General features: G+C 34.8%; 1 protein-coding gene across 1 annotated transcript; it reads left to right on the forward strand.

Annotated features, from left to right (window-relative positions):
* Positions 1-21,795: 21,795 nt before the first annotated feature.
* LOC145684821 (endocuticle structural glycoprotein SgAbd-2-like) lies at positions 21,796-50,652 on the forward strand. Its single transcript, XM_081757189.1, has 3 exons — positions 21,796-21,889; positions 27,217-27,353; positions 50,160-50,652. The coding sequence occupies exons 1-3, from the start codon at positions 21,878-21,880 to the stop codon at positions 50,491-50,493; spliced, it is 483 nt and encodes a 160-aa protein (XP_081613315.1). The 5' UTR covers positions 21,796-21,877; the 3' UTR covers positions 50,494-50,652.
* Positions 50,653-72,089: the final 21,437 nt, after the last annotated feature.

Genomic DNA, 72,089 nt, shown 5'->3' on the forward strand with positions numbered 1-72,089 from the left:
ATAATACTTTTCACATGCAATACAATCAACCCTGCTGATTTGAGCATACAAATCTTTTCATCCTACGTTTTTAAAACATTATGATATGCTATGAGAAGCTTCCGCTACCAATGCGTTTTAAAAACATCCGTGAACTGCAGCAATCGTCTTATCAACTCAATTTCCTGAGAAGGTTCCAGACGAAAATTTTCCAGACGTTTCGTAAGAAACTCCTCAAACTCTTCGCAGAAACTCTGGGAACTTCTATTCTTAGCATTACAAGATGGGTCTGGGGTGCTGAGGGGGGAATCTAGCTACCCAATACAAGACGACTAGAAAAAAAGAAGACGAAAAGTGTTTTTAAAAAAATAAAATCTAATCTATATGCGAGGCACTGACATTCAGTGATAGAGTGTTCACCTCAAGTTGGATTACTCCATGAAATTCTTTTTTTTTTTCATGCGAGGATTAATTCAACTCTAAATCGTGAAGTCTCGCGTTCGATTCCGATGAGAGAACTTTCAAAATAAAAGCATATTTAGGGTTCTGGTTCGATTCTTAGTGAAAAGAGCATTAAATATTTCAAGACAATAAATTATTTCGTTCCTTTCTGTCGTGAAACGATGTGCTATATACGTGAAATTCTTTTTTTTTCATGCAAGGATTAATTCAAAACTCAATGGTCGTGAAGTACATGTCTTGCGTTTGATTCCCGTGTCCTGCTGGTTCGATCCTCGATGAGAAAACATTACACATTTTAAGGCATGAAATTAATTCGATCCTTTCTGTCGTGAAAACGAAGTGAAATTCTTTTTTTTTTCATGCAAGGACTAGTTCAACTTTAAAATCATGAAGTACCAAATTCGATCCCAGCTCCCTACCAAAGTAGAATTTTGTGTACAGTCTTTATTTCATAAGTTAGCGAAGCTACAATCAAGGTTAGTTGTCTACTTCACTTTCACTCCCAAAATAATAATAATGTGATGCTGCATTTTTTAAATTTATTTTTATGGTTGTTATTTATGTTTTAATACCACTTTGGTCCGGGTTCGATTCTCGATGATAGAGAGAGAGAGAAAGAGAGAGAAAGGGAGCATTGAACACTTGAAAGCATTATAGTGCTTCGAAATGAAGAGCTTCGAACAATGTACATATCATATGCTACGCTAAAATCAATACATGAAATTCTTTTTTTTCTTTTTTTTTCATGCAAGAATTAATTCAACTCTAAATCGTGAAGTACTGATCTTGCGTTCAATTTCAATGAGAGAGCGTTCAAAATGAAAACATATTTAGTGTTCAGGTTCGATTCTCGATGAGAAAACATTGAATATTTTAAGACATTAAGTATGCTCTTCGATTTCCCAGGAGAAACGAATCGGGAAAGACGAAGACCAATCAATCAATTGGGAAGCTTCGAACTTGATATTCAATCAATTGGGAAGCTTCGAACGTGATAACTGAAAGGACTCTCATCAAGATCCGATAGCCGTCCAAGAGTATGAGCATAGTAACATCGTTCGCTTACGTTCTTCGCAGGAGGGAGTGGAGGGGTTTGGGGGGTTCAAATCCATAACGAAAAGACAAAAATCAATCAATCAATTGGGAAGCTTCGATCATGATAACTAATAGAACTCTCATCCGTCCAAGAGCATTTAGCTATTCAATACATAACGAAAAGCAAAAAAAAAAAAAAAAATCAATCAATTGGGAAGCTTCGATCATGATAACTGATAGGACTGTGATCCGTCCAACAGTATGAGCATCCAAGACTATGAAGGCCAAGAGCATCTAGCTATTCAATACATAACGAAAAGCAAAAATCAATCAATCAATTGGGAAGCTTCGATTATGATAACTGATAGGACTCTGATCCGTCCAAGAGTATGACCATCGAAGACGATGAAGCCATCCAAGACTATCACCATAACAACAGACTGTTCTCATAAACAAACATTTTCCCACGAACTTCTGTACTAGCCGTAAAAGGATGTGAACATAGCAACTAAAGGCTTGTCGAAACTTGCCTCCCAATTCCAGGAAATGATATCGAATTCTAGGAAAACAAGATCAAATTTCGCTGACTCGACCTTCTATACGCGGGGATATCTACTTTGTTCTCTTGAACGATACCTCGTGATACCCAAGGACGTTACAAAATAAAAGATCTGCCCATAGGTATATTCATCCTCTTAGATAAATGAATGATCGCCATACATGTTAGCTCAAAACATTGCGATCTTCACATGTAGTGTGTCTGTTGTTTATTTTTATTTAAGTCGTTGCTCCAGATTTATATTATACAATGTTTATATGTTGCACGTATGGGTGTACAAATAGGAGTGAGAAGAAATTACCCGGAATAACCTTTCACAGGTAACAAAATCACTAATCATAGGATACGTATGGCTGCAAAGTATTGTTTTATGATTTTGTAATGTGGGCAGATCCTCTATTTTATAACATCTTTGGCAATACCTCCACGTAACGTCACCGACCTCAAAGTACTATGAAAAAAATGAAAGCAGAAAGGCTGAATCGAGAGCCTCTATGTAAGCAAGCAATTGATGTACAGTGTTCATAGGTTCGTTATGAAAATTTCCCTCGACTGCCACTAAAAATTCCCTTTCCTTATCAAATTTTCCCGAATATGTTGTGTCTCCAATTCGTATGACAGAAGCTAAATAATAAGATCAATTTAGTTATATTAAAGGAAGTGCCACCCACGTTTGTTTTATTCATTTTCATTATGCTTTTATTTTTACTTTCTCTTTCACTCTTTTTTAACATAATATTACAAATACATTCAACCAACAAAGGATGCAAATTATTCTACTTTGAACAGTCACACACATGCACACACAAACATAAACTATTGCTGTTGTGTTGGTGCTTATCTCTCTGAAGAAGAAAGAAAAATTTAGGCATTCATATTGGTCAATCAGTCAGCTAGAGAATTTCCCTGGATTTTCAAGTTTTATGGAAAAATTCCCTTTTCCCTTCTTCCTAAATTTACCTATAAAATTTTCCTAGATTAGGGAAATTTCCCTCAAACTACGAACACTGCTTATGGATAGTAGCACGCACGTCAGCTTACCTATAAAGTAAAGAAATATATGGTTACAACGTTCTATTTTGAGGTTACGAATAAGCAGTATGCTACTTACCAGTAATTGTGATATATTGAGGGTATAGACCTAATAAATAAATATAAACACAATATCTTAAAAAATAGATGATGATGCAGAATAAGCGACTACGAATTAAAGTGATGAAATGTAGATAGAGTAATGTATATAAAAGCACGTATAGTATTAACTTTGAAGTTAAGTCGACATGCAAAGGCATACTCTATTCTGAAATATACCTCTTCTGATTACGTCCATGATGTATGCCTTGATTTGCTGTTTCCTACATCAATAACAAATCTAATCCTAATCTATAGTTAGAAGGAAGTATACTTACCTGAGGGGCTTAACCTGTCTAAGCCGATATATTTATCTAAGAAATTTAACCTTAATCTCAAATCATTATACTTACCTGTAGGACATAATCTGACCTAAGCTTACCTGATATAGCAACCTGATACTTATCTTAAGGCCGCAGCTGTATGTATACTGATAGTATACTGGGAGTACACGAAACATACCTGGGAAAAGAAGAAGATATAAACACTTTCCAACGAATGTGTGCATCAAAATAATATTTCATGCAATTTTGTATTATTGTGTTGACCGATTTTTTGTAACATGTGTAACATGTGTGTAAAATCTTTTTCTTTGTTAATATTGTTACTGCTATTTTCTGTACAATCTTTTACTTACCTTTAAAAAATGAAGCTCTTTATCTTTGATGTGGTTTCGCAAGGGCGCCTTATGTAAAGAGCACACTGTAGTTATCACAAGTTCTTTACCAATAGCAAATGTAAGAATTTATCAATTTTTTTAAAACAAGAATATGAACTTTTTTTTTTATAAAGTGATGTTTCGAAGGGTGCACCGGAACATGTCCCGGTGGGTCAGCTTATAACGACAATCCTGCGGCGAGGACCACCAAAATTTTAGAAGACTACACTTATATAAAGATCCTCAGTTATGTTTATATCTAAACTAGGCTACTAAAACCAGCGTAACACATTTTATATTTCATTTAATACACTGCCTTCTACATCCACATCCGTCCGCTCCCTCTTAGCTGCCTGCTCAATCAGCCAAAAAATGCGTGTATCTTTCATCACAAATTCGCCACTAGATGGCAGGTCCTACCATGGCATCCTACCGTTTGACAGTCAATCCTGTAGCGTTGCAGTTTGACATTTGTACGTATACAATACATGTTAATAGAAAGAATGTAAAGAAATCTAAATGGTTTGCATAAAGGATATAATATGCGGTAGTCATTGAAGAAGTACAAAAAAAAATATCCAAATAGAAACACATTTGTTGATGTTACGGCTGAGGCACAAAAATGAAAGAATACGCACAATCATATATTGGCCTAAATAGAATATATATAATTTTATGTTCTCGTGTGAAGGAACTCTGATGCTATAAGCAAGGGTGCCGATCCTGGGGGCAGGGGCCCCGGCTCCCCGCATTGTACTTATGAATATGCGATATTTGGTATAATTTGAATGCAATTTGTCTTAAAATCCTCATATATGTCTTCTGCATCTGAATGCCCCCTCCCAAATTTACTGAGAAATCGGCGCCATTAACTATAATTGTAATTATACAGGGTGGCTCAAAAGTAAGTATACGCCTACACCCCTGCATCGATCAGGTATATCATTCTAGCTTATACGTTCATTTGTTTCGTCTGTTCCGAGCTTAAGATATAAGTACAAAGACATTAAGAATAAATACACCTACTTTTGGGCCACTCTATATAGGGAAGTTTAAACCCCAACACGAGTCATTACTAATACAAATGTGAAACACAAAGAATTGTACCTTTTCTAATACACTTTCCAGACTTTGGGCTATCGCAAATCACACCACAACATGTTATATACATTGTTTTTACTCTAAGCCAAATTGTACATTGTTTTAAGATTAAAATTAGTGTTGCCCAGGATACGAAACAGCAACTGTCTATGAGAAACAAGATGACAAAGCTGTCTCACAATATAGCAACAGCTTCTTCAGATGAAGTAGCTAAAATCTTGTCTCGAGAGCAACAATATCCAAAATATACAAGGAGTATCGTTTCAGACAGTGAAACTACAGTAGACTTCGAAGCTATGCAAATTGATTACTATATTGAAGACAGGGACTGAATCGATTACTGAGAAACCTTTCGCAAAATCTCTTACCAGTTTTGCTATATGAAAATCCACATTGAAACTGGACGTAGTACTGAATTTCTTCAACTTCCAGTTTTACTAAGATATAGGGGTGCAGATGGGTTATTTCCCTGAGACCATGAATCAATTTCCGAAAGCAGTTTGTGGCTATCTATCACCGTTTTGAGTTATAAGCTTTACTGTTGAAACCGGAAGTGGTCGATTCCAACCACTTCCGGCTTAAGTAGAAGGTAGTCCAAGGAGATGGAAAATATTCTTGGGACACTGAATCGATCCCCGAAAACTGCATGTCGATAGCTCTTGCCGTTTTTGCTCTGATACCTGTCAACCGAAGGACATAGCCGTTCTACAAGACTGCCAACACTTATACATAGTATAGTTTGGAAGTCTAATACTGGAGATCTTTTTCATTTTATAACTCCTCGTCAATATACCCCATTGTTGAACTCATCAAATGTGGAGTATACAGTTGGTTTATTGACTTAGAGAGTTTAGTATATGCAACTGCCAAAGGCTTGAGGAAAAAACGGAAAATCTAGTATCCCTCATGTATACCCCTATTAATTTTCTTACATAGTTCGTTATCGGATGGTATTTCATGAAATAACACTCCATTGTATTCCAACTTGCCTTTTCTTGCTTTGCAGAATGATACCCAACAATATAAGACCATTTTCTTTTCTAAACTATTGGAAAAGTGTGGTCATTCCTATGGAAACCATAAGGATTTACTCACAGAAAATGGGCAGTACGTGCTGCACTCTAGCGTCGAAATTAGAAAATAAGCGTTCACGCGGGAGGCAATGCTTTTTGAAAAGAATGAACAGGCAGGTAAGTTAATCGAGGAGGCGGTGATTTAATATATTCCCTTTTTATTATGGTACATAATTACTAAAATAAATACACACCTCAAAGATTATGCTTGCAGCCTTTTTTATAAGATGGTTCTGGAATTATATATGTATATTGATACTTTGTTGCTATGACAACGAATCTCTATTTTAACACAAAAGAGCAACGTATATCAACAGGAAAGCAATTGCAATTTATATATATATATATATATCTTCTTCCTTTTCTTAAATAGCTTGTGTATCAATTGAAAGTACATTCTGCCTAAAGATGTTGAAATACAAGTATAAAATACAAGTAAAAATACACCTTGAACAAATGGACCTTTTTATTTTATTTTATTTACTTATTTATTTATTGAAAAAAAAGGGAAATCCTGGGCCGTTAACTATTACATACGAAGTATTGAACTTTCCAAATGACCCTTGTATATAATTATAATTCACATCACTATATCTCACATACAACAATATTATTTTTATATTTTAGTCTAATATCTTAATTAATTTCTCTTTAAATATATATATATATATATATATATATATATATATATATATATATATATATATATATATATATATATCAACGTTGAACATAAGGTACATTCGGAGTACGGAATAACAGTTGTTCAATTTTCAGATCCTTTAGTGGCCATTGATACATAACATAAGATGTAATTTAATATAATTTATCTCAATTTAACAGGCAGAATTATGAAGATCGCGAACAGAAATCGACATTTACATAATTACCGTTATACATAAGGAAGGACGAAATATAGGATATATTCAACAAAATATAAATTAAAATGAAAATATTGACAATATTTAAAACATAATACAATAATTAACATGACAACAAAAATCAACACAAGTAACACAACTAAAGAGACTACCATATCAAGAATGAGCTCACAGATTATGTATTGTCCATGTTAACTTCAGTCACAGTCTCAGAAGGAACAAACGTTTTAACTATTTGCATCCATTTACTCTTAGTATACTTTGAAGAACATGCCAAAAATGCAGTTCACAAAAAAAAAAAAAAAAAGTTACAGTTTGAACGAAAGAAGTTCTTATCATGATCATAAATGTACGAATTGTTCCACTTGTTGATTCATTGAATTATCTTCATAGAATTCAAATAAGGTACGAATAACAAACAAAATCATAACGATATTTATAGTGAAATGAAACAAGAATCAATTGAATATATTCTTTCGGACGCCACAACATTAGCTTAAGTTACATGACCAACGAATTCATTCAAGTTGCATTTAAAGTCGTAAACCGGAACACAGTCTTGCGTGTTATTTACCTATACAGCTCTTAGTTTCTTACTTCGAGAATTTGCGCTATCGATGTAATTTCTACGAAATTCACTTCGATGAAAATTAGATCTAATGATTACGTGCTTTCTAAGTGTAATGCCATTGCTATTGTTATTACCACTAGGATTAGATTCGGTTACTCGATTACTATTACTGTTACTACTAAGATTAGGATCGGTTATCTTACCGGTAAAATTAGGTTCAGTTCTCATTCGTTTTACTGGTGGCGAGATGTCGTGTCTCCTAACAGATCTACAGATCTGTACTTATTCTTTCCACAATATAAAGGTAATTTGTCCTACCACGGTTTTTATTTTATATGTAATTAGGTTCGGTTACATTACCGATACACGTGAATTTAGCATTACTTTTTACATTGGAATCGCGCTTTAATCTCACATGGATTTTTCGAATTTGGTTTCGATTAAAGTTATTTTGGTTCAGGTTAGTACTGTATTGCACCATTGATGGATTTTCAAAATTTTGCAATGTCATACTTAGATGATTGAAATCAACGCACTGTATCACGTTCTGTAAAAGCATAATCGGATTGTTCACTATTATAATCTTGGTCTTTTCATACAGTGAGCTTTTCAACAGATTCAACTCAATCGACCAATCTTGGGGTTCCGGGTTCGATCCCAGCCCTCGCCAAGTGAACTTTGTGGTGGATAAACACCGTGTGCGTGGGTTTTCTCGGTGTTCTCCCGTTTCCTCCCACTTTCTTCATTCCCCCAGTTCATTCATTTCTCATAATCACCGTCTCCTTTAGCCTAACCTGCATAATCGTGGGACGTAAAAACTCAAAGATTTTGGATCGACCAATCGCTATAAACATTGGTTGGAACACACGTTTTCTTTGTGAATTTCACGAATACTAAGATCAACTTCCTTTCTGCTACATGAACCATTGTCGTTTACATATCATTAAACAGTTCCATTACAATTACTTCATCTCCATGATTAATATCATGTTGAATATACCGTGAATACGAGCAGTCAATAACATTCACTAGACGAAGAAGATAAAACTTTTCGCATATTGATGCATACTAAAATCTTCGTTACACGCAGCATCAGTAAGACAATAAAAACATTCGAATGAAGACAAAAGTTAGGATAATCTGACCCAACCAATACAGCAGTATGTTTTTGCGAACACTCGGAAAATTTCACCAATGTAAACTCAGGATCTACATTTTCTGTTGTTTCTATGGAAGGCTCAGGTTCACTTGGAGCTCACATGCTAACATGTGATGACATTTCTTCGGTAGCTGATAACGCAACTTTTGTAGAATTTTGAACTTCGGTGAATCTACTTATAATTCGTTCCATTTTAATGTCACTTTGTTCAAGTCCTATATTCGTTTGTTTGATTTTATTATCAAGTTGTTTCATTTGTTCCATTTGTTGATTCATGCAATCACTAAAATCCTACTTCAATTGTTCCATCTGTTGGTTCATTTGTTCAGCAAAATCTTGCTTTAATTGTGCTATCTGATTATCGATTTTACTCGTTTGTTGATCCATTCGATCACCAAAATCTTACTTTAATTTCCCCTCAAGTTGATTGATTCGTTCCATGTGTTGTTTAATGAGATCGGACCCGTCAGAAAAGCTCATTTCCCTGTTGCCATCTTTTTCAGATGTATTACCAATATCAGGACGACTCATTTTGACATTCCTGAAAATTTTCGTGCAACTCCGAAATAAAGTATACTCCGTCTTGATATTTCTTTTATCGAAATTATTATGTAGCCTTAAAGTCAATCTGCACAGGAGATTGTCTACTAAACTTCGTCCGAATCTCCTAAGGTTCCTGGCGGCAAACTACCAAATTATATGACGACACATACACAAAATGTCCTCAGTTTATATTTATGTCTAAACTAGGCTACTAAAACCACCGTAACACATTTTATATTTCATTTAATATTTTTCCTTTTTATTATGGCACATAATTACTAAAATAAATACACACCTCAAAGATTATGCTTGTAGCTTTTTATAAGATGGTTCTAGAATTATATATTGATACTTTGTGGCTATGACAACGAATCTCTATTTTTAACACAAAATAGCAACGTATATCAACAACAAAGCAATAACAATTTTTATATATATCGTTTTTATATATTTTTTCTTCCTTTTCCTAAATAGCTTGTGTATCAATTGAAAGTACATTCTGCCCAAAGATGTTGAAATAAAAGTATAAAATACAAGTAAAAATACACGTATCGTTGTAAGCTTATGCCTGGTGTAAACAACCAATTGTGTTTGTACTTTTTTTCTTGCAGAATGATTTATGCTGTACTAAAGAATTGATGATTTATTTACTTATGAAACGTGACCATATCAATGAACAGTTTACGAGCGAATTGTCCAGAAACAACTCATCCAAAAGAGTAAACTACTACTTGTGAATTTTATAATAAAAGATGATTTATACTATATCATAGGTACCTTAATCATATATTTATTTCTAAAAAATAAACAAAATTGCCTGAGTCCTTTAAAGAGAAAATCACCCCAAAAAATAGACTAACCTGCAATTATAAAATACCACTCAACTCAACTCATTCAGTATTTTTTCCGCAGAAACTACTTATACCATAGGGTTGTTAATGAAATATACATTTAAGAAAAGTGAACAAATTTGTCACTGTCACAGTCACATTCTTGAGAAAATCACTTTCTTTTATTTTCACCCTTCAGTAAATAATCCTTGTTTTCGGGGTGAGAAGAAAATTATATATATATATATATATATATATATATATATATATATATATATAATGAAATAACTTACACATTATATATATATATGTATATATATATATATCGTCTTTTAAAAGAAGACGATTTTAATTATTCAACGTTTGTGAGTGTGTAGTGAAAAAAAACATAAGGTAGGTGTTTAACACAAACAACACTTTTAAAAGCGAATACATATCTGAGAGTGAAACTTTATGACAAATAAAATTATTTACTCCATAATTACGATAAAAATAGTGAAAATTTGTTGCATATGGAAATTATGCTATCATGTGTAGTTCATGCTACAACATGAAGGACGAGAACGATATTTAATTACTAAAAGAAATAGTAAGTTTTCTTCCAGGACGCATTGATTGGCAAAGATGCTTTAAATAAAATCATATATTTATAATTAAATTGAAAGGACCTATTAAAGAAATATGTCCGTTTACAAAGATAAATGGAATTTTTATTGTAAGGAAAAATCTCCAATAGAGAGTGTTTAAAAATATACTAAAGATACTAAATTGATTCTGAATTGAAAATACTCCAAAAACCTTGTATAACTAATTTGACGAGTTCTTGCGTTTGTTTTGTGGTGTCGCTGCCGTATGTTTATATATGTTATTGGTTGAAAGAGTTGTCGGCGTGGGAGGTATGAATGTTTCTTTCTTTCTTTTTTCTTTTTCTTTTTCTTTTTTGCATTACTTTACAGGGTGGCCAGAACAAGCTACCACCAAAAGTCAATTTCTTGGTTAGTTGTGTTATGATATTGTTAAAGTTACTGTTGTGATTTAAAGTAGAAAATGGAAACGAAATAAAAGCAGACAAAGAAATGCATTCCGATATTTGAAGCACTACATATAAAGTGTTAAAACTTTGTAGAATAGAAAGAAAACATAGGATCAGATTGCATTTAAGAAATCAACTGAAACAGCTGGTTCAGTGGCGAACAAAAGTGTGCAATTGTTATTAAAATTATTTTTATTCAACTATACTATTCAAAGCACATGCAATAATCCAGCAGCATACGAGAAAGACCTAGCGCGCTTAAGCCTACCTCTTCTTAGTATAGTGATATGAAAAATCGATTTGGTTAATATTCAGTATATTCTATTTGTTATCCCCGATAATACTACTTTTTTTTATAATTTATCAAAAGTATTGTACAATCATGCCAAAAACAAAACTTGCTTCCCAGGAAATAAAATACCTATCGTGGTATCGCAATTATACATGAAAGTCTGTCCAGCCATGCGGCGAACGTTTTAGCTGTTGACGCATGGTCAGTAAATCGGTTTATGCCCTCCTTAGACCTGAAGGTAAATTTTGGTAGCTGGAGCTACCATTGGCTATGAATTCATTGCTCAACACTGAAGCCAAGAAGTCTCCCCAGGGTCGAATGGCATCTCACCTAACCCTGTAAAAGTCGTAGGCAACTTGAAAAATTTCAACAACATATTTGTAGGTGACATCAAGTAATCGAGATGGCAGAACACCAACTTGAAAAACGTGCTCTTGCAAGTCGGGGTAAGTTGTCAATTATAGATGTGTTTGTTAATTTCTTTTGAAAGACAAAGTATTACTAACATTTATTAAATAGTTGCTAGAAGTAAGTGGTGCCCAGGTGAGGTTTCTTAGCCTGAGGAGGACTTGGGGAGGTTTCTTAGCATCACTGTTGAGCAATGAATTCATAGCCAACGGTAACTCCAGCTACCAAAATTCACCTTCAGATCTGAGGAGGATATATATAAGTGAGTATACAGTATATATAACTGTTATTCATTAGGGTTATCAGTCCTGCTAGACCTACAGTAGGACACGTATAGAAAGCCCATTCCTCTTACCCAAATTTGTTTATGGAAAAATTTATTACGAGTAATAAGAAGAAACACGTACATACGAGCACATACACTCTTATACTCATGAATGGACATTTAAACTATAAACCTCACGAAACAAAAACTCGTAGCATATGTTTATTGGCAGTTAGTAGTTGATCAGAAGTTATGAATCACGGAACCGATACAAATAAAGAATAACAACACTGCCAGGGACTTTACTGCTGACAACACACACACACACACAATAGCAATAGAACTATGTTAATATGTTTTTCTATCGCGATAGACGCAGGAATACATCGTGAGTCAAATGTTACTAAGTATTACTGTTGCATATTTTGTGATTGTTTTGTATAATTTGGTGTTCCTCATATAAGGCGTCCCTTTCAGTCGTAATTCAGTCCTATGATAATTTTACTAAAATTTGGGTTGGCTAGCCTAATTCGGGACAAATGGCAACCCTAAATTTGATCGAGACGGTATTGGCAGACGAAGGTTAAGGTGCTAAAAACCAGTTTATTCTTAAAGATAGAGTGTCAGTTAGACAGAAGATAAAAACACCATGTTACATTTTCTCTTTGAATGCTAAGTTAAATCATAGGGTTGCGTTCTTAACAGTGTGTAAAAAGTCAATACCTCTATTTTTTAAATGTGCAGGATTATTTTTTGTTATTTATTAAGAGACGCAAGAAATCGTTTTATGCCAAAAAATAAATAGGTACAACGTGCTAGAAAAACGTAAACTTTACAGGAGAAAACATAAGATTACTAACCCTATCAGGTGGTGATCATTGAATGCTTACTTTGTCAGACATCGAAAAATTGTTAGATTTCTACTGTAGATCTTACACGTAGATCTATATACATTCTAATAACAGTTATTACTATGACATGTTAGAGTTCTGTGAGTTGAGAGTTACAACGATAACGTTGTTATGTTGTATATAGTATTGGCGATCTGTGCCAGCTTATAAAAAGACGATCAGAGGCGAATTAGTGGAACAGTATTATGTGAAAAGAAAAGGAAGATACATAGAGATATCAAAAGATTATTCTTTTGTAATCGTAAATTAGAAAAAAAAAGAGTTGTTGCTATGGATACATAATAAATAGGTGTGTGTAGAGATAGACATCTTGTTATGTACGCTTCTCATGAGTGGTTATTAAACTCAGTTAAGAAAGTGACAAAACGTATATGAGTTATCTTATTTATGAAGATTATTCTTCTAAAATTGGTGCCGGAACCCGGGAAATAAGTTTGTCGTTTTGAAGTACAGTAAAAACGGCCAACATTATAAGTGACCTTAGTGTGACCACTCTAAGAAGCGGAAAAGTGATACGCCGAAATATTATCATGAGTATCACGGATAGAAATACAACTGGAGAACGGAGTACTCATCTAGAGATTAATCCCAACGAAAATCTTACTGACATTTTAAAAGATATGGCTCAACAAATTAGGAATCTTGGCGAAAAGACTCAAGATCAAGCTCGAAAAAGTGAAGAAATCGCACAACAAATTAGGAATCTTGACGAAAAAGAAGCTCGAAAAAGTGAAGAAATCGCACAACAAATTAGGAATCTTGACGAAAAAGAAGCTTCGAAAAAATGAAGGAATAGCACAACAAATTATGAATCTTGAAGAAAAACTAGACCGAAAAATAAGCCAACAAACGAAGGATTTTGAAGAAAAGCTAGAACAGTTAGATCAATGCAACGAAAACAAGTGGGAAGCTATTCAACGTCAACTTTCACAGATGAACCAGCATATTGTAGTCAAATGTGAGCAATATGACGAAAAGATGGAGAGAATATCACAGAGAGTGACGGAATTTCAAAACTCTGTAGATCTCATAGAGGCAACATTAAACGCCCATGACACCCACATCAAGCTATTACAAGAGGAGGTTAATCTTATAAAAGAAAATTGTGTTTCCGAGAGTGCAACGCAAGATGGTGGATATAGGAACATGATGGGTCCTGCATTTAATACTCGTGAACCTAGTCGCCATCCTAGGACGATGTTGGAAGCTAATGAACCTTCAAGTTGTGGAGAGGAAAGTATCGATAGGGAAAGAAGAGTGAGACAGTCATCCCGGCGAAGCTCCAACAGGTATATGAAGACTATAACAGGTAAACCCATACGATTCAGTGAAGTTAAATCACTTACCAAATTCAGTGGCATACCGGAAGATGTACCCGCTAGGGAGTTTCTTGAAAATTTTGAGGATGAGTGCGAGCTTATAGGTGTAGATGAGTCGCAGTATTTAAAATTATTGCCGCATATATTGTTACCACCCTGTTTAACATGGTTCAAGGCTATCAGGGGTAGTCTTCATACATATTCTGATTTTAAGAATGCTTTGTTATCTAATTACGAAAATGATTTCATGACAGCGAATAGAGATGTCATCTTGAGAACAAAACATTTTAATCCAAAATTGCATAGGAGTATTGCGGAATTTGTAGTATCTACATATAATGAGTTGAGATCACTAAATCCAGATCATCCGGAATCTCGTATTATAGCTTCCATTAGAATCTTATTGCCATTCCGATTACAACAACTGTTAATGTCGGCACAATGCATCAACTTTAACCATTTAATTATGTTTATTCAAAGTTATGAAAGTCAGTCAGCAATACAGAATAATAGAATACAAGATAGAGGTCAGGGTAATTCTGGACGTAATCAGCCACAATATGCTTCTGTTCGTAATGTAAATGTACAACCTGAAAATAATTCCAATGTGCCTAGTTTTAATAATAGAATGAATACTTATAATCGTATCGGTAATCAAACACAACCCAATCACAGAAATGGAGCTAGGAATTTTAGAAACAGCAACAGAAATTTCAGTAGGAATAATAATTATCGCCGATTTTCACAAAATCAATTTGTAGATGGCAGGAATTCTGTAAATAGGAATCAAAATATTGTATCATCCTATGAAAGACAAGAATGTACACAAGATTGTGCTATACAATGTTGCTTAAATGAACCCTTCGAACGTATAACTTGAACTATCAAAAAGGCGTCCGATGGATTTGTATTAAATTGACCTTTGCTTACGTCTATGGTTAATATGTTCTTCAGTCGATTTATTACTAAAATGTACGTTGAAAGCGTATGTAATTATGAAATATCTTGTTAAATATGTAAAAAGCAAATCATTTACGGAATATTGACGAAGTTAATTTATGGCAGTCAACTGAAAATATTATTGAATTTGTTCCTTATAGTTTTCTTGCTATTTCCTTTTATAGTATTAACTGAGGAAATGTTAATTTGGGTTTCATGCTAAGAAATTATCTAAAAGCTTTATTGTAAGACGCTACTCTTGTTTTCGTGTTTTTATTCTATGCGAATTTCATATGAATATTATAAATATTCAAGAATAAAAGATCATAATTTTAACGTAAACGTATGAAGGTAATGACAGATATATAAAATAAATGCAACTTATTCTTTGGAAAGAATATGAATAATGAATATCGAATCTCTTAATTTTTCATATGTTTATATGTTCTAATGCTTTCTGGTCCTACTAATATTTAATATTTTAAAGATCTTTATTTCTCGTTAATGTTTGAACATGAAGGAAACTATTAGTTAGATTTAAATTTTGAATAGGCCCATAGATGATAATTGTAAATCGACATATTAATAAATATGAAAAAAAATGTAATGTTATAATATATTATATTCGAAGAGTAAAATATTTGTATTAAAAATAACATTGAGTATATACGAGAGCTATTCAGAAGGTAGGTGTTTCATGAACTTCAACCCAGGGTTCTTTCCTTCATAGTGAAACTATTACAGAAGTCCCGTTCGGACGACATTCTACAACGATAACGTTGTTATGTTGTTGTATATAGTATTGGCAATCTGTGCCAGCTTATAAAAAGGCGATCAGAGGCGAATTAGTGGAACAGTATTATGTGAAAAGAAAAGAAAGATACATAGAGATATCAAGAGATTATTCTTTTGTAATCGTAAATAAAAAAAAGAGTTGTTGCTATGGATACATAATAAATAGTTGTGTAGAGATAGACATCTTGTTATGTACGCTTCTCATGAGTGGATATTAAAGTCAGTTAAGAAAGTGACAAAACGTATATGAGTTATCTTATTTATGAAGATTATTCTTTTAGAGTAATATAGAGATTGTTGGGAAGGCTGACATTTATGTCAGACAATTTGTTCATTCCTCATTTGATTTGTCATGAAGGCTAGGTATTGTTCTTTATTTAGCTTTGCGTTGCTTATTTCATATAGAGAAAAAGATACCAATTCTCTTTTTGGTACTATTGTTTAATGTCTATTTCATGGGGCATATTATTTATTATTATTATTTTTTGCGTGTATTGTGTGTTTGTGTAGTTAGTGTTTTCTAAATTGAATGCAAAAATAAGAGTTACATTTATTTAATAATAACGATTAACTCAAGACAAATGATGTAGAAAATTCAAAGTATTCAGACATTTATACAACTTCCAGATTTTCAGACTTAGAAACTGAGATACTATGAAATTTTACAGCATAATCATAGTTATGCAGTTGCTTTTTGCTCAAATATAAGAATAAATTAGATAATAGGTAATCACTCACCAAAAGTGAATAGCAGAGGGTAGATTGCTCTTAATAGTGAATTGGTGAAATGTTTACACGAATTGAAATTAGCTGTTAGAAAGGTAGCTTTAATCTCCTGCTTGGCGATTTCAATTTAACAGAGATAAATTCTAGGCAGTTTAACTTTGATAACAGCTCATCTAAATGTGAGAATGTACATAATTTTGTGAATGATTTTAATTTAGAATTACTAAATAATGTTGCAAATAAATTTAATTGAACTTTAAATTTAGTTTTGTCAAATATGTTAGAAGTGAAAGTCATTAGAGAATCTCAATCTTTAGTTAAAGAAGATAAGCATCATCCGGCCATTGTAATAAATGCCAAACAACAGCAGACAGCAATAGCAAAGCAGAGGAGTAACATTTTCGGATATAACTTTACAAAAGTTGAATTTTTAAAGTTGTATCAAGAACTTTCATTCTTAGATTGAAATTGTTTTAAAAGTATGATAACGTTAACGATTTAGTTAGAGTTTTCTATGAGCTATCTAAAGCATATTTGATAGTTTTCTGCTTAGAAAGGAACTCACGTTATAACTATCCTTGCTGGTTTACAAAGGAAATTATCCAAACACTCAAAACGAAAGCAAACTATCATTGTAAGTATAAACTTACCAGTTGAATTAACTTCTATTAAAAAAATTGACGAGCGCGTAAGGATATTAAGAATGATATCAAGGCAACTTATCCAAAATTCGAAGAAAATATTAACAATAATCCTGAAGAACTTTGCAAGAAAAGGACTAAACACCTCCCTGGGGTCACATTGAAGTTAAGAACTCCATCATAATGACTAAATAACACCTAACTTTGCTCAATACTTCGCCTCCGTATTTGTGCCCTCTTCATCAGACCTGAGGGTACTATGACAAAACATCTTACCAAGCGATGAGAATGAAATTACAAGAATCATAATGAAATTCATTTACACGAAAAATTCAAATGACAATAAAAATAAACTTAAATTCAAGAAGAGCTGCAGGACATGATGAATACCTTCGTATATTATCAAAGAGTGTATTGGTATACCTAAATATCCCCTATGAATTGCTTTCACCCTCTCCGTTAAAACATTTATCTTTCCTGATAACTGCCCAATATCTAAATCGAATAATAGATAATTTACGAAATTAATAATTTTAGACCTATATCAATGTTATATACTTTAGCGAAAGTATTTGAACAGATCTTATATAAACGTATTATTTATCATGTTAATTTCAACATATCAATACGGGTTTGTTACTCGTAAATCAACAACTAATCTACCAATAGTCACCGACTTCATGACTAATTCGTTAGGTGAAGGACGACAAGTTGATGTAATATATATTGACTTTGAGAAGATGTTTCACAAAGTAAGCAATAATATACTGTTATACAAACAAAATCATTATCATTTCTCTTTAGCCCTCGCCTAATTCTTTTTCATAATATCTATTGTGAATGTGAGCATACAGTTGTCTATTAAAAATTTAATTCAGGTGAGTACTTTACATTATCAGGAGTTCCACAGGGCTCCAACCTAGGCTCTTTAGTCTTTCTATTATTTATCAATAACCTCCTAGATCACATACCCAATCGTGAAACATTGTTCGCTGACAATCTCAAAATATACGCCAAGATAAAATCCGTGCATCATTGTCTCAATTTACAACATTAGTTAGGGAGTATTGTTAGCTAGTGATCGGTTCATAATCTCGGAGTAAATGTAAATAAATTTAACGTACTATCGTTCAGCATAAACATAAATACCCTTTAAATATGAATAGGGGAAAGTCGGACAAAACCGGGACCCAAAATGTTTTGCATGTTCCTCAGCATCTATGTGGATAGTATAGCTTGAATTAGTTTTCAAATGCTAAATAGATTTGTTATTGACACAAAAATGTTTATTTCAATGTAAAAAGCTGGTAAATTTCAAGAGCAAAACCAATTTTTAAAAGGTATGCAGAAACCCGGCTTTGTCCGACCAGGTCGGACAAAACCGGGTACATATAAAATAATTATAAGAAACTTTTCTTTTACAAGAAAAATATGTAATTACTTCAAGAACCAGTAAAGTAAGAATCAACACAACTGAAAAAGAAAAATATGTGAGCTTAAAAAGTACGGAAAATATAGAGGGCTAGACTATATTAGACCAATAACAGAAAAAATAACTTTGGGCACGATTTTGTTAAATCTAAGAACAAAAATCACAAATAAAAGTTTCATCATATCGTCCACATTGCTGCAAACTTTGTGTGCCCATTCTTAACAGTTAAGACTTTCTCAGCTTTACACTGTACTACCCGGTTCTGTACGACTGTTGATGTCCCGGTTTTATCCGACTACGCCATTATTCAGAACTACAGGCCTAGCATCTCTCAAAGAGCACAAAAATCTTGATTCAAAACATGAAATAACAGCACGAAGAGTTATTATTATATGTTGTATACTTACATAAGTCAATGTTACAGTGGTTACGAACAGCAGTATATTATCGATGGGAGACAAATTAAAACTTTTCTACCCAAATTCTTCAACACATCGCCAACAACAAAGGAGCCACTTACTTAGCTTTCTCTTAAACTAAGAATGACATGGCGGCTATTTGCAACTAATTCTATGCGTTGGCCTACAGATAGTGGCACCAATGTAGCCCGAAAACCCATTTTAGGTTTTATCCACCTACCCGGTGTTATCCGACTTTCCCCGCTCCTATAAACAGACTTACAGACAGACGATAATACAAGTTAAAGATCCAGTTGTTACATTTGACTCGAATTTAACGTTAAATTAACACATCGAAAAGGTTACTTATGGATTTTAATGACAGAACTTCACCAATATTGCAACACTCATTTTCCTTCAGTTAGAAGTAGAACCAATAATACAGGTCTATTCTATTGCAAAAAATAAACGCTAGAACAAACATAATGCTGAAGCAATCTTTCTGAAGAAAATGTTCTGTCTGTAACAAATTATGTGGAAAATATGATAAAATTGATATATGTATTATGTCTTGTGAGGTACTAAAAACTGTTGTAATATATCTACACTTTAATTTGGCATCTGCTTGTTTAAATGGTGATTAATTAATTAAAGCGACAGTTTTTAAAATTTTCACGAATGATATTAACTTATGTGATAAAGATAATTAGGAAATTTGGACTTTTGGTCTATTTTTGGGATGACGGAAGAACCGGAATTTTTCCAGATAAGTCGGGTCGTTTAACAACTCTACACATGTGATAAATTTATTATTAATTGGATTAAATATATTAAACTAACATATATCCCAAAACCAATAACAAGAATATAATATTGCGAAATTAGGCAATTTTATTGGAATATTTAGAGAGTTTCAAAATGTGATGTTGGTTTTAGCGAAAGATGAAGAAGATGAAATGGGCTTAGAGAGTAATATACGAAGGTGTTTAAAACTAATACGAGAGAAGTGAACGCTTTTATCCAGCATCATTCGTAGGAAGGAAAATTGGATTGGACACATCTCGGGAAGAAATTGTTTACTTCATACCGCCATTGAAAGAAAGATGAAAGGAAATCAAGAAATAGAAAAAAGAAGATCACAATTGATCGATGATGTTAAAAGTAGAAGGAAATATTGGGAGTTAAAAGAGGAAGCTGAAGATCAAGAAATGTGGAAAAAATATTTCCAGGCCCAAATCTAAAATAGATTAAAAACAAAAAAACTCATTAGTCCCAGGACCTGCAGAAGGGCAGAATACTTAATAGTAATTGTGAAATAAGAAAATGTAACTTCAAAACTAGGATTAACCGTAGTGTGAATTTCAAGGCGACATTACTAAATTTCTATGGATCTTTTCATGTTAGAATGAACCGATCAAATAATATGGTCTATTTATTATTTGCTAATTTTCTAATTGACACACAAATTGTTTTTCCATTAATACAAATTGAATTGTAATAGTGGAACAAAAGTTCTGTAAAGACGATTTCTTTCAAAGTATCGGAAGTAGAAAACTCTCTGACACATGCACTCGAACTTTCACGATCGAAACCTTAGCAAGATAATTCGTGACAATAAGGTTTGAATAAAATGCCGACTGACATTCTAGGGAATAAATTTGCTATTCTAATGTTTTCAGTTGTTCTTTCTTGATGTTTAAAATGAAACAAAAGATTGCATCTCTGTCTCTCTGGAAAGTTGTGAATGAACGTATGCATTGCATCAAGATGATAATAATGATGATGATGATAGGTGAATGGTTTGGAATTCAGGAAGTGATGAGAATTACCAGCTACTTTTCATCTATTGTTCCAGCCAAAGTACTTGAAAAAAAAAAAGACATAAGCTATTTCTTAGCTTTTACTTATACTCCGAGAATAATCATTTTCTTTTTATCATTTATTTCTTAGCTAAGAAAGTCATTATGAATTCGTGACTACAAAGTCACACATTTCGTGCCATTTCATCCATAGGTACTGGCTAGTGAATGTAAGTGTATACACAGATATTATGCACATTTAAACAGAGACATGTGTTTACGGTTTGTTTGTGTGTATAGAAACATGTAATACACATATGCATGTGTGTGAGAGTGGTGTTTGTGCCGCATTCCCTTGGTAAACAAATATTTGAAATATCCAGCATTGAGTAATGTGTAAATTAGTCTAATGGCTGCGGTGCAGTGAATATATAGAGATGTTATTGTCATCACATATTAGCACATTACACAAAACGAAAATGAAGAGTCACCGAAAGTGAGTGTGAAAAAAAATATTAATATAGGAAGCGATAAAAAATCAATACATGATTTGCAGACGTTACATTGCATCCCTCTTTTATGCTTACGTTACAAACTTGCGGTCAGGAAGAGTCTGTTGAAGAAAATACGACCAATATTTCATAACAGATAGCCGGGCGTGTTCTTTTTTCTTTTTTTACAATTAAAAAAGAACAAGAAAAATATCTAGGTGAAAAAAAAGAGGCCACACGAAGATGTCTACTCCTACCCCCACTCCTTGTAGCATACTTTTAGAACGGCGTATGTTACTTGTGAATATGGTTACATGGATATATATAGACGCCTAGTGAAGATAGGCGTTGCATTCTCAAATAATCCACCTTTCTCTAAAGTGCGAGAGCACCGTTTATACGGACATTTATATACCAGGAAGATATTTTCTCTAGCTATAGGAACAATGAAGAATCTAGTGAGTATTATCTTTAGCCAGAAACAATTGATTACGTATTTTTTAACACTAAAAAATCAGATTTCCGTCTTTTTCATTACGCATTAACATTTCGTAATGTGCAAATGCTATAGAGTGAACTTGTAATACTGTCAAAATGGCTGTAAAAGTGGGGTGGACACGGTGGTTCGGGTTAGAACAATCATCGATAGTGTGAGGGGGTCCGTTGCCCAACTTTATTTTTGGTGTTTGACATCTTGGGTGTAAATGGTGTTCTTTACCCTTTTACATTATCATAGGGGACACCGGAGTCAAGTGGTTGGACTCATGGCGGTGTGGTTCACGGTTCGATTCCCGAACGGTAATTCCCAATTATCTGTGTCGTGAGGCAAACTGTGGAGTCACGTTAATAAAAGAAATCATTGTCACTAGGTCTAGAAAGGTCCCCGTGCTCGTGTTTAGGGACAGGTAGACTCAGAGTGCTCAATACGTATTAGTCGCGAGGCTGGATGTAGTTCAGTTAGTCGCTAACAGATGGCGCTGAAGGTTCTCAGGCCCACAAGGGTTGTTAGTTCAAGTAGTTTGGTTCCTACGTTAATATTCTCCCTATTTCTTCACTACCATTCTTTTTCATTAGTCATCCGTTTCTTTTACCCCGCAGAGTATAGCGGTTTAACCATAAATACGGCACACACAAGGAATTGTTGAAAATTATTTAAGTAAATATCTCCCGTAAGTGAGAACCGATTATATCGTAGCTCTTTGCTAAAATAAATAAATAAATAAATAAAATAAATGAAATATTTGAGTTTTACGTCTCGCGGTTATGCCGGCTAGGCTAAAGGAGACAGTGATGATGAGAAATGGACTAAATGGTGGAATGAAGGAAATGGGAGGAAACGGGAAAACCCCGAGGAAACCAATGCACACGGTGTTTGTCCACCACAAAGTTGTAGCTCTTCAGTGTACGATATGTATATATTGTCCTTATTTCGTTCGATAAATTTTGATTTTTCTGTGTTTTGCGTCCTGATGCAACATGAAGGCAATGATGAACAGGAATGTAGGCTCTTAACTACTACCAGAAGTTGAACTTGAATTCAGTGCTGTTGACTGGTCAGTAAGCCACCATATATAAGGTCAATCCTCACCACATACGAATATATAGCATGTTACAAAAATTTGTTACAATATTTTGGGAGTAGCTTTCTGACATCAAATTAGGAAAAAAAAAAAGTTCATATGAACCTATGGTAGGAAGTGCATAGTTTTGTAGTTACAGGATGCCGAAAACGTGAGAAAATGAATTTAAAGGTCCATGGTTTCACTAATATAGGACCGATCGTAGTCGGGTCAAGACATCACTGAGGAATTAGTATGTGAACTATCCAAATATCCATCTTTCAGAAACTCCGGTACTTACATAATCATTTTTGGAGAGGCTTTTTGGGATTACTTGTTCACTCTCCATCTACCTCTTTAAATGTTGGTGTGGAAGTATTGGAGTAATATTAAACATGGATATTTGAATAGTTCACATACTAGTTCCTCAATGATGTGTTGACGCGTCTGCGATAGATCCCATAGGAGTGGAGCTATGAACTTTTAAAGTTCACTAGTCTCACGTTTTCCGAAATGTCCACTTTTGAGCACAGATCCATATGAACTTTTTTTCTCATTTTGATGTGAGGAATCTGTTCCCAAAATATGGTGATACATTTTTGTAACACCCTATATATATATATATATATACAGGGCCGGATCCAGGATTTTCTGAGGGGGTGCCCTAAATAACTGTCAGTACATTTGAATTAAATAACTGCCAGTGCATTTGAATTAAATAACTGCCAGTACATTTGAATTAAATAACTGGCAGTATATAGGTATCTATGGTGTGAATGAGGAATTGCCCTGGAAATGCTAACTGTCTGCTCTCGATGAATCCTTTTCATTCAACCTTCAGAAAATTGATTGAAACTATTGATTTTGCAAAACTCACTACTAGTTTCTCACTTTAGGTAGTGTATATTTACAACTAAGGGGGTGCACGTGCACCTTTGCACCCCCCCTAAATCCGGCCCTGTATATATATCATCATTCCCCACCACAACATCTCTTCTTCAAAAGATACCGTACTTGGATTACAGGATCACTCAACCTATCCCGACTTAATTCCTTCTGTTTGTTCAAATCTCAAATTGTAATATTATGTTCATTAGAAATATGGAAACTAACACTCCTACACTATGGGAGTTGAACCCTTCTGCACATGATATTAGTCAAAAACATTGAACCCAATAGAGTATTTGGACAGAATAATCGATACATGATACTTACCCAACAGTTAGGCTCCTACTACGTGAATTACTTTAAAAGTAAAATACTACTCTTAAAGATACATAATTGTGAAAACATAGAAATAAGAAGAAGTATTAATACATTAGGTAAAACCATGCGGTATAGACCTTAGTGCTCTGCACCATTTGTATGCATACACCTAAAGGACTCTTGTGCCTATCACAAGATACCGAAGAAAATCCCAAAAGTGAAAATGTTCAAGGTTATAATAATAAAAGCTAAGATATCCTCTTCGGTCCTCAGCATTTTTTTTGTAAGAATTACATGTATTTCTGTATTTGTTTCCATCCATAGCCTTGGCGCGCATGCTTGTTCTTGCAATGTTTGCGTTGTGTAGTTTTGCAGTTCTTACAGTGTTACCAGTGTCGGGGGTCTATGTCTCCTGTAGGCGACATTGAGACTAAGTGAGTCAAAAATGTCTTCTACTATGGTAATGTCTCCTATAGAAGTCGAGGGGGCTGAAGAAGAGTGAAGAGAACCAAGAAAACACTTCAAGGTGATTGAGGATATTATGACCTTTGTCAACCGAAAATCTTTCAGATTTATTTATAATGCTCGTACCCTGTAGCGTAAAAGATACGGATGTTTAATAAAAGTGAATGAATATGATTTTAAAATGGTGGGATGAGAATGTGGAAGAAAATGGGAGAACCTCGAGAAAACAACAACAATGGAGTCAGAGATCCTTCACATGAGAGTTGAATACTGTACCACCGACCCACCAAGCCACAGTGACATAATTTCCTCTTAAATTAATAATTAGCTGTAAGAATATAGCATGTGCCATCATGTATTCCTAAAACACATTTCTGCCTTTCAGGAGATAGGCAAGCGAAACTAAAATGAAAATTTGAAGATTATAATAATACTTATTATAATGAGATTTCGTGGCGATTGACTAAGTTATTTAATCACTTTATCTACGTTTAATAATTTTGCGTATACTTTTAAGAGGAAACAAAATAAGTGAGTAATTTATGACCAGCTTTCAACAGGAAACAAATCGTTTCATGTTTCAGTATATAGTAATTTTAGAACTGTGGTTAAGTACTGTATAAGAATTTACATTTTTGTTGATTTTAACTTTACAGAAATATTTACAATAAGGTTACTACAAATTAGTTCTTCAACACTTTTCATTACAACTATTAGTTATTTTATTATATATATATATATATATATATATATATATATATATATATATATATATATATATATATATATATATATATATATATATATATATATATAATAAAGAATATATATATATATAAAGAATACCTTCATTATTTTATGAAAACCTATTATTAGGTTAACGAATTTCTTCGTGGTCGTGTGACTAACGAGGCTACTTTCTGTGTCTGTGTCTCGTGTTCGTTTCTTGTTGTGAATAGTGCCTGGGATATGAAACCGACTTGTGGTTCGTTTTTTATTTTAAACAACAGGTCCTGCCTCCAAGGGAGTCGATCCTGGGGGGCCGAGGGTGATCCCCCCCCAAAGCTCATGTGGCTCCCTCATTGTATTTGTAAATTTACTATATTTCGCATAATTTGAATGCAATTTGTCTTAAAATACTCATATATGCTTTCTGCATTTGAATGCTCCCTCCCCAAATTTACAGAGAAATCGGCGCCTCATATAGTTTTGGTGCTGAGGAGAATTTTACCTTCAGTCATCCAAAAATTTAGTCGATAATAGATCATTTAAACATGTATAAGTAGTACAAAATAGAATAATACTATGACCATTGAACAAAATATTGAAGATTAATCTTAGTGCAAACAAAATCTTGATGCAACGTTTCTAATCATCTTACTTATTACAACATTAAACTTAGTACTTTCAGACTTCCTTTCGGCCAGTTGTAGTAGTTCTCATTCCTATATTTGGAAACACTGATGGATACTGAATATATAACATATGATTATTTCTAAATTATTAAGAATAAAAGTTGTAAATTTAATGAAAGATTGTAAACATTGAGTTAGCAAGAAATCTGGTTGCATAGCGTTTCAATTAATAGTAAGTTAGCACAATTTGAGAACAGACTGCCAGTATCTAAAATAAGTATGCACAGTAACTGAAAAATGAAAACAAAAATAATCGCGCAGCAATTTAAACAATCGATCCTTTTCGTATTTTTAGTTTCCCTAATAGAATTCACTAGCCAAAAATGCATGCTCGTTGTCCATACATGAGGATAGGTTGAAGAAAACTGCTTTATATGTGTGAGGTCTTAAACATCAGGCAGTGCCTAGTAATTGCTTAAGAACGATTGGACAATTGGGGTCACTGCGATGAGAGCTTCCAGAGCTGAACGCAAATTAAGATTATGGCCTCTAAATGAGTTGCTTTTTCCACTTGAAGAATAAGTGTACCAATCAGGGGCGTCATTTCAGACTTCGCTTGGGGAGGGCAAGAGCACCACCGACATAAGACTTTCATGTTTTGTACTAGTATATTAGTATACAATTGATTAAAGTATATGTGTTACTCAAACTCTAGGGGGGCAATTGCCCCCTCCTGCCCCCCTAAATGACGCCCCTGGTACCAATTAATTGAATATTTAAATATCTGAAGTTTTACTGTATTTGAGATCGTCTTCTAGATAGAATGCTAAGTATTATTTGGGCCTTACATATCAAAGTTAAACAACATTTGCCACTGATGACACTAATGTTCAAAATTGCTAATAACAATTAAATGATTATTAAATGATTATGGAAGCAATATATAGAAGGGCGGTGTCTCTTCCGTACTATAAACATTCAGTGTTGTGTTATAGTGAAGATAGATAGAAGGTAAGGTATGTAAGACAGATTAGTCAATTGAGAAATATAAGTAGTTTCCGAAATATCTTACAAATAAAATTAATTTAATGTAAATCCTTTAGAAGCTTTTGAAAGTCTTTTGCACTAACATTACTTTTGGTTGAAAGATTGTTGTATATTTAATTACATTTATTTATGCATTTTTATTATCTTTTTCAGGGATTAATTCTTGTTTTAGGCCTTGTTGGACTTTCTCAATGCCAAGACTCCCTAAGGCCGATTGATCAATATCCGACGCCTATCCCTATAATTAGGCAGGAAAGAAAATTAGGCCCTGATGGAAGCTACAAATCTAGGTAACAAAATAATTATATGTACTTTTATTATAATCATTATGTATGTGTTCAACGCATATATCAACTATACATCCATTAATTAGATCGCGTGGTAGAAACAAAAGACAATATATTAATAATTCATCAGCTCAGGTTTTCTTTAGGCCTGCCGTAACAAAATGAAACATATCATGTTTGTACGAAGAAATATACTTGTACAGAGTAACAAAAATATTTGTTAGTAGAAAGATCACATCCCGAATTTTGTTAAGGACAGTGGCGAGTCTTGAGGGAGGTCACATCAGTAAAATTTTAAATTTTATCCGTACAAACTAAAAAAAGAAAGTTTATTTAATGTTTAAGTTCTTGTATACAGATATCGGAACCTACATGAAGCTTTCTTCCCTCAACTTGTAGCAACAGAACCTTAATTTTTACCGATGCAAATCTCACGAGCCACCGCTAGGGGTACACCTACCCTCTATTCAAACCAAAAGTGACAGAAATCAGTGGCGTATTTAGAAAGGGGGCTTCCGGGCTTAAGCCCCCCCCCCGTAATCTTACTTACTATAGTAAAGTATGTGAAATATCTTGCAGAATTTTCACATTTTCATGCAAAGCCCCCCTCCCGAAAGTTAGCAAAGCCCTCCCCGAAATAAAATCGTAAATACGCCACTGACAGGAATCAACTACTTCCGGCTTTAGCGTGGATCACTGTAGAGTTAATGCGGTAATAAATAGTGAGATACGGTTTCCTACAATCAATTAAGCATTCCATGAATATATTCAATCTTCTTTCTAATCTCAAATCTATGCACTTTTGTGGCGCTATAAAACGTTACACATTATAAATATTGCACTATATGATAAAGTTATGTTTCAGCTACGTCCCAAGACACTGATTCAATCTGTCCCGTCTTCTAATTTCGAAAAAGGTAACAAATAAATGAAAATATTTTATTCGTTTTACAGTGTGCACACAAGATGGCACTTGCTGTTAGATCTTACTATTAGAAGTGCTCAATTTTAAGAAATGTTTATTTGAATGTGTAAAGTACTTCAAAGTAACGATCTTATTACGAAATAAATATATTGTTTGATCATTTTTCGTGTTAAGGTTCACATTTTATTTAAATATTAATTTACATTTAAGGAAATAGATTTTGAGAAGAAACTTGCGCAGAACGCCATAATGCGTTGTTGCCAGATTTGTACGTTTAATTCTTGTATTCTAGCTTTGTAGTCCGAGAAATGGAACTTAGGTATAAATTGCGGTAAGGGTCGAAAACTAATTTCTCCAGTAAGTATCCAAGCAGAATTCCATGATTACTTCCTTTATTATCTGGCACCAGCAAACACTTGACACTACCTGGCAACACCGCACTATTCAAGCAGTGTTTAGCATAGCATCGACAACATCTAGTGATCCACCTTAATGCTAAGCTTGTGTGTTTTATTCTTCATGAGTGAGTGTCACTCTCAAAATAATACTGTGCAATATGGAAAGACTACGAGACAAAACATGCATCCAATTTTCATCACTTTTAAGAGTAGCTTCATATGGACAAAGGGACTTAAAATTTGAATAAGGTTTGTCATAAATATCAGGAACTGAGACTGGAGTGAATTATTTAATAGTTTTTAAACTCAAAAATCGAAAGTTTCGTTGAGGGCGAATTCGTGAAAGAATCTTATCTCTGCTGGGAGGAATTCTGTATCCAAATAATAGTGTTCAGAAAACTGAGTTTGTCTAAAGAACCTGCTACACAAAGAGTTGAAGAACCTGCCATTGATATTAAAAGAACGTTAAAGAAAAAGGTCATCCGAATTTACGTAATATTAATTATCTTTAGATGAGATCACAGACGAGAAAGATACTGCACAACTATCTTTTCCTTGGCAATGGTGAGATATTTTGTAGCGATACTACGGTTATAGAGATGTGAATTGGCTGAGGAGATGGATGGTTTTTAAATAAGTCTGATTTATGGATCGAAATACATTAGTTTAGGAGAAGTAAGGAGAAGTCCATTCGGAAGTTCAATGATCCGAACTGGTTGACAGATTTTGTGACTAACATCTCGTAGCACATGAATAATCTAAATATATGCCTGATCATAAAGCTGTTGTGCCCAAGGGCACCGATCCTGGGGAGGCCGAAGGCTCGTGCCCCCCCCCAAGCTCATGTAGGCCCCATGTATGTTTAAGAATATGTATTTTCTATTGTTATATGTATTGTTGTATGTATATTTGTGAATTCCCCCCCCAAAAAAAAAGTAACAAAGAAATCGGGGCCGTTGGTTATGTCCAACCACAAACATCTGGAGTCAGTACTCACAAGAAAAGAAATTCAACCCATTTTGAACATCTTGCTGAGTTTAACTTTTCGTCCCTTCATAACGCATCAAACTAGCCGTGTTTCTAACTTGTAAGTGAATTTGTAGAAATATTTAGTGATTTTTGTAACAATCAGTCTTTCGATTGAATTTCTTTAAGAAAAAAAATTTTAGTGTGCTTACGTCTTTAAAAGATTACATTTATGAACTTGTGTTCCAGTCTTCACTGGTATATTTGAAAACGTGTATTTTATTAGAAAGCAGATAATTACCCACATAGCACAAGTACGTCCACGGGATGTCCGAGACTGAGCCCGCAACGGACGACGGGACATCCCAGGATTATCCGAATGTGCTCCCGGGACATCCACAGGATTTCCGCGGGAGATCCAGATGTTCGCTAATATCCCGGGATATGGGATATACAACGGGACCACGAAGGGATGTCTATTGGTTTTCCCTTGGACCTGCAGGCCCATCTGGGACGTCCCGTGGACATCCTACATGGGAATCCTTCAGGACGTCCATGGGATGTCTTCTCATTGTCCCGATAATCCCGGGAACCGAATGGGATGATTGGGATCAAAATGGGACATCCTAGGGACGTAGCGTGCTATGTGGGTATGTAAACAATTAGTCTCTTTAATACAACAATTAACGTCCAAGACAAGAAATCAAGAGTCCAGATGAACGTCTCCGGAATACTCTGCGTTTAGGCACTTCTAATCACTGATCACCCGGATGCACCACTCCGTATATACCCAATTGAAGTTTAAATCTTTCCCATAATGCAACGAAAGTGATATCAGCGATACTGCCGGCTAGAGTCGTAACTAACTGCATCATCTGCTACTGGCAGTAGCAAATTGTATCATTGGCTAATTCTATCAGAGTAACTCGCTCTGAATGATTTGATTCGTTCTTGCTTTTAGTAGTTCGTGGTACCCAACTACTTTGAGTGACGGCGCCACAGTCTCCACTCACGTAATTTAATTTCAGCTTGAAGAGCAGTTGAAACCTCTTATACTTATCCTTACTCTATGCTTCTAATATTAATACCGACAATGACTAGCTGGTCAAGAAAAAGTGTTATCAAGTTTCCCATTGATATCGATAGAAAGATATATTTTCTTCATTAGCGTCTGTAAGTATTGGTTGTATTTATTTATTAAAATATACATTTAATTCTTTTAATTTAATTGGGTTTTCATGTTTAATGGGTATTGCCAAACACTTACGTAAATTAATTAATTAATTAAGTCATTTATCTGGGGTTTTAATCTTAATTTTTGAAAGGGGCATGGATCACTGCAAGAAGCCTTTTAGACCACCAGAGCTTCTTCGTGGCTAAACAGTTAGCGTACGCGTATTTGGCACGGGAGGCCCGGGTTCGATTCCCGGCGAGAGCTCATGTGGTTCGGATTCTACGTCTCGCATAGCCTCGCTGCTGAACGGGACGTTAAACTCAACTCAACTCAACCCAACCTTAGACCACCAATACCCTAGGCTAGGTCTTGTAGTGTAGTACTGTAATCCACCTTTCGTGGGAGCTCGGAGGAACATTTATTATTCTCATCTATAGTCAGTGACGGATCCACGGAAATGGCTGTGGTTACGTCCTCCTCTTCCGAAGGCCACTCTTTTTTTTTTTCCTAACCGGTAAGCTAAGTCGGTTTTGCAACACACAAACCCACATGTCCCCTCGAAACTAGTACTAACTAGTAGTGATTTCTACAAATGATACAGACGTTGAAGGGGTCGTTATAAAGCTTCAACTGTCATGTACCTCTATCATTTAAATACGCTTTACCAATACTTAATATAATATTCATGTATTAAATGCTCGAAGTGAATAAATGATATCCTAATCTTTTTAAAATTACAGTTTGTATACTTTTTCGATTTTCTTTTCGATAAGGCAGAATTAAACCCTACTATAAACAGAAACGGGTAAGAACTGTTCCGTGTTTTTCTTTGCCTACTTTGAATATAGTGAATTATGTAAGAAATTAACAATACGTTATAGTTAATTACAATTGCACATAGTATACAGAAAAACTACAACAAAAATAATTTATTATCTTATTTGTGGAAAAGTAGTACTTATCATTATCATAGGTATGCTGCCAGTATTGGCAGGTCACTTTCCAGTACTGAAAAGCTTCCATGCTCCACGATCTTCAGATAATATTTTTTCTTCACATACGATATTTCTGTTTTGACTAGGGCCGCGATGGCTCAGTGGATCTCCGGTACATGGAGTCCTTGGTTCGATCCCAGCGTGCGCCAAGTGGGCTTTGTGGTAGACACCGTAGGCGTGGGTTTCCTCGGGGTTCTCCCGTTTCCTTCCACTTTCTACATTCCACCATTTTATTTATTTCTCATCATCACCGTCTTCTTTAGCCTAGCCGGCATAACCATAGGAGGTAAAATTTAAAGATTTCATTTCATTTTCTGTTTTGTCTACTTCACCTTTTTCCTGCCCTCATTCCCTCTAGCACGTCTCTATTCCTCTTTTCAATGATATCTAAAATTGTTCTTTTCTTCCTTAACATTTTCAGACACTGCTATTTTCTCTATTCTTCTTCACATCCACATTTCCGAAACTTCCATTGCTTTTTTTCTTTCTTTAAATCGCTTTTGCGTATTGTCCGTGTTTCTGCCACGTACATTATAATATACTCGTCTTATATAATACTTCACAACGTTATTCTGTTTGAATGTAAAACTCTGCATTTCGAGCTTACGTTCGTCTTCCAAGAGACCATCCGCACCCTCCAAATGATTCATCTAGACCTGTCAGTGTCTACAACTCACAAAGTTGTCACTGCCGCATATAAATTCAGGTCCACTCTTATCACATTATCTCGTTATACAGATACGTGCACTTGGTAGCAAGATTAGCAGTATTTATTTATTTTATTTATTTATTTAGTTATTTATTTGTTTTTTGTACGTTCACAAGTAGCATGTGCTTGTCTATTAAAAGGATGTGTAGCACTGTTACGGACGTCTATATGTGTCACTAAAACTCTCGTTAATAGAAGAGAAAATAAAAAAACTGAAATCTGTAAGTTTAACGTCCCTCGGCTATGCCGGTTAGACTTAAGGAGACGGTGATAATGAGAAATGAGTGAAATGGTGGAATAAAGAAAGTGGGAGGAAACGGGAGAACCCCGAAAAAACCCACGAGCACGGTGTTTGTCCACCACAAAGTCCACACGATGAGAAAATAAACAACAATAGATACAAAATCTGCTGCTTGATAGTGTATTATTTTAATACATACTGTGCATAAATCAATAAACATCCGTTCAAGTAGAAATAAAAACTATTACTTTCTAGCGCTACAAAATATATATATATTCCTCTTGATTTTGAACAATCATATTCATGAGCAGTTACCCTTAAGAATACAATTCTGTTCAACTCAGTGTAAATTATCCATTTCTAAAAGGGTGACCCATAGAGAACTCAACTTTTGAAATGTCCACCATTTCTGTCCTATTAGTATAATAAGTTGGCACTACTGAACGATTTACGATTTTCATCTGTTGGTCTTTGTGGTTAGTAGTCACGGAGCATCGAATAACGCATGATCGTCATCTGTTTTCTGTACGGGTACAATGGAGTGGAGCTTATAGTAAAAACTAATTATAAATTGTGAGAGCGTTCCGTTTCTATTCGTACAGAAAACAGATGACGATCATGCGTTATTCGGTGATCCGTGACTACTAACCACAAAGGCAGATGAAAATTGTGTAACGTTCAGTGGTGCCAACAGAAATGGCTGGCATTTCATAAGTTCCGTTCTTTATAGGGCACCCTTTTCTATGTCGGCTTGGACAGCATTAAATTAAACAAAAATAAGCTTTAAGAGTTAATCATATTTTTAGCCTATGTTTCATTAACCACACTGTTGGACTATCATTCTGTCAGTCATAACAAAAACCCTTGATAAGGGTTCAGTTAAATATCAATTCCATTTTAGTATACTATCATACAGCATCAGTTATTAGAGTCAAACAAAAAAAATCATTTTTGTCACCGTATGTTCGAAAACTATGCACTAGGATTGCCATTCACCCATACCATTTTGTTTCAGTTCAACCATTTATTCATGTCATTTTGTACAGTTCAACCATTCACTCACACCATTTTGTGCAGTTCAACCATTCACCCATACCATTTTGTGCAGTTCAACGAGATGTACCAATTGCTGGCTAATCATTAGACAATATTTTTTTTTTCGTTCAACGCTAATGATATTGTAGAATTTATTTGCCTATTTGGAACTTCGCCACTTAAATAACATGCAACTCCGACCAGATGAGGATTATGCGATTTCTTTATCGCAATTGCTATGAAATCTGTTCTGTTATGCATCGTGAATGGTGTAAGTAAGAATAAAGATTTTTAGTTAAATGAATAAACGAATACATGTAGAAAGTGAAATATTATTATATTACAGCGTGAGCATAAATGCAATAATAATAGTGCAGAATTTTCAATAAAAAATATGGAGTGAAAAATTCGCCGGATTGATGTTCAATGGCTACGGAAACTCGTTATGTCTTTAGAATGTTACGAAAAGTCAGTCAGATGCCCTGCAAAAGAACTCCTGACTGTTCTTCAAAAAGTGGTTATCAATTATGACATTTGATGAATGGTAAGCTGATTTACCGGCATATCCGAGGCTCTAGACATTTCATACTGCTTGTCTTTGCAAAGCGGGAATTTTTGTATAGTTGTAAGGAATAATTATAATTTCAGATGCTGTAAACATACTTTTCAAAACTAGTGAAGGAACTCAATTTTCTAGATTAAAGGAATTTTAAGTTTATAGGTGCAAGATAAGAATTTATTACTAGTCGTTTTTGTGCAGTTCTCATTACTCAGTGTCATCTATATTTTAATTCTATAAAATGTATAATTTCCTTATTATTGTCTATATATATGGTATTACGTACGTATCTTAGGAATACATGTATCACCATTATTGGTTGAAGTATTTGTGTCACTGTTAGAAGACGATCATTGTTAGGTGTCAGTGGCGGACCTATCCCGGCCCCGGAGGCTAAGTCTCCCAGTTTTTTAAGAGCCAAAAAATTAAAGCTATTATTTATAGCTATATTTTTGAAACTTTATAGTAAACTCTAGATATGCCTGTCACAGTCTGGATTCTCGCTGCCCCTCCAGTTTTTACCTTCTAAATCCGCCCCTGTTAGGAGTCTATGTGTCACAATAGAAGAAGACAGAAAACCATATATACAATATGCTAGTTAAAACTGTTTATTTTCCTATAAAGTACTACATAAATATACAAGGGTGGATCCAAGGGGGGGCTAAGGGGCTAATAGCCCCCTTAACCCTCAGGTTTACACTAAATAAAATGGACTTCAATTCTGCTTTACACTGGATGAAACGGCGATTATGGTTTAGCCCCTCCCTTGATCATATCCTGGATCCGCCACTGTAAATATACAATGTTCTAACAGAACCAGAACCATGCTTTATTAATGGCAACAAACCACCTGCAGGTTAACTTTAGGTACCACTCGAAAGAATTGTCCTCCAAAATATTTGCGCTACATTTTGCGAACGACAATGCCACACTAAGCATAGATGAAGCTGAAGGTGGAAACCAAAAAATAATTGTTGAAAAATAGGTATACTTTCACGATTTGCGTATAGATACATCGTTTGGAGATGAACAAATAAAAAACAAAAGGTGCTAGGCATGGTCGTATCTAGGGGGAGGGGTACAAAGGTGCACCCCTTTGTTGTAAATATACACTATCTAAAAAGAGAAGCTACCAGTGAAAATACCAACACCTTCCGAAACTTTCTGCCATCATGTTTCCGTTTGGGGCTTAAAAGAACAAAAACAATGCAAAAGCTTTGCATAAACAATAGTTTAAGTCGATTTTCAAAAGGTTGAAGGAAAAAGACTCACGAGGCAAAACAATGGCAAGCAGTGGCGTAGCACACTTTTGCGCCCCCCCGCAAAGTATAGAAAAGGGGCTCCAGTTGTAAAGCCGACAGAAGTAAGGTTGAGGTTCTACTTCTTTAAATCTTTATTCATCGCAAGACTTAGGGGCCCCCTTTACCTCGGGGCCCCCCCGCACTGCGGGGGTTGCGGGGCAGCTGCTACGCCACTGGTGGCAAGTAAAGAAGAAAACAGAAGCCAGGAGAAGAGAATAACATTTTTTTTTCCTGCATAACACTTGTGACCCTGTCCCTCTATAAAATAATTTTCTCAGTTCTATGCATCAACATTGTCAGGGATAAAGAACATTGTCACATGTCACTGTGAAGAGTTTCAGTGTAATTGGTTATTTTGGTAGTCACTGGTGCACCCCCCTCAGACAATCCTGAATCCGGTCCTGGTGCTAAAGCATGAATGCTATTTAACAGAGTCGTGGGAGGGCGAAGCTGGTGGGCGCGTAGTATCATGGAGGTGCGTCTGTAAAGAGCAGAGCAGGCTCGTCAGTAACGGTGATTATGCGGGTAAACTAGGCTAAGGTAGTGAAAACACACTGTTCTTCATGTTACTAGACATCTTACCTGTCAGACAGCTTTATCGTTAGGATCGTAGTTTGTTACGTAGAGTATATTACGTTATATTAGTAGAATATTTTAGTGCAGGATAAGTCAGTGGGTGAGTATTGCATTCATAAGTACTTAAAGTGAGGCTTCGCAGTGACATGAGTTCCCATACGTTTCACACTAGTAGAGATATAAAACAAAATGCAGCTTTTGTATACTGTGTAGAAATACTACGACGTCAGAACATATTATTTAATGCAGTCCTCTTTCATGTGCACATATCTAAGTTAACCGTCGTATAGTACTTGTAATGATTTTACATTAGTAACCCTACAATTGTACCCCTACACAAAATACAATTTTACTACTATATAGATCAGTAGTCTGCAAAAATTTGTTCCTTACGAAGATGTCTTTCATTGCAGTATTCTTTTCTTTTCTTTTCTTTTTTTTTTAATTTTGCAAAATATGGCGTACTTAATTTACACCAACAAATCTTTAGCGAATTCATTTCTGTTGATATTTTGGAATATTACACATGAAAATTTACTCTGAAGTACACCATTTAATTCAATTCCCCTTTTTTTTAAAAAAAAATCCAATCCAAAAAAAATCCTTCTTTAACTGGTTTCTAAGGTCCTGATTATATTTTAGAACTTGATATTTTATTTATTGTTATAATTTTTAGTATTGCGAATAACAGTAATAGTAATGTTAGTGTTTTCAAAAAGTACAACATAATGTAACAGTACAAAGGAGTGTTCATTCCCATGATTTGGTTCATGATCATCATATTGAAAAATTGCCAATGCTGTGCTAGATAAAGGTCTCTCCAACTGATCACTGCAATCTCGGACAATTCATTTCCATGTTAGTCCACTGCGTTTGTTGATTTCGTCATAACAGATTGCATGAGGAAATTCCCTACGCCGTTTTTTGCCTCTTGGTATCCAGTCAAGAATTGTTTTTGACCAATCGGTCATAATTTCTTCTTTCGATATGTTCACTCACTGCTACTTAATTGACTTTAGTTTCATCGTTATGTTCGTTATTTCTGTCACGTTTCTGATCCATATGATTATTTTCCTATCTTGGCAGGGGAATCCTAACGTACACCTATCCATGTCTCGTTGCGTAGTCTGCAAACGGTGAATGTCTGATTTTGTTAATGTTTACATCTCTAATCCATATAACCAGGGGTAAAAGTGAATCTGAAATGGTAGTGGAACAGATGACATTACGCTGTCCCCCGTACCCTAACTTTGCCCATTGTATTTTTTTAAGAAAACGAGGGACGCTACAGATATTTTCTGGAAGTGGTGGGACGAAACCTCCACGTTCCCCCTCAATTTTACTTTTGCATATAACAAAATAATCAGAATGCATCTATTGAAAATGTTAGACAAGGTGATATTCAATGGTAAAAAGATACATTCCCTATATTAGAGTGATCAGCCGTCCCGTTTTTTCATTTCCCTATTTTCAGAAAGTTGTCCAATGTCATTTGAAAATGAAAGTATTGCGCAAAATGTCCCGTTTATTTATTTTCTTTTAAATAGAGAGTCATATTATTGACTTATAGTTACATAGTATATATATATATATATATATATATATATATATATATATATATATATATATATATATATATATATATATATATATATATATATATAGGGTGGGTGCGCCATATATGGAATACGTTCCTAATATGAAATACCAGTCTATTTTGTCTGCTATGTGCTGTCACCGAATAGACTTTACGTAAACTTGTACACAGTGACACCCTCAGTCTGCGCATGAATGGTTTGCTGCCGAACGATAACATAACATTTCCTTTCGTTGCAGAATAGTTTTTTGAAGAACTTGAGTTTTTCGGATGAACATTTCCAGGCTGCTGAATATACGCAAAGAGGCATATATTATTGTTGAGTTTGTGATATTTAGATTACATATTTAGTGTAACATAAGGGCATAAAGATTCAGTACACAGAGAATCACGTAAGCGTGTGTAGGAAGATAACTATCCAAAATGGCGATTTTCCTAATATGGAATACTAGCAGGATCCTAATATGGAATATTCCTAAATAGGTTCATACGTATGTAAACTAGAAATGAAGAAGAATAACTGAATTGTAAGTTATATTAGACCTGACATTGTTTTAGACCGAGCACCAGGGAAGTCTCCTAGTTAAAACGTTTGGCATTTGTGTTGTCTGTCTACAGGGTGTCCATAAAGTCTGGATACATGGGGAAAAGCACAATTTAGTTAATTTAATGTTAATGAACAATATTTTCTACATTTCTGTGCTGTTCACTGCATAATTTGATGTGCTTTGCAAGATTAATGTAAACTCGATGGAATAGGTCTGAATTGCTGTCGATTTCAGCACACCGACTGGTAATGCGTTCTGTCAGGTGATTTAAATTTCTAATCTTCATCGAATAAACCTTCTCTTTCAGCATATCTCAGAAAAAGAAAACAAGTAGAGAAAGATCTGGCGAATGAGGGGACCACTTTACATGACCTCTTCTCCCAATCCAGTGAGGGAAATTGTCATTCGACCAATCTCTAACAGTTGCAGCAAATTGGGCAGGGGCCCCATCCTGCTGAAACCAGTCTGGCAGCCCTCACACAAACGCTCAATTTGAGGCATCAGTTTGTCTCTCATCATGTTTAGATAAGTCTCACTAGTTATATGTTCATCAAAGAAGAAAGGCAATAGCATGGAACGGAGTTTGTCCAACATACTGCCTGTTTCTTTAAATTTGGTGATTAATTTCCCGACGGCAGTAAAACAAATAGGTTGACAATGAGGGTGTCGAAGGTTAAATTCTTGCGCAATTTTGCGATACGATCATCCTTTTCATCCAATTAAGGGTACCAACTCGACTCGTTCTTCTTTAGTCAGTCGTCATTCAATCTGGAAAAATAAAAACAAATTGCTAGAATTCCCTATTTGCCCAGACTTTATGGACACCCTGTATATGGGTATCTGTTTGTGTGTGTCTGTGTGTCTCGCGATAACTCCTGAATGCATGAACCAATTCGAATAAAACTTTCACAGATTAATTATTGGTTTAAATGTCTCAACTGCCGTGTCGTCTACAGTGCTAAGTGAAAAGAATAGCACGACAGTACCGATTGAAGTAGTGAGTCCGTCACCACAACTACAGCCACAGCATCGCAGCACACGTAGTCGGAAACCAGGTGGGCAAAAATACTTACGAGTACTCCGCACAAAAACGATTTAGAAGCTGCCTCAACTTCATCACAACGGGTCTTTACCTCATGATTGCAAGTAATTAAAAAGATGTTTAGCTTTCTAAGCCCCACGCAACAAAATCCAATCGAAACAACCAAAGAAAAGGACTTTACACTACTACAAATTAGATAGTTAATCCGAAGAGTCAGTGAGAAACTTGAACGAAAGTAGTGACAGTTTAAGTGATCCTACTGATGATGACGATGATGAGGAAAGCGGACATTGTGGTAAATTGTAGTCGCTTAGTGCAGGGGAGGGAGATTGGTTATAATGCCCAGTTTGTAAAAGATAATCCTACGAAATGTCTCCCATGAAAGGTGGAGAAAAATATGTTTGTGGCCATTGTTCTGCAAAGTAAAATTGGAATCAAAATTTAGACGTCATAAGACACGCTAATCCAGTATGTTTGAACTTTTTCTTTTATATAGTTTTTTTTTTTTTTTTTTACTTTATTTGTTGCACGTAGTTTGATTCCCCGAGTGTTTCGTTCTATTATTTTTATTATTGGTTGTAGCTAATAAACATGCTTATTCCAAGTTAAAAGATATTATAGCTACTCCAAAAGTTAAAATAAGTAGATATTATAGCCTATTACAGCAATTTACAAACATAGACCTAATAATGAATAAGTCAAGTCAAGTTCGATAATTATCTTTGTACTACGTAAAATTCTGGTATTTCTACTGTTTTAACTTTTAATTATCTTAAGAATGTTATGTAACTTTTTGTGTACTTGTCTTATAGACCTACCAAATATGATATATAGGCTATAATACCTACAACATTTGGATAATTAGGCTATAATATTTATTATGCAACATTTGGATAATTCGAGCATGGGCACGATCCCTAATCAGACCGCCCATCCTGAGTAAAGTTTTTCTAGTTTTCCTCAGTCCTATCAGGTGTATGCCGGGATGGTTCTTTTCCTGAGGTCTAGATCGAGTCCTTTCCGATTCGTAGACTTACCTTAAGGGCCGATGTGATCTCGGAGTTAAAGGCTCGAACACTACCTTTGCTCCTTTCCTTGAACTAATAAATAAATTTATTTCTTAAATAAGCAAATAAATTGATCGAATGCATTGCCCATGCTCGAATTATCCAAATGTCGCACTGTAGGCAGACGCGCATATTTTGTTCTAGTATTCCATTTTAAGAACAGGTAGTGTTCCATATTAGGAGCGGGGTGTGCCTAATATGGGAAATTGAGTTTCTTTCAATTTCGTAATATTGTACAAAATCAATAATGTGGAACAAACTTTCATACCTGTATTTTGTTTTACAAAGGTACCACAAGTATTATGATGTATAATATTTTTATTCTGGAATACACGTTTCTAAGAAATAAAGAAGAAACAAAAAGTATTCCATATTCGGTACCTTTACCCTATATATATATATATACTAACGATTTCTTGTACAGTCTTCTACACCTTTTTCAAGGAAAGTACTACACCATTTCCTTCCACAAGAAATTCAAGCATCGAAAAATATGGTATTCAAGAGATAATTGATGCATCTAATCTAGTTTCTGCTAAATATTGTAGGGTAATACAGAAATTAAAGTTGGAATAAGGTTAAATAAGTAGAAACCTGGTGGTTCGAAAAGCTAGATACTTGCTCCTCCCTGGCATGAGTAACAACACACTAATGGCTATACCCAAATGGATTACCAAATTATCCCAGTTTGTTCACCTTACCGTAAGTGCACTTGACATGTTTCAACATGTTAAACATTAGCAAGTTATCCAGCACACTCCTAGTTCACAAACATAGAACAGGACAGGACTAAAAAGATACGTACATTTCAAACTAGTTTACCCCCTCCATTATTACCTTTTTACATCCGCCACTGAATCAGATCATTCAAATTCCTGTTCACTTAACAGAAAACAGAAATAAATAATTCTTAATATAAAACAATGGGCCAGAAAATAATGGCGGTTGCAGGTAACTGACACCGTTAATTCCTAGCACGATGCCGCGAATCAAGAAGCATGGTGGATGAAAACGTTAAAAATAATTGAGAGGTAATTTTGTATGTGCCCACTGCCTAAGCAGAAAAATACTTGAGACTGAATAAATGAATCACGAAAAAGCTATTAATTTGGTTATTCTTACACCTACAAGGCCCTCCACCCTCACATATATGAGTGCACCTTCAACCTTCTCCGTCCTTCTTGAAAAGAATCCCGGAAGAATCAGTCATATTTTGCTGATGACGCAATTGCCTGTAAAATCTCATCCTCACTTTCTAACATACTCCCAACTGCTTATGTTCTACTTTTACTTTCACACCTGTAATCCTCCTATTCTTTCTTTTCTCTCTTTTTTTAAACTCTGTCTACTTGAAAAGAAAGAAAAGAAAAAAAAGAACTATGTTCCCTTTTACTTTCAACGCATCCTAGTAACCTTGACTTCTTTAGTTCTTTCTTACTCGTCTCGGTAGATGGCTCTCACTGCCTATTTCTTGCGGTTGCGTTTTTTTTCTTTTTTTTTTTTCCTTCATTTAACGAAGTTTCATCACTATATGCAACCTTTAACTGTTTTTAACGCAACATGAGACAATTTATGCAATGTCTACTACAACTGTATCCATAAAATATACGTTCTCACTCCATTTATCTCTTTTTCTTACTTCCAAAATATCCTAATATTTAAGTAGATTTTAATAGTTTGGATTCTGAGTACATTTTGCAGTGTCATACGGTCGAGGGAACAGGACGGACTATAAGCCCCATAAAGCAATGTTTCTTTCAGACATATTTTCTTTCAGTGGCGGATCTAGCCGGGACCGGGGTTACTAGGCACCCTAGTTTTTTGAGTGGCAAAAATAATTTAAGCTATTATTTAAATATTTTTTGAAAGTTTATAGTAAACTCATGATATACCTATGGTAGCCTGGATTCTGGCTGGCATCCTCAGTTTTCTAGATTCGCCACTACTTCCTTTTCTTCCCCCGGCTTGGCCAACTTCTTTTTCCTTGTCCCTGAAGCTACGTGTAATTAAATTGCCACTATATGTCTCTTGTAACAGGCATTTCCCTTACGGTAACAGATAATGTTCTAGTGTATTTCTCTTATATTTTGATTTTCCCCCAAGGACAAAATTTTCTGAAAGCCTGCCTACCCTAAAAGGTAACTAAAGGAGAAGAAACTAGTTTTGGTTAACATGAAATATGGGGTTAAAAATCAAATACGAACTTAACATTGTTATGTTGTGCGTTTATTTAGTGGTGTTAGAAATTTGGAAGTTAATAAGCGTTAAAGTTTAATCGGTAAGTGCCGGCAGTACTGGTTTAAACTACAATAGGGATTTTTTAAAATTATTTTCTTTCGTCGTTCTATTCTTGTTCTGATTTAATCAGGAGTTAACGAACCTTCTCTAAAATGGATATCGGAAGAGATGGGTAAAGACCTTGGAGCCCCCCGCTTGCCCAGACTCCTTCTTCCACTGTGAAGTTTGCTTGAGTCGACGCATTTGTATTCAAATCAGGAGTAAAAATGAAGGGGAACGTGGGGGAACGTCGTCCTCCCACCTCCAAAAAATATATACGGCGTCCCCCCAGTTTCTAAAAAAATTACAATGGGCAAAGATAGGCAGGGGGCTGGCGTGAAGTCATGCCGCTACCTACCGTCCCCCCCACCTATTTAGATCCACTTTTACCCCTGATTCAAATCCTCATTTATGTCTTGTTAAATGATATATGACAAATCTGAATGCCCTCCTGAAGTTATAGTAAAACAGCGCCAGTGTTTGGGGCTGAAGGTGGTGTTAAATCTTTCCGTATGCTAGTACTAATAACCCCAATTCCTATGTGCATCGAAATCTAGTATAGAGCCTTGTGTCAGTTCATTATTTAGAGATGAATGTTTATTTTAGCGTCGAGAACTTAGAGCTCAACGTACAATCCAAGGCTCAAGAACTCCCAGTGGGAATCAAACCCTGGTGTAGCTCTAATTATAAAAAATCTTGGGCAAAAAGACTAATACATAAATTTTAAAATTTAAGTTTTATTCGTATTACAAGTTCAAATAGTTTTTATTGGGTGTAACATAATCTACCTTTCCCCATACATAGCATAGCATAAGGCATTTGTACACAAACACTTTAAAACACAAACCTAAGAAGCTTGTTTGCAGGAAGTTTTCCAAGCGTTACCTGTTATATTTGACATATGCCTTGCATTTAATACCTTTAAATATACATTGTACTAAGAAGTTCTATCAGGTAAATAAGTTAAATATTCCAGAAATAATATTACAATTTTCGTCATAGTATTATAAGATAAAGTTTAAAATTATTAACAGTCTACCATTTTGTTCAAATTAACAGCAATTATAATTAATATCAATTAATATACAAGACTATAAATTAAATAATGGGCTAAGTAATCCTTGCAGAAATGCGAATTTTAAAATCAAGGGCAAATTAACTAGCAAACAGAGAGAGCTCATTTGTCTGAAAAGAAAAATATTTTTCAATCGTTACAGAGTAGCAAAATTGAATATTGCAAGAAATGAGAAACTTTCCTCTAGTTCAGTGGATAGCGCTGGTGCCCTTGGAACACATGACCCAGGTTTGATTCTCAGAGAGAGGACGTTAAAATTTAAACGCATTACGGTAGATGGATTTCCAATTTAACGTACAGGATCACGTCTCATCATACAGCCTCGATGTTGACAAGGAACGCTTAATTTCTATCCAGCACCAGTTCAACAGAATGTCTTTCCGAGGGCGTGCGAGGAAATCAATCTTGAATTGATTGTGGGGATCTCAGGTGGATAAATGGTTAGCATACGCGTCTTCAAAATGGAGGATTAGATTTCTGATGCAAGTTCTCGTGATTAGAATTCTACGTAAAAAAAGGTTTACATCCTAAAGAACTTCGGTGATTGAAACAGGAGATAAATTCAAATCGATATATATATATATATATATATATATATATATATATATATATATATATATATATATATATATATATATATATATATATATATATACTACAAAAGTATTTTAATTTGATATTTATTTTAGCGTCCCTTTCAGCAGCGAGGCTATATGAGGCAGCTTAAAGTGGAATCCGAACCAACATGAGTTTCCACCGGAAATTGAACCCGGGCCTCCCAAGCCAAAGGCGCATACGCAAACAACTTAGCCACAAGGGAGCTTCTACAAAAGTATCGAGGTGAATGTGGATAAGATGTATATAATGACAAGCCCATTTTTTTTTTTTTTTTTAGGACTGAAATATCGTAATTACCAAAGACAATTATTTTAAAGTAGGACATGTATCTCAGAGTGCCTGAGTGGCGCTAACTCTCGGTTTCGGTTCAACGTTCAGGTACCTGTCTCGACACAAAACTGAGGTTTGGATTCTTAATTGCTGTTGCCTTTAAGACGAGAAATCGTTCGTCTCGTCTCGTCTCGGTTATTGTCTCGAAAATGAGACGATACTGGAGACGAGAGATATCACGAGACGAGACGAGAAACATAGCATTTCTCATCTCATTTGCGAGACGAGATTAAAAATTTTACTAATGTAGTGAGCAACACTAGTTCTCATCACTCTTAAACCTCAAGTACTGTTTCAGTATTACATGATCCATAGTATAAATTGATAAAGTAAATCGTGCTATTAATATGAAGAATACTAATTGATGTTCTTCTCGTATATATGTGAGACGAAAAGTTTTCCGAGAGAGACGAGATAAATTTTTCGAGGATCGACAGCAGTCTAATTTCCCGTCTTTTACAGCCTCGCAGATTGAAAGCGGACGTTACACATAGATCAGTCTAATAAAATCCAATATATAACAAAATCTAATTCAATCTAATCCAATACCGTAAACATCACGTTCCGCCTGCCTTAACCCTCCTCAGGTTATCTGAGTAACCCATTTTAGATGGGTTGGGTTGTCTAAACATCAGAGCATTGATTAGTATGTAACTGTCTCACCAACTGCATCATTGCAAATATCTGTTTATAATATAAAATTCTCTGTCTGTGAGTGACGCTAATATCTAATAGTTAACAATCGCCTCTCCGCTACATTCACTACCTGTCTCTATGTGAGAATGTATAGTGGTGATAAAGCGGAACGTTACCGTTCTTTACTGTTTATGGTTAAGTCAGGAGGCATATTAGTAAATAAGATTGTAATTATACTTATAGGCAGCGACCTAAATTGGATTTCTTTCTGGGGGGCAAGCATTAATATGCGTATTTTGGGCTCCCTAGAAAGATAAGAAAAAAGGCCCCTTCTTTCCATCTTTCTCTTACTCTTTACGGGCTCCCGCAGTCTGTAGACCCTTCCGCACGGCAAAGTCTGAATGGCAGTTAGTTACACTCCTGGGTCCGTTCCATACATGACAAATTAATTGAGGAGACAAATCTCAAAACCATACGAACAAATATTATTTCTAGTGCCCCTAATAGTAGACATTTTTTATTGAAATTGGCCCAAGGCTCATTTTTGTTTTATTTACCTTTTGTGTGCTGTGTTGTTTATGTAATGTACTGAACCTGTTTGATGTTTCATTTATAATTTCATGTTCGTATCGCATATGGAGTAAGACAATTTGGTCATAAAATGGGCTTCCTTCGAACGGCGGGAAGCTTCCCTGTAAAGGCAGTTGCCCCCCACAAGTTACTGCCCTGCTTATAGGCCTATAAAATCCAGAAGTATTTATTCCATGTTAAGTACGATCAGATAGTTGTTATTTCTTACCTTTAGAACAGTGCCAATATTTAACAAGTTTACTAGGGGGTGCGGTGGCTCAGTGGTAGAGCGTTCATCTTCGGTGCTTGAGATCCCTGGTTCGATCCCAGCTCGCGCCGTGTGGGCTTTGTGGTGGACAAACACCGTGCTTGTGGGTTTTCTCGGGGTTCCCCTGTTTCCTCCCACTTTCTTCATTCCACCATTTCACTCATCTCTCACCGTCTCCTTTAGCCTAACCGGCATAACCATGGGACGTAAAACTTAAAGATTTCATTTCATTTTTTTTTTAACAAGTTTACTTTTGCGTAATCGCAAGTTACTTGAGCAAACAAATTAAAAATTTAGTATAAACAATTAAAACGTTTAATTAGTCACGATTTTAACCTATATACCTAGTGTAAGTCGCAAGTTCAGAGCTTGCAGGGAACAACTAATTCTTAAAATTATTATAGACCCTAATAATTGATGCATAATTAACACTAAATTAACCGTTTCTATTGCGATTTGCTTTCGTGGGTGTAGAAATAGATGAATCTTTCGAACTACTGAATAGATGAATCTTTCCACTACCATACAGTTTTTTTTTTTTTTTTTTTTTTTTATGAACATTCATCACTATTTTAAATACCATATTCTCTCAATCACGCACAAAGGAAGTTTTAAAATTAAGGGCTTGGAGAGAGATCTTAGTCGAAAGACCAAAAAAAGTAACTTCTTTGATTGCGTTCTATTTGCACAAATAATGATACAGAACTTTACGAAGAGAATTAACTAGGTGACCAGAATTTGTTGAACAAGACTACGCATCTTTATGTGGCAAAACTTTGCATAAGAAGAAAATAACTCAACTATTTTCACCCGTCAACTTCTCTTTCCTTGAGAATAAAATTTGGCAAATGTTCATGCATGATAATCTGTCAAAACTGTCCTGTGATTTTCCGTCACATAAGACAAACTTATGCAGGTATGCGACCTTGTGTCGCCTAATACCCACCTGTGTTACTTTGTTTGTTTGGTCTCTGCCCGATAAACACTAAGGACAGATAACTACAAAACAGCATAAGATCCACGAACACCAGGATAAATCAGAAGTATTAAAGCAACTGACTTCTAAAGAGGCGAGAACTGAAGGAACTACGAAAATATTAATAAAAATCCTTGTATCTGTTGTGTGATTTGAAATATAAAATAGTTGTAGCTTCTTTGCTTTCTAACAATCACCGTTAACTTGAAGGTTTTGCCCCTGAAAAATGAATTCACACATTAAAAAAAAAAGAGTCGAAGTCAACATGAAGTTGCAAGGTCTTCATACATTACTTATTCATTTTGAACTGGGAAGTCAGTTGAGGGTAAAATATACATGATTTATTACGGAGTTTCTTTTTCTCTTTTATTCTCTTGCATGGCAATGCATTGCTTCTTTCTGTAATGGAGCATCTGGCCTTGTGCAATTCTGAAATAATAATGACACGAAAGAAAAATTCAAGTGACATCTTCCGGACAGCATAAAAAATAGTCATAATGTTATGTAATTGGTAAGACAGCTTACAGTATTCGATTACGACAAATTTGTTAGCATAGTGTAGTGCTCCTAATCATTGGCGTAAGTAGGAGATTTTGCTATGGGGCATCGCTCCTTAATTCTGAGAATGGAAAGAAACAGTAGCGACATTTTGGATTTTGCCGGCGGGAGACAAGATTGTCCACCCACACAAGAGTTTCTCCTCTTTTTATTAGTATTATAGTACATAATTTATTAATATGTATGTGGTTCTCAAACCTAGTGGGATAATTGCCCCTCTCTTTCGTTCCCAAATGATGTCCCTAGAAAGAACTTTTCTTGTTCTCCAATGGTATTCTAAAAACTTCTGTTTACTTTTGTTTTGCTAGTGTTATAATAACTTTGTGTCAGTTGCGTCTTAATAGACGGTGCGACGACTCGTACATGTCCCATTCTTGGACTTTTTATTTATTTATTTGCTTGAACAACAAAAGCATTGCAAAGTTTATTGAGGACATGGTGACTGTGAATATTGTCTTAAATTCGAGGTGTGAAATTTAGTATAAAAGTTCTTAAGTTAAGTATGAGGGAACACGCGTTTTACGATTTTCAAAAAATTCGATGCTAAAAGGAGCAATCATCTGTATAACGTTCAATTTTTCTCTTGTATTCAGAAATTGTCTCATAAGAGGATTTGCTTTTGGAGGTGTGAAATTTGGTGAATAATGTCGTAATTTAACCCACCATCGGTCCCGCCTTAAAAAAATCTAACAATAATACATTTTTAGCTATAACGTTTTTTTTTTCTCAATTTCTCTTTTTTTCACTGAAGTTATTTTTAAAATACCTCCCCTACTCCTTCATTGTTGTATCAGTGCAATCGGTAGGGGTGTGATAGCTATACGTGAATGGATTTCTTGTTTGCATTCAAGATAAAATGGTGTGTTAGAAAAAATCTATACACGCGACCGATGGCGTTACTCCATAAGACGAGAATGATCGCGGGTTAAAGCAACAGAATGAGTAATCGTTTTCTAAAATTCCGCTTCTAAAGACTGGGGTATTTACTTATTTACCATTCAAATATCTGGTTTTATACACGCAAAAAAAGAAAGGTTACTAGTAAACAAGAAAAAGGTGGACAGTAACCAAGTTAGTTTGTCAATATATAGACAACAGAGTCGTGTGTCCCAGCAGCCAAGCCAAAAAGGTTAACGAGAGAAGGTGATCGTAACCTTGCGTTACAGGTTAACATTGCTAGGTTACAGTGTAATAACTCACAGGGGTACGCTAACCGATCACGTAGTTACCACTATCAATCATAGCCTGTAACCGGTAACCTTGTTAGTATGTTGGAATAACCAACTGCTCGGTTAACGAAACAGGGTGCGACAACTTTCTAACCGTGTATTTTGATTAGTATAACTTATTTAATAAATAACAGTAACAGATATTCACTCAGCCACGAGCACATCAAAAAATACAATACTAAAATAGATAATAACTACCTAAATTTATTATCATTTCTAGTATGTACTTTTTTTTTTTTTTTGTCGTCATCCCGTTTAAAGGGTAACGCCCTACCCTTATAAGCCACCAATATCACAAGTATTTATTTGTTTGGGTGATACTCTTCCCTATAAGCAAAGACGTAAAAGGATTTTGATATTTGTACCGTAAAGCAACGTAAAACGCATTATGTTTCCTGAACACATTACAAAATTATTGTTACGAGTGTGTGAATTATTTGACGACAATTACACAACTAGTAGTGCTACCATCTAGTGTGGATATTTGTACTAGAAACATGTCACATAACATTTTATTCATTTAAATCTCAGAATATGCATAAACCTCCGTAAATAAACTTTCCTTCACATTTCTCTATTAATTTATGTAGAATCCATATTTTAATAACTGTTTTCCTATTCCTTCGGATGTATTCATAATTCTTAAAACTTTTCGTTCTTAAAATTGCAAATGGCGACCTTGCTGTTTGTACTTCTAGTAATGCAGTGTTACCAGTAAACAAGTTTCGGAGGGTTAAATTTGCCTTGTGTGAAAATCGGTTGATAACAACACAGTGTTTTAAATTAAATTAACCTTCTTGAATTGGTTACCTTCTTCTAACCTATTTTATAGGTTAATAGCAACCAAACACTGGATTGTTTCTACACATTTTCTAGTAACCTTTCTTGATTGATTACCGGCGACCTCGTAAAATTAACCTTTTTTGTCTCAGAAGGGTTGTTACAAATTATTAACTGGTTCTAGCAGCTAAATTGTCCATTAACCCCTACTAGGTTACCACTTATTTTTCTCAGTGTATTTGTTATACATTATTCTTCCCGTACGAAGAAAGGAAAGTTGTGTTAATGTTTATATACCGTACGTGTTTAATAAAGATATGATAGCCTATTTAAACAAATTATTTCTTTTAACCTTCTAGTTACGAGACAGCCAACAACATTCAAGCAGAGGAAACTGGCTTTATAAAGAACATCGGACATGAAACGGATGAAGCTCAAGTGCAATACGGATCGTACACTTACACAGCACCAGATGGCTCTGTAATCACTGTCACGTACACGGCTGATGAAAATGGGTTCCGAGCGGAAGGTGCTCATCTCCCAACACCACCACCAGTTCCAGAAGAGATCCAGAAGGCCATTGATATAATTCTTGCTCAACAACAACAACAAAGAGCTGCTCAACAGGAACCGGAACTATCACCGCCATCACAACTGCAACAGAAACAGAACAGACAACAACGATTCATTTAACATTAGTCCCTATTATTTACAAACAAAATCATCATGTATCTACTTACCATCCTCCGCTTGCCATATCACATTAACAAAGATCTGTGTATATTTTTACGCATCTGAGTCTGTGTTCAATATCGTTTCAAACGCTGTATTTTTATTTAATAAAGTTCCTAATTATCACTTTATAATATAAATGATCTTTTAAAATATTTCCATACAATATTTTCACTAGTCATACAAGTTAAGGGTTATATCAATGTTGTAAGAAAGAGGAGATCTATCAAAATGGTAAACGGTTTACATAATCCTTGAATTACGCTTAATTTATCAATAATGTTATTATGTTTTCAAAGTGATAAAGTATATGTCCCCTTAAGTGCGTACATCGTAATCACTGGTAATCCACGAATCAATATCCACTATTAAACATATTTGGTACCGTAATCATTAGCAATCATTAACATGAAATCAATAATAACTGCAAACAAATAGGCCTACACATTGTCCTGTATTGAAAGTTTACAGTCTATAGAAATTGGCCAAACGAAATATGAAAGCTCTCCGAATATTGTCCTGTATCAAGGGCGCCGATTCGGGGGGTCCGGGGCCCCTCAACACTCATGTGGGCCCTTCCCATTGTATTTATGAATATACAATATTTGTCATAATATGAATGCAATTTGTCTTAAAATCCTGCAACTTTCTACATCTGCATGGGTTCCCCCAAATTTACAGAGAAATTTGCGTCCTTGTCTTGTATTGAACTTCTTTGATCAGATACAGTATGAAGGCTCTTCCAAAGCTCAACAACGTTAATAATATATTATTTTAGAGCCTTAAATTTGAAACACAAACTGCAATAACTTGTTCAAAAACAAATCTAAAAGTTAAACCTAACACACAGGCTACTAACCTCAGGATTCAGACACAGAAACCGAAATACTTTTGACCTGCTAATAACATGAACCCTCAACACAAAACTAAAGGAGCGATTATGGTATTATAAGCGTAGTTGCACCATCATACGAGTAAAAGTTAAAATATAAAACTTACTTATGTATACTTACTTACTTATGTATAAATAACATTTCCTAATAGACTGAAATGCAGATAAAAAAAAAGTAGTGAATCTTAGAAATAAATAGTTTATTTACTAAATTGTAAAAAGTAATATTTTAATAGGATTACAATTCTATGAAAATCTTATTTATTAATGTATTAAATTGTACAATTTAAAAAGGATTCCACATACTACATCAATCATGCTATATACTAGATAGCTATATACTATATACTGCATTTATTGCTACGAACTTCATGAAGCATTGAAGTAAATAAATATTATACCATCGTCACTCTAAATAGGCACTATATCACACTAACTCCCGCTTACTAAGAAAACTTGAGTATAAATTTTAATTATTTTACATGCAGAGACGTCACGGATTATTAATGCTATCCAAGTAGATATATGACAAAGTTAAAATAATGTCCTAATCATTAATACGCTCTATTTTATTCATATAGACCCTACGATTTAACTTATAATTCGCCATTTAAACACAAGGCCTTCACTCGTAAAAGCTAGTCTTAACTTTAACACATGAGAATTGGCAGAGATACGATCACTTCGACATCACTTCCAGCAGAAGAAACTGTTCAGAGCAATAGACAAATTAGAAACGAAGCTACGAAAGCAGACGGAGCTAAGGGTGGCCTTCGGTGATTTTCGGCAGGGGAGAGCGATAGTGAAACATTGCGTTGAAAAAGGGAAAGTGTTCGATTTCGCACTATTTCTGTGGCATGCCGTGCAGAAGCGTTATATTCACTGAGTGTCCTTTAATCCGAAAAAAACAAGTGTAAATATAGCATCTATTTTACGAAATACAAACGATTTCTAGTAAAAACAAAGCAGAAGGGAAAGGATACGAAAAATTTACTATTTGGATTCAGTAACTTTTAAACACTGATGAAGATGAAACATAGTAATAATAATAATAATAATAATAATAATAATAATAATAATAATAATAATAATAATAATAATAATAATAATAATAATAATAATAATAATAATAATACGAGGCAGTCCAGAAAATAAGTTTACTAGATTTTTGTAGGATTCGAAAAAAAATATTTAAATCAAAACTTTTACATGGTTACATTAGTACATATGTAAACTATTTTTCCACGTAGTCGTCATTCCTCTCGATTCACTTAATGAGACGAGGGATCTTTTATATATCTATCTATCTATATATATATATCTATATATCTATATCTATATATATCTATCTATCTATATATATATATATATATATATATATATATATATATATATATATATATATATATATATATATATATATATCTATATCTATATCTATATCTATCTATATATATATATATATATATATATATATATATATATATATATATATATATATATATATATATATATATATATAGCTTGACCAAAGGAGTCTGTCACCATCTCTTTTGCCCACTTCTTCAACTCCATGTTCACTTCCTAGCCATTTGAAAATTTTTCCCACCCATGTGCATCTTGAGGGAGGTTAACAGATGATAGTCGGAAGGCGCCAGGTCAGGGATATGCACGGGGTGGTTCATAACATCCCATCCGAATGACTCCAAAAGTTGCTTCGATCCATTGGCCGTATGCGGTCTGGCATTGTCGTGCAGAAAACAGACACCCTTAGTCACCAGTTCGAACTTCTTGTTCTGAATTGCTTTTTTAAGTTGTTTTGATCTTGTTACAAACTTCAGACGAAGATATTCCGTTCACAACGAGATAATGGATAACGATACGAGTATCGCACTTGGGGGCAGATTTACTCAACATCTTTCACGGGGGACGTTACTGTGGCCACAGTTTTTCTCGAATTGAGAAGTGATTGGGCTAGCTGAAAAAGGTAGGAGCTAAGTTACACGGCAGTGTGACCAACATTGCAATAACAAATTCACTCTGCCCGCCAGGACCTTAGTACACTTGTATTGTAGACGTTCCTCGTAATAGAAAAGAAATGTTATCGTGGATAATGTTAAAACACAAAGGAACTATCATTTCTTTCTTTCATAAATAATGTCGAAATAACTATTTCCGTCAATAAAAATGAGAAATTGGAACGGAAAACTAATTCTGAACTTGAAAGAAGGAATTAGAAAGGGATTTTTTGAAATACTTATCCTAGGTTAAGTAAGTGCAATGTTTTTGCTAAGAATAGAGATTCACCCGAATCCATGAAATTAGAAAGATGAAACATATTCTCCATATGTACGAGATTATTCGTCATCGCCATGTCACACCATGTCTCTTCAGATAACACCGGTTGACTTCGGGTCACTGGGTTTGATGTGTAACGGATGTGACTGCTTTCGTGTCTTCCGGATCACAGTTCAAGAATTTTGTGATCTTTCCAACACTGGTTGTTAATGATATGTTAGATTGGAGTAGAATTGAGGCTCCGCTATGTTTAGCGGAGAGACTTGTCTCAGGTTGTTCCATCTTTTAATGACTGTCCATATATGACCATCTAGTACAGATTTTTTCTTTCTTTTTTAATTATATATCTCAGGTTGTGGTGCAACAGGATAACATACTAAGAAGCGGCCATTCAACTCATAAGCCAAGTAGGCATTGGTCTAGAACTAGGTAAAAGAAACTAACAAAATAAAAATACAAACGTATGTAGTATTCACGAGAGTAATTCAATAAGTTTTGCCTAAAACTCTCTCAATTAATTGTTGCAATTGAGTAATTATACCCTCAAACAAAACCGTGAACATTTTGCTTTCCGCGGAGTCTTTCACTTTTCAACATAATCCTCACCAGCGTCGATGCACTTTCGCAACGATATCCTAGTTGGTGCACGTCGTCGGTTGCTGACGCCAAAAGAACACAATACCTTAATGACTTTCACGTCTGATGCAACAAAAAACTAGCGAGTTTTCTTAAGCCTTGGGAACAGCAAAATCCGACAGGGGACTAGGGACTAGGTTAGCGTGAAGATGCGTGCGACAAAAACGTTTCTGATTTGGACCTTCTGAAACGTGGCAGTAGTCTCCGGGTTTGTTTGCGGCCTTATGTTGTCGTATTGAAAGATGGCACATTTTATGAGGCATTCAACGAAGACATGAAAGCAACTTCGTTAATTCCTCATAATTTACACTAGAACCACGTTCAAAAAGTCAATCAACACCATCTTCACTGTCACAAAAGATGGTAACCATGACTTTTCCTGCTTATACCTTTCGAACATTTCAGGGCGGGAAGAGGATGGATGTCTGTATTCCATAGTCTGGCATTTAGTCTTAAACTCGATGTGATGCGCCCAGGACTCGTCGTCAGTTACGAGACATGTGAGAAAGGCATCTCCTTCGGTGCTGAAAGGCTCAAATTCTGCTCACATGTGTTTTTGTGAGCTTCTTTCATTTCTACTGTAAGCTGACACGGAACCCACCTTGAACACAGTTCCTTGAACCCAAACCCGTCTTGTATGAGGTGATTCAGTGTTCCATGTAATATGCCAGTAAGGTCTACAATCATCCTTTCTTTGATGGTGTAATCACCGCAAACCAGATCATCAGCCTGTTAAACTTTTTCTGGAGTTTATGCAGTCATTGACCGTTCACTGCAGCCCTTTGTACCACATTCTCTGTAGAATGAAGCAAATGTTCTAAACAGCAACTGTTTGTACTACAGTTGTATTGTGATAAACCCACGTTATTCACGAACACCACCACCCATGCTCGTTCTCTATTCCGTTCTTATGGTGTCACACTATATCTTCTCCATTGTTGTAAGAATATACCTTCTATCAGTATACCTCTTTTTTGTTTTGTTTTCAAGGTTCATTTGAATTGTGTACTCCTACCGGTGTGCGACTTACCAGGGGTGATCAGGGGGAAATCCCCTGTGGAGAACTCAATGTCTCCCATAAGTTTGGAACTTCCCCATGTTAAATTTCTCGCGTGCGTACTTTATCTCCCTTTATCTCCCTTTAGTTCGAACACTGACTCCTACTTGCTCCGATGTCGGTTCAGAGGACGCACAACTTCACAATAGAGCCATTTTGGAAGACATTTTTGCGACTTATCCTCAATTTCCCTCTCCACATTTCACGGAACAATATATGTGATAACCGTTAAAACGCTTACTTCCTTCTATAGAGAATGTGGTACAATTCGTCTCTTTATAGGTAAGGTCACAGGTTCGGTTTTGTATGTGTAGAGTGTATTGGTATACAGATTTTTTCCTCATACCTATTCCGTCTATCGAAACAAAACTTGGTACACTCATTTCGTATCCCTATAGCATTTTTGGAGATACATTTAGATTATATGTTTTTATCCAGAACCACTCCCGAGGAGAACAAAATTGATAGGAGGGATTTTTGGAGGGAATTTCCGAACATTCTCCCTGTTCAAGTACGTTATGGACTCCAATACATACCACCTCTGGAAAGCTTATATCATGCTGAAGTGAATGAACTATAAACCATGACTTTCCAATGAACAGTGTTGATACAATAGCTATTTCACTACGAGTCTACGATTTTCTTTATACTAACAGGGTTGTAGAGTGTCTCAAAAAATAGCAATATCTTGAAACTGTTGTTTCCCGGTGTTTTTCTGATTCATTTTGGTGTAAAATGAAAATACTAGTATATGAAATTCGAAGTCTCTAGGTTAATGTTTGAGTTCGCCCCCAAGGCTCCAAAGTTTTGAAAAATAGCCAAAAAAAAATGCAAGTTTGGATTATTTTAAAAAGTTTTCACAAAGATATTTCTACAGCTTAAACACGCGTGTTGGAACTTGTTCATCACTTGTTCATATTGTAATGAAGAAAAAGAAATCAACTAAACTGAAGTAGTCTCTGTTGAGAAGGCGAGCAGGGTGGACTGTGTGCTATACCTAGGTAGTTAGTGAGTTGCATTTTTTACGTGTTTTACCATAAACTCTAGTGATAACCAAAAATGCGTTCTGAATCAAGTGTGTGGTTTTTTGGAAGTGTAGTGGAAAACTGTTTTCTGAAGGAAAATGGTTTCAAAAAGGTTAAACACGTGAGTGACAATGGGGCTATTGCCATTGTAATTGTTGAACAAATTTCAGAGCAGTGGCTAAAAGCGGGAATACCCACTCAACGAAAAAATAAAATCAAATGTACTGTGATTGCTCTTTTTGATCAAAACAGATCTCTGCGAAAATAAAAGGGTTCAAGCCCTAACCTGGATAAGGAAAAGGAATTTCTTGACACACTGTCCGAGTACTTTTTAACCGAAGATCATAAGGCAGAAGAGAAAATTAAAAGTGATAAACTTAGGAATAATCAGCAGAAATCCAAGGATCAAATTTTCTAAACGCATTAAGGGAAGGTAAAAGGGTGTATATTGGGACTGAAGATAAACTGTATATATAAAAAGCAGTAAATAAGATTAAACGAGATGAGTTAACGTTATAAAGAAAATTGAAATATCAACAAGAAGCCGTTTTACATCATCACAGTGGAAATGAAAGTGACTCAAGTTGAAGAAGAGAACGTATGTGAAACAGACTATGAATCTAATCATGACCCAGACTTTTCCTTACTGTCAATATCTTTTCATAAACCTAAAGAAGTTACTATTAATGTACCGGAAAACCCTTCAAAAGCCCAAAAATATTTCAAATGGCCGATCGCCTTGGACTTTTTCTAAGCCTATCTATTGCAGTAGAAGGTGGGGCTAGTCTTGATGACTTAAGATCAAGTAGAGAGACAGTTAGAAGAACTAACAACAACTCCGCTTTGAGACTGTTAGTAACTTTCCAGAGAATTTTAAATCTCCTAAACACTGTGTGCTTCATTGGGATGGCAAAGTATTTAAAAGCCTAAATGGGGAATCTGACGAAAGACTAGCGATCTTAATTTCAGGAATACCCGATTATAAGAAGGGAAAACTGTTACGAGTTCCAAATATACCTGACGGAACTGGAAAAGTGCAGGCAGACAATGATTTAAAATTCACTCAAGAATGGGACATATCAGAAAATATAACTGGTCTTTCTTTTGACACAACTGTATCAAAAAGTGGGCATGTAAAATGAGCATGTGCAAGAGTAGAAACACTGTTGGAAAAGAAATTATTCTACCTCGCTTGTCGACACCATGTGTTTGAATTGATCGAGTCGGCAGTGTGGAAGTGGGTTTTCGGACCCTTTATGAGTCCACATAACTTAGATTTTAAGGAATTTCAGTCACAGTGGAAAACTATTTCAAAGAATCTAGATAGTTTCGAAACGATTGAATTTAGTGACAGAAAGCTAAACTCTTTAAAGGAGAAGACTGCTTCGTTTTTAAAAAGACAAATCGTGCGCAGTTTTCATCTTTTTCTGGTTCAAAACCCAGTTGCTCGCCAAATGCGTACATAAATTACTGTGGATATTCATCCTAATACTCCACATAAGACTTCGGCACATTCTTTATAGTCTTCACGAGGAAGAAGCTCCTTCTCTTCGTTCAATACGTATTTTAACCCTCGAGAAGTCGCGCTGAAAAAGTAACGCGAGTAGTCGCGCGCGGTCAAAAGGACCGCACGAACGTAATGTGTTGCAAATATCGTTTTAAACATTTTTCTTGTATTAGAAACTTAATTTTGCATATTTTCTGATTAAGAGGGAATAACATTTTTATTACTATAATAACTTTTACAGTAATAACTATTAGAGGAACCTACAATTAGACATGTACTTTTTTTTTATTTCTTATTTGAAATAAAATTTTTTTTTTTTCGTTACATATTTCTTTAGATATACAGCTACGCACTGGTTGTATTGAAAATTCTAAATTTGTTTTTGTCAACTCTTTGGTTCGTCTAAAATTAGAAATGCAATAGTAAATTAGTAAAATAAAATAAGTTAGTAAAATAGTAAATTAGTAAATTAGTAATATGAACATAACACTAAAACAAAGCTTCTCAGCGCATTTTACATTCAACTAGAGCTTACTCGTAGCTAAGCGGTTAGCATACACATCTTTGGCGTGGGACTTCCGGGTTCGATTCCCGGTGTTAGCTCATGTGGTTCGGATCCCACGTTAAGCAGTAGATCCACGTCTTACATAGCCTTGATGCTGAAAAGGGCGCTAAATTGAAATCAAATCAAATTTACTTTGAATTATTTTACGGTCCCGTTACTTTGAAACTTCACCTATACAGCACTACATTGAATTATTTTAGGTTATCATCAAATTTACACTGTTATACACTTCATCGTCGCTTATTTCGTCCTCTCCTGCTCTGACTATATTCGGGAAATCGCTGGTCATTTCTGGGTTTAAGATCTTCAGATTCACTCGCAGACTCATCACTTCAACTTTCGTGTTCACAGCTTTCACGAGATCATCTCGGCTGATTTATCCAAATAGTCCATTCCTAACATTTCCCTTCGTTGTTTTAGCTGTTCATTTCTAATTTTCTCTTTTTTCACACTTGGTATCAGTATGTTAACTCTGTCGACCTCTCTTCCGTCCATTAAAATAATATTTTTGTTTATAAAGCTTAAAACATCTCCAACGGAAAGGTCATGTGCAGAGCGAAACGCTGACAAAAACATTACACGGTTAGTCGCGCGCGGTGGAAAGCACCGCAAAAATCACTAAACAATCACTAGTAGTTAAACTAAACAACGGATAACGGAGTGATTGAGCAGGAATGTTCGGGAAGGTGAGGGGGAGGATTAGCTAGACGGAGAAGTCTGTTGGACAAACAGAATGGACACACGATCAAAAATAATTTCCCTGCGATGCTTTTGACCGCGGCGCGACTACTCGAAGGTTAATGCCCTTATCTGCATAAAATGCTGGTTCAACGCTCCAAAAGCTGCAGACAATTCTGTGAATCACATTGAGCTTTGGTACTGTTTGAACAGATACAAAGCCATAGATCCTGAGATTGATCAGTTTTTTTTGACAGCCTTCAATCGACACTTGTGGTATTTGACAGAAGAAACAGCGCCGTTTTCACCCTTTTCAGAGAACATTTTTGAAACTGAAAAGAAAAAAGATAGCATCCTCATTGCTTGAGTTCCAAAGTGAAGCAAGAACGTTATCAATGGGCGTTCCTGTGTTCCGAATTCTAAATTTGGAAACAAAATTATTTCACGTAGTACGCACATGACTACTTTTCGAAAGATTTCAACACAATGGATCCTGGCTCAAAAAATGTACATCGACTTGGAAAGAGGATCTCCACTATAATGAAATGAAATAGTTTGTAAGAAATTTAAAGGTTGTAAATGATCTTGCAGAACGTAGAGTCAAATTTGTACAGGAGTTTTTCCAGAAAATTATAAAAAATGAAAAGCAGAGGCAATAATTGCTCCAGTCGGTCGAACTGTGTAGACAATCAGCATCCACATTCACTAATCATGTTTAAAACATTTGTGAGATTTTGAAGGGTAGTCCATGTACAACGGTTCCATGTACAACGGCTAATCATGTTAATTATTGAGCCATTTAAACACACCAATTACCTTTTACACACGCGGTTTAATAATTATATAAGAGATGCGTACACATTACTTACAACACACCTTTTCAAGATGTCTGTTTTATCAACTGAGTAATTCTATTTATTATTTGTTGTCATGACGACGACCACGAGATTATATTACATAACAACATTTGAATATCTTTATATATTAACGTTACAACCATATTATTTCTTTTTCTTTCTCTTCTTCTAATAACAGAATCAACCTAGTACATATTTAAAATACATCATGGCCCAAAATTACAAGCAAATAATAATTTACAAGTGAAATAACAAGTAAAAATATACAACACACTGTTGTATATTATGGCGCTCGACGGACTTTTCTTTTTATTCAATTATTCAATAAAAAGGAAAAGAACTTTGGACCGTTAACCTTTATACTCTTTTTAAGTGTTCCTCGTATATACAATATATCTCATATCATAGTACACAAGTATTTCCTTATTTTTACAAAAAAAAATATTATTAATAGTTATATTTCTTTATAAATAACTCCATAGTCGACGATTACATGGCATGTTACAAAAAAAAAACGGTCAATATCTTAATTCAAGTCCATTATAAGCCATAAAAAAGGTTAACAAGAATATATTAATTTAAGTTCAAAGTTCTTGGAAAAACGTATAAATTTGATTTTCATACTCATAATTTTTCCATAAAATATGTAACATCAATTTTATATAATTGTCATTACTTTCATACGTTTACATTAAAAATATCTTCTTTTATTCTTTAATATTTATATTATTTGCATAAAATTCGAATAGAACAATAACACAAAAGCAAGAATTGCTAAAACACGAATTTCTTAGAGAAGTATTAACTTCAATATATATTCTCGCATTACAAAAATGTTTTCAAGTATACTCTATAACATAAAACACGAATAATGCTATTAATATTGCGTTTTGCAATCATAGGAAAACACATTAAATATTCTTTTGATCTAACTTTTTAAATTGTTATTTATAACGATATTCGTATCTAAAGTTTTAAAATTAGTTTCATAATCAGAAACTCGATTAGAAATATTTAACGCTGACGTGGATTCAACCCCTTCCATATCAGCACATCAGCACAATCTAGTTTAAATTACGTTGACTCATAGCTTCAGTTAAATTACATTGTATCTCACAATCTTGAGTACTTTCTTGGCGATTATGAACTGTTACAGCATTCGGATTTCTATTAGTGTAGTTATTGCCATCTGTAAGTCGATTTTGTGTGCACAGGCGAGGATTATTGTTTCTATTGAAATTCTGATTACTATTTCTAAAATTCCTGTTTCCATTTCTACGATTAGGTTGCGTCTGATTACCGGTAACATTGTGACTATTTATTCTACTATTAAAACGATATGAGTTAGAAGTATTTTCTGGTTGTACATTTAAGTTGCGAACAGGAGCATACTGTATATGATTACGACCAGAATTACCTTGACCTCTATTACCAATTTGTACTGCAGATTGACTCATAATTTTGAATAAGCATAATCAAATGATTGAAATTGATACATTGTGCAGACATTAATAACTGTTGTAACCTGAAAGGTAATAGAATTCGAATAGAAGCAATAATTCGGGATTCCGGATGACTTGGATTTAATGACCTTAATTCATCATAGGTAGAAACCACAAATTCAGTAATGCTTCTACGGAGCTTAGGATTAAATGGTTTCGTTCTCAATAAAGCATCCCTATTTGCAATCATCAAATCATTCTCATAGTTGGATAATAAGGCATTCTTAAAATCAGAATAGGTATGTAGACTACTCCTAATGGCCTTGAACCATGTCAAACAAGGTGGCAATAGTATATGTGGTAACAACTTTAAAAATTGAGACTCGTCTACGCCCATTAGTTCGCATTCATCCTCAAACTTTTCAATAAACCCTTGTGCAGGTATGTCTTCCGGTACACCACTAAATTTAGTAAGTGCTTTTACTTCACTAAACCGTAATGATTTACCTGTATTGGCCTTCAAATACCTGTGGTGATTACGTTTCTGCCTGGATGATTGCCTCATTCTTCTTTCTCTCTTCGGTACTATCTTCATTAGAACTCGAAGATTCATTACCTTCAAAACTTGCTCTGGGATGACACGTAGATTCCCAACCAGTAAATGTAGGATGTACGGCATTCGTGTGCCCACCATTTCGCACTGCACATTCGTGAACACACTTTTCTTTAATTAAGTTCACTTTATCCTGCATCTGCTTAATTTGATTGGCATGTTCATTTACCACTGTTTCTATAATATCTACAGTCCTGAACCTCTGTGCATCTCCGTACTATCTTTTCCATATCTTCATCATAGCATCCAAATTTAGCTGCAATTTGCTGGTTCACCTGATTTAATTGTTCTTGTATTTGGTCCCATTTGCCGTCGTTACGTTGCTGCAATTGCTCCAGTTTTTCGTCAAAATGTTGGGCTTGTAGATTCATTTTTTGGTCTAACTTCTGTGCTTGTAGATTCATTTTTTGGTCTAACTGTTCAAACTGTTGAGCTTGATCCCGAGCTTGATCCTTAATTTGATGTGATATCTCATCACTTCTTTGAGCTTGGTCCTTAATTTGTTGTGATATCTCATCACTTCTTCGAGCTTGGTCCTTAATTTGTTGTGATATTTCCCTTGAAATATCAATCATGTTCTCTGGAGAATTTATTACAGTGAAATAGTTTGATTATCAGTTACTCCACTATCTGTAGCACTCATAATATTCCTGTTTATTATTTTGCCACTTCTTAAAATAGTGAAATTGATGTTGGGCTCAATGTTGATCGTTTTTATTATACTTCTAAACGATATAACTTTTCTCTCACTCCCGGGTATAAACCAATTTACAACGGTTCCTTAATTATTGAGCCATTAAAACACACCAATTACCTTTTACACACGCGGTTTAATAATTATATAAGAGATGCGTACACATTACTTACAACACACCTTTTCAAGATGTCTGTTTTATCAACTGAATAATTCTATTTATTATATGTTATCATGACGACGACCTCGAGATTAGATTACATAACAACATTTGAATATCTTTATATATTAACATTATAACCATATTATTTCTTTTTCTTTCTCTTCTTCTAATAACAGAATCAGCCTAGTACATATTTGAAATACCTCACGACCCAAAACTACAAGCAAATAATAATTTACAAGTGAAATAACAAGTAAAAATATACAACATACTGTTGTACATGTTTCATTTTAATATGTAACTAATATGTGCAAGTAATAATAGTACATTAAGTTGAATACGTATAAATTACCATGTTTGTATTATTTAAAACGTGTATTAAATTGAACTCTTTATAAACCTTAACGTTTAGCTATATTTTTAAAAGGAAATATTTCTATAGGCCACTTGAATATACATAGTAGCCTATGTATATTACTTTATAAATAACGATTTTTTAAACTTTTGCGCTGTCAACAATAATATTAGACGTGTATAATCAGTGTAAGAATAAAGTTTAATTGTGTGCATTTGGATTTATTTCATTCCATTTTCACTAATTAGCAAGTGCAATTTACTGCTTTGATATAAATATTTTATGTCCAAATTTCTTCTGTTTTTAACACTTAAGAACACTAAAGAAGTATTTCAATGCAAAATATGCATTGAAAACAAAAATCCACAAACTCGAAAATTAAGTATTTCTGTAAAAAATAAAATAAAATAAAATAAAATAAAAGTGTTATGACCCTAGGGGCCAACCTAAAACTTAACTTAGATATTTCAAATTTCATATATCTTCATTTCACACGAAAAGGAATCAGAAAAACCCTAGGGCGCCATAGTTTTAAGACATCTTTATGTAATGAGACACCCTACAGGATTATTGGACCCCAGGGACTCCGTTGTCCGTGGTACCTATTTTTTTTCGCATGAACATATCTTTTTATATGTTTATTGAATGGACTAAGTTTGATTCGGATGTCCGGACGGACGACACATTCATGTCCGTTCCTTGTAAGTTATTAATTTTGTTCCAATCACACGTGTATTTGTTGGTATTCCAAATTTTCACACAAGATCAGTATATGTATGTATAATATTTATGCGTTTCATTCCAATTCCTCTCCCTATCCTAGTCAGGATACATTCCACCACCGTTGTTTTAAAGGCCAATTTTACTCACATTTCCATCACCTTAATGAGTCATATAGGTTGTACTTAGCTGATCGGGCTACACGAAGGGAGAATACCAGAGTTTAATTGCTTCTTATAAAAGACTCGTCCCATAAACAAATATAATTGCAAAAATAAATACTATTATGGTTTAATTTATACCGATGATACAGTCTATAATACAAGTTTTTTGTAGAACCAATCAGTAATAGATTACTCAATTGTTTCTCAACTGTTACCAACTCATTTTAAATAATCCTGTCTGCAGCAGATGGCTTATGGGACAATTTGTTTAACTTGTTTTCTATAATGACCCCATTTATAAGTACGATATGTAGTCATCTTCATCAATGATGACTGCGGTTTAAAAAAAAGCTTAAGTATCCCTTAATAGGTAGTCATCGTTACTATAATTACATATTATATTCCTATTCAGTGTTTTACTATGAAGTAATTATAGTCAACTAGGTTGCTACTGAGTATTAAATGATTTTACTTCGGTTTCTTCATATATTGCTTTCCTTTCGGTAAACAACGTATACATATTAGATGCATAAAACATAATAACGAGAGTGTCCTTGACAACCAAAGTACTAATTATTTCTTCTTGGGAATCAACTGTTCTCACCAATGTGAAAGTGAAATAATTAAATACCACATGTTGTTCAAAGGATTGAACAATTGAATAACACTCATGATGCCATGGTTGAATTACCCTTGTTACTACGTTTTCTTTCATGTTCATTCTTACATGTTTTTCTTCTATTTTCCATATTTTTTGTTTTCTTTGATGATTCTGTATTATTGTGTCTACGCATTTGTTGTTAAACGAAGCATTTTCCAGATAGAAACTGTGTTGTAGGAACGAGTGTCTGTTTCAACCTTTTTTTAAAGACTATCAGTGGCTGGACATAACGACATGAAATTTTATGTACGGATGCTCACTTAATTTTTTTCCTTCAAAGAGTAAGAATATGATTCATTTTCACGAATGGTTCATCTTCACGAATGACTCATTTACACGTATTTAATATTGATAACGCACAGAGTGGAAGCAAATAAGATATCACTTCAATTCGCCTGCAGAACATGAGTTTGAGCAGCCTAATAAAGTGTGTGGACAGGGAAATAGGAAATTTTGAACCTAGAAATAGCCACTGTAACGCTGGGACGATACACCATTCAGAATGTTTCGTCATTTATTTATTGATACATAATACTGGACATAACCGGCATCTACTGCGTTAAGCGCGTCACGTATGAGGAACGGCGTCCTTCGGGTAGGTCACTATTCGGGAATCGAGAACGGATACAGAATGCGGGAGGAAGGAAGCGGCCTTTGTGTTAGGCATCATCCCCTCTCTGCTGATGTGAGTGAGAAAAAACCAGGAAAATCTCACTCAGGATGGCTGGCGTGTAAAAGCTGTCACACTTTTCGATCGAGTGTCTCCACAGGGAATCGAGCTCATGATCATGTTGGCCATTTAGTAATGATGGAACATTTGAGTAGTGTGGGACGTAAATTTACTGGAACACGTATCACTTCACGTAACGAATGCCTCTGAAATCCCGTGAACTCAATGTTGGTGATTTCTTTACGTATTGAATCTCTTAAGATATCTCAGAATCAAAGAGTAGAGAACACTTTCTGCCTAGAACAGAAGTTTGAAGATGAAACCATTGACATTCTGCGAGACATAATACACAGACCACAGTCCTCTGGTTTCCAGGTCCACTGAGATGGAACACATCTTGCTGATGTCATCTTCATGAATCAAAGTGAGACTTAAGTACCACACTTCATGCAATCATCAATGAAGTATTCTACTTAGTATTCTACTCAGTAATGAAATTTCTGTCATTAAATGTGTTGTTTCCTCTATTTATTCATGTAGGTTATGGAATTGATTTTTTTTTTTTTTCATTTCTGAGCCACCTTATATAACGATACGCCAGTATTCACATGCATAAATTCAAAATGGATGACGCAAAGAACAGATGCAAAGAATATGACTCTTCACTGGACGCGTAGGATGTAATATTGAACTGTCTAATATAACGGCACGACATTTTGCTACCTGTTTCTTTCAGACGAAGGGAATCAGCGATTTCACTTGCTAGAATTCAACATGTAAAAAGGAAAAGTTTAAAGAGGTGGACAGATGTCGCTTCTTGTAAGCTACCAAACGTTGCTTTTGAATCAACGGATACAACAATAAAGATGGCTTTTATTTATTTAGGGTTGTTTGTTCTTCAAAGATTAAGAAAATAAATCATTTGCAAAAATTAAATAAGGATGAAGTGAAGAGCAAGAGTTGACGTTTCCTTCTTTCAGCAAATAAGAATGAGTGATTCGTGTACACGAATTCAGTATGGACAACGCAAGAATACAAATAGCGAGAGAGATAATACTTCTCATAACGAGGTCTGCCTGGTCTTGCCATTTAGCCAGACGTAGTCCCGAAACTCCCAAAAATTTAGGCCAGGGTTTCTCAAACTCTGATCCGAGGACCACAGGTGGTTCTCGAGATTGTGATCCTTGTAGACTAAACATTAATCCAAAATAGATAGAGAAAATAAAAATGAAAAGAATTGCGCATCACACACTGTAGTTAAGAATCTGAAACATATAAATTATATGAACAACAGATTATTCAATTTAATAAAGTAAATATTATAAAACTCTAATGCCTTATGGAGATATATTACAAGTATTGTTGATAACTTTCAATTATTAAAAAACTGTATAAATATGTGTTTTCTTCTGTTAAAACCAATGTAAGATTACGGAAATTTTCAATTAATATTGTAACATTTTAAAGATATAAGTATACTTTAATGTTCTCAAAACGTTTAAAAGTACAATAAATTTGCTTTCAAAGGGGACGAGAAGGGGGCGAGAATTTTCTGACCAATTAAAGTGAATTCTACTTAAATAAAGTTCTGCAAATGCTAATTTAGGTTAATGAATGCCTTGAAATAGATTGACTTTATGATGTCAATCATATTAGAGTGAAAATATCATGGAAAGACCATGGAAAAAATTCGCAAACTCTTGAATAACATATTTCGGCGAAAGAGAGACAGTAAAATGTACTCATGTACTCATACACGAAATAAAGAAAATATATTCATTCAATTTAGTTTACAAGAAAGTTGTTAACATTTTCTTTGCAACTTTGTGAAAAGTCTACTAGGGACTACTTTGGTAAGATTCTTTCCGATACAGATTAAGGTAGACGGACAATTGTCTGGAAGTATAGAATTATTTATGTTGAATGAAGCATTTTATTTCGATTTCAAATTTGAAAAAGAAATCTAGAACAAAAGAAGACATCAGCATTCAGAAGTCAATGAATTCGAGTTTGTATAAAGATTTTTTTTAAGTTAATATTCATAAGGTAGCTAGAAGAATGTTGAATAGCTTTTCCATTATTATTATTATTATTATTATTATTATTATTATTATTATTATTATTATTATTATTATTATTATTATTATTATTATTATTATTATAATAACAATAACACATAATTTCATATAGGAATATGGTTAACAACAACATATTTATACATTTATATTAAGATAAGTATATAGTTATTTGGATATCAACGAACTTATCGGATAGTAAGACGTAATCCTGGAACGGATGATGCCAATTTATAACGTAAGTTCCAATTTATAACGTAAAAGTACTGATTTATCAAAATTCGTATAAACACTGTATCATGATATCACCCTTTTTATTATAGTACGTAACAAATTAAACTTTTACACACCTTAAAGATTATACATGTAGTTTTCACGAGATGGATCCTTTGTTATATATTATTTATTTTTTCGTTGCTATGACAACTAAACTCACATCGTCAAATCACTATCATAACAAAATATAATAGTATAACAGCCAGAAAAGAAATTACTTCTATTTCTCTTTTCATATTCTTCTTCTTCCTTTCTTGAACAGCTTGTGCATATTCTAAAAGTACATGTCGCCCATAAATACAAATAAAGATGTTAAAATACAAGTATCGTTGTAATAGTAACTACAGATGTCCGTCTTCTTGTCCGTTAATTCCCATGTTGTCTATCTATACAGGAATATTCGTCATATTGCCAAACGCCTCCATCAAATTCTAAAAGTGTGTAGAGCTACGCAAGTTTTTTTATAGAGACTACTTAGTTTTATTTTTATTTTTGAAAAATATTTTCTTCTTTCCAAAATTATCTACTATATTAGTACATTAGTAGCATTTAACAGGAACAATATCCAAAGATGAGACATTATAATCAGTAGGTAGTAGAAAATACTGAGAGCAAAATGATAAGCGTAAGTGTAGAAGCTTATGCGTAGTTTTTGAGAAAATATGAAACACTAATTAAGACAATGAGAAAAAAACAACAATTAATTTGTAAACCTAATAATTGATGTTGTATGGGAACCGTGCTACTTTTTGAAGTTGTGAAACTGATGTTGAAGTACACACACATCACGACAATTTCAACACGACAATACACTGTATCAGTGGCGTATTTTGGGGGGGTGGCTTCCGGGCTTAAGCCCCTACCCCGAAATCTTAGTGTAGTAAAGTGAATGAAATATCTTGCAGAATTTTCACATTACCAGGCAAACCCCTCCGAAAGTTAGCAAAGCCCCTCCCGAAACAAAATCGTAAATACGCCACTGCACTGTATGGTTAATGAGATTTAACTTAAAATTATCATTAAATCTTTAATTTTCATTTCTATTTAACTAAAATATTTTCCAAACGTATACAACAAATCATAACGAGTTGTACAAAATGCTATGCTTTAACGTAAATTTTCATGTGTAATATCCCAGGAAATTGAATATAAAAGTACTTTTGTACCACTAGTAGACATGTACTCCTTTGTCAATAATAATTAACGTATTATTTTGCTAATAGGAATTGTTATTTGTATATGTAAGGAAAACTGGGACGTGTTTTCCATAGAGGGCACGTTCTTCAAACTCATGTTAGTTTTGAAAGTAGCCAGTAGATCGCTCCAATGGGTGGACTGGCTGAAGCTGCAAAGCTTCACGCGTCATCTACGCAAGTTACAGTTAAGAAGCTGGATTCACTTGTGCAGGAGAGCTATTTTCATTTTTTTTCAAAAAAGAGCAAACTTAAAACTTAAAGTAAATGTATTAGCGATAAAGTAACTGCTTTGGCATTGCATATACTAAAAATGGTTTTCTTCCTTCAAGTACATATGAGTTTTACTAATAGTTTACATAATTATATAGCCGGTTCTGTCAAACTCTAATATGTTAATGGGGCAAATTTTCCACCAGCGTACTGGGAACGCATTCCAACACATTTATGACCTCAATAAGCCGGTCTGATTGTATCACAAATGTATTTTCTCTGTAATAAAATTTGTCAAATAACAATATGTGATGTGAAGTCCGTAGCTTTTGACCATATAGTATTCTCATAGAAAAGGAAACCAGCAACAGAAGTGAGGAAAATTATAAGTAGCTTAAAAAATAATAACAATAAAAATATTTTTACGATTAATCTTTTATATAAGTGTCTATCATAAAAATTAAACTTTAAAATGTGTTTTACAGATTGATAATAGTTTGTAACTGGAAAAAGAAGACCGACAGAGGCTCGTGCACTCCTAAAATAATAGATGCCGTTCTAGTAGCGGTGAGGGAGCGGAGCAGTGTTAGAAAAGCATCTATGAACTTAACATTTCCCGTAGAACTCTCAGCACTTACTGGATCATATTTCTTTTCTTAAACGATGTTCTCTCATCAGCAGTGTTTCCATGACCAGTGCCACCTTCAGATAGCGATGGTTGAGAGCTAAAGGGGTGTAACTGCAGAATTATGATAATGTGAGTAAAGCTAATGAGGACATGTATCATGGATTCAATTATGTTGTGACAGAACTAAACTTGAGTTGTAACATAAATATTGTTTGCAGAGGACAACATATTAGAAAATATTGTGAAAATACAAACCACCACATTTTTAAACTCGATTTTCTCAAAAGTACTAAAAAAAGCAGAGTCTCGGCCACACCAGAAACACCTGTATCCCGCCTATCGATTTGGAAACGCCTGTCCCAGACTTGCTCTAAGCAGAAGTAACACTACCAGAAGTAGGCGTACGACTGTAAGCAATAGGATCTTCTGCAAACATGCATGGCACGTAAACAGATTATAGTTTATTATGTTTAAGTTTAAGACTGTAGCCTAGGCCTAGATTAAATATGATAAACCTAAACTTCCTTGTAGATAGGTCAGTTTAATTTTCTTTTACAGGAGCAAGTTATGATTTTCCCTACTAAGTAATAAAATTATCATTGAAGTTTTCTTATAGTAACTTTCTACTTCTGAACAAGAACTAATATTGGTTCAATATCTCATGAAAGCTGCCGACATCTACTTTGGATTTATCCTCAAAGAAGTTAGGCGCTTTTTCTACACCGATGGTCTTGCATGTAACCGAAAAATGCCCAAATATTCCTCTGCAAACCGTATACACCTAATAATTCTATCGCCTAGCAAAATGCCGTTTTCATTATGTTGTCTCCTTTTCACTACATCTTCTATTAGATACCAGATATCGTAATTCATTATTAAACACCACCTTTACGAAGACACTTATGTGTCGGGTGGGGAGGATTCCGTGCTACAGTGAAATTTAGAGCTGTGTCGGTGGTAGTTCATTACCAGAAGGTCCACCCCTACCGAATTGGTCTAAATGGAGTAGCCAGACGAAGAGTGTTCTGGGAGAAGGCAGCAGTTCTCCAGTAGCCAAGTTGGCGGAAATCATAGTGATTGGTACGGCAACTTGGACATTAGTCCCAGGCGTGGTCAGAGTGACTTTAACGGCTGGGATACTGCGGGGTGGAAGGCAACGGGAAACCACCACTCTATTTTCCCTAGTTTGCTGGCAGCAAAAAGAGAACATATGAAGAATGGTCTTTCGCAGGTCAAAATGTAGTTCCGGAGGTAAAATATCCCCCCATCCGGATCTCCGGGAGGGGGATGGCTTGGGAAGGACTATTGGACGAGAAAGTAATAATGGGGGGAAGACAAACAGAGAAAGAAAGACAAGGAAGAGCAAAAGGTTTAGGATAGGGACATGGAACGTACGTACTATGTTACAGGGAGGAAAATTAGAAAATCTTAAAGAAGAAATGAAACAAAATAATTTAGATTTGGTAGGCGTTTGTGAGGTTAGATGGGAAGGTAATGGGGTGTTGAACAGCGAAGGATATAGAATGTTTTACTCAGGTAATGAAAAGGGCGGTCATAATGGCATAAAGGAATAATTCTTGGAAAGCGCTTAAAGGAGAAGGTAGTGAAAGTAGAATTTATTGATGATAGAGTTATGATGTTAAGACTTAAAGAGAAAACGAAGGATCTAGTGGTGATACAGACATATGCACCGACGACTTCGCATGCAAATGAAGAAGTAGAGGAAAATTATGAGAAAATAGAAGAAATTATAGATAGGGAGAAGAAGGGTGCATGCATAATTCTAATGGGAGATTTCAATGCAGTTGTGGGAGAAAAACAGGAAGGTAGTATCGTAGGCAAATATGGTTTAGGCGAAAGAAATGAAAGGGAAGAGGGACTGGTGAATTTCTGTAGTCAGAATTCACTAGTAATTGGGAACACTTGGTTCAATCAGCACAAGAGAAGAAGATATACATGGAAATCACCAATAGACGGCGGAAGATATCATATAGACTATGTTATGATTCAGGACAGGTATCGGAATAGCTTAAAGAACGCGAAGACCCTTCCCGGGGCTGATATTTTCTCTGAACATAATCTTTCCTGTCCGAAGTAGATATTCAACTGAAAAATGTAGGCAGAAGAAAAGTAGGTAACAAAGTGTTGAATACTGAAAAGTTGAAAAACGAGGAA

This window comes from Thermobia domestica, chromosome 5 (genome assembly GCF_964235325.1).
Source record: "Thermobia domestica chromosome 5, izTheDome1.hap1.1, whole genome shotgun sequence".
NCBI lineage: Eukaryota > Metazoa > Arthropoda > Insecta > Zygentoma > Lepismatidae > Thermobia > Thermobia domestica.

Coding starts and splice junctions, on each gene's coding strand:
- LOC145684821 (XM_081757189.1), top strand. Junction 27,354..50,159: donor GATGGAAGCTACAAATCTAG/GTAACAAAATAA, acceptor TTAACCTTCTAG/TTACGAGACAGCCAACAACA.